This window comes from Podarcis muralis, chromosome 3 (assembly GCF_964188315.1).
Source record: "Podarcis muralis chromosome 3, rPodMur119.hap1.1, whole genome shotgun sequence".
NCBI classification, from domain to species: Eukaryota; Metazoa; Chordata; class Lepidosauria; order Squamata; family Lacertidae; genus Podarcis; species Podarcis muralis.
In genome coordinates, this window is record NC_135657.1 from 101728675 (window position 1) to 101800763 (window position 72089).

At 42.7% G+C, this 72089-nt stretch overlaps 1 protein-coding gene across 1 annotated transcript; it reads left to right on the forward strand.

The window, feature by feature from the left end:
• The first annotated feature begins 5105 nt into the window (after positions 1-5105).
• APOB (apolipoprotein B) lies at positions 5106-52637 on the forward strand. Its single transcript, XM_028722339.2, has 29 exons — positions 5106-5227; positions 7091-7126; positions 11852-11967; positions 12567-12712; positions 13998-14151; positions 14339-14494; positions 15247-15371; positions 15987-16069; positions 16884-17106; positions 18449-18676; positions 20177-20294; positions 20411-20557; positions 21132-21343; positions 22223-22463; positions 23858-24034; positions 24695-24886; positions 25960-26127; positions 27734-27945; positions 28605-28787; positions 29722-29843; positions 30848-31058; positions 31192-31367; positions 32140-32327; positions 34609-34748; positions 35967-36340; positions 38496-45956; positions 47018-47120; positions 48480-48663; positions 49726-52637. The coding sequence occupies exons 1-29, from the start codon at positions 5173-5175 to the stop codon at positions 51481-51483; spliced, it is 13689 nt and encodes a 4562-aa protein (XP_028578172.2). The 5' UTR covers positions 5106-5172; the 3' UTR covers positions 51484-52637.
• The last annotated feature ends 19452 nt before the right edge of the window (positions 52638-72089 follow it).

Below are 72089 nucleotides of genomic sequence, written 5' to 3' on the forward strand. Positions count from 1 at the left end.
TCCTACGCCCCTGAATGTGAGCCCTGAAAGATAATCTACCAAAGCTATTCCAGGCAGGCTTTGCTTGAGGAAGGTATTCTGCTTACCTTCACTAAACTTGTTTCCTAAAGAACAGGGGGTGGAATGAACTGCTAGAAGATTTCCTCCTGTTACTAAATAACATCTGTTTCCTTCACTTCCTTGACACCTGCTGTTATCAGCAGATAATCTCTAACCCAAACTTGCAATCTGGGGATTATCTAAATAATAAAAGAGAATTGGGACTAACAAAGAAAAACAATTGCGACAGGTCTCTCTGTGTGGACACAAACCAAGAGGCTAACTGCATCTTTGCTCCACTGCCACCACCAGGAATGAAGGCACGAGACATTGATAGTTTCCAGATGACTTGATCACTGAGCATTCATCCTGCTAAACCAACCTAATTTATGCAACTTGAATCCCACCTGAATGCAGCAACAGTCTGGAAGTGGGTGGGAATTACAGCTTTATTACCTTCAACAAGTAGAAAGTCCGTGCATTAGTCCTAAGAATCATGCAGTTCAGGCCCCTGAACTTCAGTTGTATCCAATATTTACAAATTACAGCCGTACCTTGGTTATCAAACGGCTTAATTGCTGAAGAAATCAGTTCCCAAACACCACAAACCCAGAAGTAAGTGTTCCGGTTTGCAAACTTTTTCGGAAGCTGAACTTTCAATGCGGCTTCTGCTTGAGTGCAAGAAGCTCCACAGACAATCAGAAGCCACGCCTTGGTTTTCGAACGTTTCGGGAATCGAACAGACTCCCAGAACAGATTAAGTTTGATAACCACGGTACAACTGTACTAATAAGCAATCAATAATTAGCCAGAGAGGATAGAGATTAATTTTGGATGGTGTTCTAAGTTGTTGTTTTTTATTTTTAAAAAATTGTCAGTTGAAGCCAAATCATACAACTACTGCTTAGTAATACTAAATTAAAGTAATTAAAGGTAAAAGACCCCTGGACGGTTAAGTCCAGTCAGAGGCGACTATGGGGTTGTGGCACTCATCTTTCTTTTAGGCTGAGGGAGCCGGTGTTTGTCCACAGACAGCTTTCCGGGTCATGTGGCCAGCATGACTAAACCGCTTCTGGCAGAATGGAACACGCATGGAAACGCCGTTTACTTTCCTGCCTCAGCGGTACCTATTTATCTACTTGCACTGGTGTGCTTTCGAACTGCTAGGTTGGCAGGAGCTGGGACAGAGTAACAGGAGCTCACCCCATTGTGGGGATTCGAATTGCTGACCTTCTGATCGGCAAGCCCAAGAGGCTCAGTGGTTTAGACCACAGTGCCACCCACATCCCAAATCAATTATGAGTTCAGTGATACACACACACACACACTAGTACAGAGGTCGGCAAACTACAGTCCGCAGGCCGGATATGGCCCATGGGGGTCGTTAAACCGGCCCCCAGCCCTTGCCGCCCGCTCGGTCAGTCCCCACACGGAGCTAAACTGGTGGGGGAAGAACAGCTTTTGGAACCATGGGGGGGGGGGGTGTCTGCAGCTTCCTATTGGCTGCAGGAGCTTCCTGAAGCCAATAGGAAGCCGTGGCTGTGTCCCAGCAGTCAGTCTCCACGCAGAGCATCCAGCACGGTGCACCAGTTTAGCTCCACGCGGGGACTGACCGAGCAGGCAGAAATGGCTTCCTGTCTTCCGGGATGCAGCCATAGCTTCCTATTGCCTGCAGGAAGCTCCTGCAGCCAATAGGAAGCCACAGACGCCTCCCCCCCCCATGGCTCTGAAAGCCAGCGGGGAAAGAGCGGCGGGTGTGTGCATATGCGCATGGGTGCGCACGCTCCTACAAGCGTGCAAGCGATCCGGCCCGCTGGTGGAAAAGTTTGCCTACCCCGGCACTAGTAGGTGAGTTTAAGGTTGCAGACTTGGGATATGTGCCAAGTTCATTTCCTCCCGTCCGCTGCATTTCAAGCCACATTTGCACAGTATACATCACAGAGGAGGCGGAGATGTCTTCGCCCAATATGCATGGCCTTTGTGGTTTCCTTGCCCCTGCAGCCACCAATACCCCACACCTTTTCATGAAGCTGCCATCTGTGTATGCGCAACCATCTGCACGTGTGTGACAGCTGTCTCAAATGTATGAACTGTTCTTCAGTACAACATGAACACAGCGTAAGTTTGCTAGTCAGATTGAAGCTGCTTTGAAAAACAATGCATCAATCAGCAGCGTTTGCCAAGACACTGTAGGATCAATACGGATTGTGGCTAACATCGTATGAATGTGGCTTCAAAACCCAGAAGTGAAACTGCACTGGATGTGGAGTAAGTGGTAACATGAACAAACACTTAGAAAAGGAAGGGTAAACTGGAGTGGAACAAACGATTAAAGACACACACACACACACACACACACACACACACACACACACTATCTGCTTGTCTAAAATGAAACCCAGCTCTGAGCTCTAATGTGTGCATTTGCAAGTAACATGTACAGTCATACCTCGGGTTGAATGCGCTTCGGGATGAGCATGTTCGAGTTGTGCTCCGCGGCAACCCAGAAGTTACGGAGCACATTACTTCCGGGTTTTGCCACTTGCGCATGCACAGACGCTCAAAATGATGACACACGCATGCGCAGAAGCAGCGAAAAGCGGCGTGCATGTGCGCAGATGTGACATCGCTGGTTACGTTTGCTTCTAGATGCGAACGGGGCTCTGGAACGGATCCCGTTCGCATCTAGAGGTACCACTGTAGTTAGCTGCTGAAGTTTCTCCCTTTTCTTTGAAAATACAACCACTTGCAAATTAGGTTAGCTGAACACAAAGTTGCCTTTATAAGTCAAGCATTACGATCAAATTTTAAAATAAACAAAGCTTACTGCTCCACAATTGTGGATAGGTTTTTATTAAGACTTCAGGAATGAGTTTGAAAATCTGGTATTGTATTTTAAATGTTCTAAGTATGTGCTGAATTCTTTTAAAAACTGAAACTGTACCAAACAGTACATCAATCTCTCTTCCACACACACATTTTATATTTTGCTTTCTTCATGTTCTCAAAGTATAATGGAGCATTCATATAGAGAAGAGAGAGCTGGAAAGAGATTAATAATATATATGCTCACAATCTGCTTTTCTTCAAAAATAAGGCTTTGAGCTACCTACAATAAACCAAAGCAAAAATGAAATCACAACAAAGGCCCAACACTGTAAAGGTAAAGGGACCCCTGACCATTAGGTCCAGTCGCGGACGACTCTGGGGTTGCAGCGCTCATCTTGCTTTATTGGCCAAGGGAGCCGGCGTACAGCTTCCGGGTCATGTGGCCAGCATGACTAAGCCACTTCTGAAGAACCAGAGCAGCGCATGGAAACACTGTTTACCTTCCCGCCGGAGCGGTACCTATTTATCTACTTGCACTTTGACGTGCTTTCAAACTGCTAGGTTGGCAGGAGCAGGGACGGAGCAATGGGAGCTCACCCCATCGCGGGGAATCGAACCGCTGACCTTCTCATAAGCAAGTCCTAGGCTCTGTGGTTTAACCCACAGTACCCACACTGTAGTGTATGGTAAACATACAATAAAGCAGAATAAATATAACTAAAATGACATGAAAACATTCTCATGTAGCAGCATTAAGGGATAACTAACGATGAATTAGTTAATAGGGACGCGGTTAATAGGAACCAGTGTTCCCCAACCTTGGATCTCCAGCTGTTTTTGGACTACAACTCCCATCATCCCTCGCTAGGAAGACCAGTGGTCAAGGATGATGGGAATTGTAGTCCAAAAACAGCTGGAGGCCCAAGGTTGGGGAACACTGGTCTAAACCACTGAGCCTAGGGCTTTTCCTTAGGCTGTCCCTACTTTCACTGGATAATTGTTGCAGGGTATGGAGTTATCCGACCCCCGAGCCGTCTGAAGGCAATTCTGTATAGGGAATGTTTTAAAAAATGTTTAACATTTTTATTATGTTTTTATATATGTTGGAAGCTGCTGGGGCAACCCAATAAGATGTGTGGGATATAAATAGTAAAATTATCATTATGGAATGGGACGTCCCTATTTTCACTGGAGAAATGTTGGAGGGTATGAACTTCCTTGAATTCTGTTGAGCCCTGATGATCTCAACTACAATTCTAAAGCCTTGGCCCAAACAATCTACATTGGCCTAAGGATACCTACACCTGTGGTCGTTTGTATACCAGTTAGGGATAGACATGCTTAGCCCTCTAATATTAATCCCAGCCAGTTCAGAGTTATAGTAGGTGAGGATAATAATAATTTAATAATTATTATATTATTTATATGCCACCCAGACACTCTGGGTGGCTCCCAACCAAATGTTAAAAACACATTAAAACATCAAACATTAAAAAACTTCCCTATACATGGCTGCCTTCAGATGTTTCCTAAAAGTCAAGGATCCTAATTCCTCAAATGTAGTTCTCCACTCAGTTAAGTGGGAAAGGCATAGCTATCAACCTTCACTTTTTTGTGTGGGAAATTCCCTTATTCCAGCACCGTTTCCCGCTGCTATCCCGGATTGTTAGATATCCCATAGACTCAGTGGCGTAGCGTGGGGGGTGCAGGGGGGGCGGGCCGCACCGGGCGCAACATCTGGGGTTAGGGCAAATCCACAGGTTAGGGGGCGCAAATCCACGGGTTAGGGGGCGCAAATTACTTGCCTTGCCCCGGGTGCTGACAACCCACACTACGCCACTGCATAGACTATCCCCGGAACAGGTGAGGCTGCTGGTCCCTTATTTTCAAATCTGAAAGTTGACAGCTATAGGGGAAAGTCCTTTGGGATGCCTAACGCTCTCATATTGTCTGTAAAATATACCCAACATTGTATGCAGAAGATACCCAGGTAAACGGGTGCATTTGTATGATGGCATATGAATGAACCAGGAAGCTCAGGGGACTGTTTTGCCCTTTCATGCCTTTTGCACACTTCTGCTGCCTGAAGCAGCCCAGATGAGCCTCCCACAGCTCTTGCGGAGAGGATCCAGGACTCTAACCTTTGGACCTTTTGTAATTTGCTCTGAACTTCTAAACCGTTTGGCTCAGCTGCTTTCCCACGGACTATTTAAAGGCAGGTCCAAGTGGGGACGCTCAGACTCTCTTTTGACGCTGGACTGGGAGAAGAAGGAGAGGAGAGGGCAGAGCAGCCACAGGGTCAAGATGGGACCCCCACAGCTCTGGCTGCTTCTGCTGCTCAGCAGTGCTGCCTTGGCACGTAAGTAGCTTCTGCCATTTAGCGTGGAGGTGGAGCGGAAAGGTCTTCCCTTTTGAAGACAGTCCCTAGATATTGCATTTAATAGAGAAGTGGTGAATAGACTGCAATGGCCCGTTGCTCCCATAAGGGATGGTTATCTATTGATGAGACTGTGGATCTATGAAAATCTGATCTAGACATGCCCACTCTGCCGGTACATGCCTGGTTCATTCCACATACCAGTCACTCTGTGTTTTCTGCTTACTTAGCTTTTTACCCCTTTAAGGAGGAGGTTGAGCTTTTGTCAGCTGCGGTGTGACAAGTTAGATGGCATTTGGTGACAGAAATACATGTCTGTTGAAAGTTTCCTTCGTGTCTTCATTAGAGTGCATTCTGCTGTTGTTGTTTTTAAACCAGAGTCTCCAATGTGGCTTATGACATTTATCAAAAAAAGTAAATGGAAAGGAATATGTGTTGGACCATAATAAAAAGCCCGTAATTAATTGGAAAATACCTTTATTTGAAACAACCAAATAGTGAATGAGCTTTCCAAGTTCTACAGTTTAAGAATTAAACCAGCGGTGTAACTCACTGTGTAGAGCATTTGATGAAATATGAAGCTACAATCTTGTCCCAAGGACACACCCTGAGGCAACAGTCCTATGCACACTTTCTGAGAAGAGTATGCCCCCTTTGGACCTTTCAGGACCTGTTCCAGAATTAAACATGCATGGGACTGGGCCATCAGGCTGTTGCAATCCTAAACACATTTACCAAGGTGCAAGACCCACTAGGATCAGAATAAACACAGAAAGACTTGGGCTTCAGTCCTAACAAAGGTATTGCCCAACCGTTGCTTTTGGAGAGCTTTCCCCTTGAATGAACTAACACTGCTACCTTTGCTTTTTAAAGCCCCATTTAAGTCAGTGGCTTCAAACAAATGGAACTGGGTTCAGGACTGCAGGCTGGCATCCTGATCCCAAACACATTTTTTCCAGATGAAACCTCTGTGGATTTCAGTTGACCTCAAAGTAAGGCTACGGTCCTATGACCAATCACCTGGGAATTTTGAACACACACAATGTACTCAGTGGGGCTTACTTCTGAGTAGGATTGCTCTGTCAGCATGCTTCAGACTGGGATGTAAAGTTGCTTCAGTAGTCCCATTGTTTGGAGAAAAACAGTGATGTTCTTGCCTCTGGGTTCAGTTTCCCTTTCTGCTTGGTGGACCTGAATTCTTCAGAAAGTGGGACTGCATCTAATACCTTTGCATTCTTCTTCACTCACTAAAGAAAATAGCACTTTAGCAGGATCAGGTTCTCCACTGGGTTTGGATGCTCAGTGTAACTCAATGCTTTCTCTGGATCAACAATGTGGATTCATCAGCAATTTGATATGCATGTTACACTACACAAATGGATCTTTTCAACATTTCAGACAGAGAAGCATATGGCAAATCACATACTCATTCTCATAGCAAAACAGCCTTTGGAAAGGAAGCATATTTTAGCAGCACTTACCCTTTCAAAGCAGACAGTTGTCTAAGCAGCCTGAGGCAGAATGTATATTCTGATGGAGAACAGTTATTGACGAGGACAATTTGCAATAAATTCATTTACCAGCCATGCTGCTCTTGAAGGTCTGTATTTTCCAGACTGAAGCATTATCCCTCACCAGCACAATAAATTGTCTACTTGTTAGCAAAGACAAAAATCAGAGTCAACGCAGCTTTATCATTAAATCCACAAACTGCTTGAGTGAACCTTTCTGCTCAAGTGGGTCAGCAGCAATAAAAGGCATGTTTATAAGGTGACTGTACTGTATTTTGTTCCTCTGGTATATAATTGGAACTGAAGTTGTCCTTTGTTTTAATTTATTTTACAGAAGATGGGCCTGAAAATTCAAATCCAGGCTGTTCAAGTAAGCAATTTTTATCTGGTCTTTTATGCTCTTCTTCTCTTCCTGGTTTCTTAAAACTTCTGCCCAATGAATTCTTGGGTTTGGGTTTCATATGATGCAAACAAATTGGCTAGAAAGGGATGATAGCAGGGGCTACTAACCATTCACTCCCCGAAGCAGTATTTCTAGCTTCAATTGATCCTGGGGTTTGGGGGTCAGGAAGTGGGGAAGATGACAAATATAGACAAAATGCATAAATGTGTGTGATGTACTTCAAAAATTGTAAAGATCGACATCCTATCCGAAACAGGAAATGGGGGTCAATAGAGATGATCGAATCAGGCGGTTATTGGGTGGTGGTTTTTTTTAATTTTGATTATGTATTGTGTGGTTTTATATTCTGATTGTATTCTGTGAAACACCCTGAGAGCTGTGGGTATATAAATTCAATAAAATCAATCAATATTTTTTTCTTTGCTGGCTCTTATACCTGCCAAATATGTTGTGAAACGGGTTTGTGTGCATGGAGGGGGGATTACATGCATGCCTATATGCCTACCTGATCCCTTCCTCTAAAACAGCAGTCACCAGCATGGTGCTTGCAGGCACACATATGATCTCAGAGGCTTCCTGTGACTCTTCAATGCCTCCTTCCACTGCTGAAGTTAGCTTGAAAGAAGCACTTTTCCGTAGCCTACAGAACAGGTTGTTCTGTGTTCTTGGTTGTGGCGAGTGTGTGGTATACCTACATCAGTTTCTCTGCTTTGCAAACGGACCCATGGGACCCCTGCTGTAAAACATGACCCCAAAATGATACCATTATATTATGGGATCCTTACTTGTGCAAAACTCTTTTGCACTTAGAAACTGTAAAGGAGAAACGTAGTTTCCAACATGGTTGTGAAAGGCAGCAGTTTTGGTTCTTTTAATCATGGGTTCCCTTTGTCTTGCCTTGCTTCTTGTCAGCCGACTTTTCATTTCTTTATGGTGGAGTGGGGGTTACAGGCGTGGATCTGAGAAATTATGTCTATATTATCCAAGATATACAAATGACGCTAGTGACTAGCTAGTGTTACCTCAAATATCAGAAAGTACCAAAGTGTCTTGGTGAATGTCTGAAATGTGATGTGTTTTTGACATTCATATGCAAATTCCATCAATCTCAGACAACTTTTCTGAATGCCTGAAAACTCAGTGAATGTTGGCAGTCAGTAGCCTTCCTTTGACTGTCACCATTGGCTTGCAAATGTCCCAAATCACAGACACTCCTTAAAATGTATATTGTGTTTGCTGAAAAATAAAACATTGGAGTGGGTAGCCTGAAAATGACAGGGTCAAGGGATCAGGAAGTATTTATGAGCAACCTTTGTAAAGTACTTTGTTTGTCCTGAACTCCTTGGCTAGATACTTGATGTTCATTTTGAGGGTCAAAGTATCTGATGAGTTGGTGTTTTTCTCGCTGCCCCTTGATAAGCTCTGCTTTCCTAATATGGTATTTTAGCACCGTCTGCAGAGACTCATGACTTAGGCTTCAATCATAACCCCACTTACCTGGATGTAGGCCCCATGGAATCCAGTAGGCCCTACCAGGGTGAACTTTGGTAATCTTTCATAATATGGAGCCCTATGCTAGGCCAAAAATTGACGCCCCCAAATAGATCTTCTCAGTTATGGATCTTCACAATTTTGTGTCCTCTGGGCTTAGTGCCCTGTGCGGGAAAGCTGTCCGCACTCCCTAAATCTGGTGCCGGGACAAACTTCTGGATAGACCTAGTTAGGATTGCTGCCAAACTTACTTTTTCCAACCCAGCTTAGAGAACTGTTACGCATTTTGCAGCATTTCTCAGTTTTATCTTGTTTTGTGTATATACCTTCATAAAAACAAAGTTTTTACAGGTGTTGTATCTAAATTTAATAGTACATAGGAATTAGTAAAGTAAATACTAATTCTCTCCTGGATAGCTCAGTGATATAGTGAGCATAGGAAAAAGTTGTCTTGGGTGGCGATCAACTATGTTTTACTCAGAGTAAGCCCACTGACATTAATGGACATGACTAAGTTAGGTCCATTGATTTTAATAGGTTTACTCCTAGTAAAATTTAGCTGAGCTTGTGTAAAATGTAGGGCTCATTTGGATCTTGTTTTGTGCTGTGCTTCCCAGTGTTTTTGAGCAGGTTTTGGGGGGTTTTTGGTCTTGGTTCTTTCCCCCAGGACAGCTCACATATTACCACTGAATTGGAGCAAACTCCAATCTGCAGAAACCTAATTGCCGTTTGCTCCAATTCAGTGGCAATACCCGGGTTTTCCCAGGGAAGGTGCTGGGATAAAAACCCCCACAAATACTCAGACATGGAGATTTGAAACTCAGACTTTGGCACAAAAGGCAGTCTGGATGAGCCAGTTGAGCAAGATCTAGTGTCATCCTAGAGGAGTAAGTGGACCTCTATGGGACTAGATATGGTTAAATGTCAGTTTGGTGGCTGAAACGCTAATAGTTGATTGGTTTCACTTAGTCATCCATATGTACCAAGTGGTTTGTTGGCGGAGGCCTGGAACCAGAGATCCTCTTACTTAACAGCGGGCTGCAGAGTAATTGCAATGAGCAAAAATCTGTGCAGATGAACAAACGGTTGGAGCTGGTAGCACCAATTGCTTGAGAAAGGGACTGTCTGGAATGAGTTTCCCCCAAGAATTCAGCTGCACTTTTAGAACTCAGTGTGCTGGCCATCTTTTCAATATTGTGTTCATGTAGCAAAAGTCCAGTGCTCACAGGTCTGGGTGCAGTAGGTATCCTATTTTCCACCCATCCCTTGGGATCCACACCTCAGGACCTGTGTTCATGTGAGAGCACATTCAGGACTCCAGTTAACATGCAGGTGTTTGTATCTCTCTTGCTTGAAAATACTGCTTCTGTTTTGTATTACGCCAGCATGTTAACGAATTTAAACAACACACCAGCAAATTCAAAAAGTTCAATGGGGGGGGGGGGAATCCAGTTACATTTATTCACTCTGAAGGGATACCTTCATTTTGCTGTCCTTGTCTCCTTATAATCATAGTGAAATGGTGTTGAATTTTGTCAGGTTTCCATTTCTCAACTGACAGGGAAAGAAAGGTGCTCTGAAAGTTGTGAAGAGCACAGAACAGTGGTTTGAAATCTATTTGTGGACGATGTGATATATGCTGTCTGTGGTGTTGAGGGCGTACGGATGAGACAGTCCAAAACCAGTCCACACCTTACACAAAGGTTGTTCTGTGCCACCTACTACAGTGGTACCTTGGTTCTCAAATTTAGTCTGTTCCAGAAGTCTGTTCCAAAACCAAGGCTTGCTTTCCCAGAGAAAGTAATGCAAAACAGATTAATCTGTCCCAGACTTTAAAAACAACAACCCCTAAAACAGCAATTTAACATGGGTTTTACTAACTAACGAGACCATTGATCCATAAAATGAAAGCAATAATCAATGTACTGTACTATAAAGTAAATAAGACAGTATTGTAGGTGATAAAAATTTAAATTATTATTTTTTCTTACCTGCACTGATGACAGTCATTGTTTGGATGGGGGGCTTTTATCCATTTCTGCAGTCACACAATCAATCAATCAATCAATCAATCAGTAGCTGAACTGGGTTCCACACAGCCACAAAAACAAATTAACCGAAAAAGCCTGAAAAACAAAACCACAAATTAAATAACAAAAACAAAAGCGCCAAACTTAATCCATTCCGGAAGTCCCTTTGACTTCCAAAATGTTTGAAACCCAAGGCACAGCTTCTGATAAGTGCAGGTGCCCTGGAAACAATAGCCGACAGCCGCATCGGATGTTCGGCTTCCCAAAAACATTTGAAAACCAAAACACTTACTTCCGGGTTTTCGGTGTTTGAGAACCAAGGTGTTTGAGAACCAAGGTGTTTGAGAACCAAGGTACCACTGTATCTATATAATGCAGTTGTTCAAAAATAATAAAAAAAAAATGGGGATGTGCAATAGATTTCAATCACAGAACACAAATTGGTTGCAGCATTCCAAAGCGTGATTCACTTTATAAACTGGCACAAGCAGCAAAAAGGACTGCATTTATGAAGCTTAATTGTTATTGCTTGCAGTTTCTCTAAGGAGATTGGAGATGATATACATAGATCTTCCATTTTATCACAACGATCCTGTGAGGTAGTTTAGGTAAAGGGGTGTTCACCGGTCCAAGGTTAGCCAGTGGGTTTCAAAGCTGCATAGGATTTGAACCAGTGTCTCTCCAGTACTAATCCGACACAGCAACCACAACACTACACTTGACTATCTTTTAGTCTAATCCACCTCAGAAGGTTGTTGTGAGATTAAAGGAGACAAGAAAGGTTAAGTAGGTCACACAGTGACAGTTCTATGGAAATTCTTATAATACTAATACTATTGATACCTTGCTTGTTAAATTTGTCATTTCTCTGCCATATACTCCAGTTTCTGAACAATCCATCAATTAATTAAAACACTTTCACATCACTCCTAAAAGTTGATTGCATTTTACCACACCACCCAGAGCCATTTAACTAACAAATACCAAAGTGTGATACAAATAGATAGTTTCCTATATCCAGCACTGATAGTTTATTGCCATTTCCTCATTCAAGTTTCTGACTGCAGTCAAAGGAACTTTGAGTGTGAAAGAGAATACCACAGTGTTTTTACACCTACGTAGATGTATGCAAAAATTAATAAAAATCTACTTCCTCATGTATGCCTTATAGGAGACACAACCAGATTTAAGCACTTGAGGCAATATGTCTATAACTATGAAGCGGACACAGCAAGCGGCGTAACAGGAACGGCAGATTCACACACTGGCTCCAAAATTCAGTGTAAGGTAAGAAGGAAGAAGGAACAATGCCAATTAGAAATATTTAAGAAAGACACATGAATAATCACAAGGGTCTCTGTGGCAAAGTACATACAAATAGTACTGTGGTGAGTGGAGAGTTAGTATTTGGAGGTGAAGCCAATTGCTCCCCAAAATCTGCTTGGGAAGATGGCTGGCTGCAGTTATTGACTCTAGGCCTCGACTGCGTTTTTAGACAAAAACAAGCAGGTTATGTTCTTTGGTAACAAGCTTTACTTATTGGTAGAAGCCTGAGAATACTTCTGAATCTTTATTACATCAATCTCAATTATTTATTTTCTTGACCCCAGGCCCTTGAATATCTAGCCCCTAACACCAGCCTCTCTCATTTCCACCATCTGGGAATGACAAGGTTGCCCATTTGAATTGGATTCTAAACCATTCCTGCTTATTTGCTAGTTTGTTTGCCCCGAGCCATCTGCATCATTTCTGCTGACCCTGCATAGCCATTCACCCGAAACTAAGCGAACATTATCACTGGTTAATAAGAATCCCTCAACCTGCAGTTAATTTACTTGGTTGCAGAAAATCTCGTGTCGGCTTATATCGCACTCTTTCTGTTTCAGGTTGAGCTGGAAGTCCCACAACTATGCAATTTCATCCTCAGGACAAGCCACTGCTCCCTCCGGGAAGTGTCTGGAATTGACCCTGAGGGAAGGCCTATACTGAAGAAGTCAAGGAACTTGGATAAGTTTGCTGCTGACATGTCCCAGTAAGAAAAACTGTCTTAAATGATATTTAATGAGCCCTAAGAACACATTAGGGACACGGGTGGCGCTGTGGGTAAAAGCCTCAGCGCCTAGGGCTTGCCGATCGAAAGGTCGGTGGTTCGAATCCCCGCGGCGGGTGCACTCCCGTTGTTCGGTCCCAGCGCCTGCCAACCTAGCAGTTCGAAAGCACCCCCGGGTGCAAGTAGATAAATAGGGACAGCTTACTAGCGGGAAGGTAAACGGCGTTTCCGTGTGTGGCTCTGGCTTGCCAGAGCAGCGATGTCACGCTGGCCACGTGACCTGGAAGTGTCTCCGGACAGCGCTGGCCCTCGGCCTCTTAAGTGAGATGGGCGCACAACTCCAGAGTCTGTCAAGACTGGCCCGTACGGGCAGGGGTACCTTTACCTTTACCTTTTAAGAACACATTAAATGATATTTAATGAGCCCTAAGACGCGGGTGGTGCTGTGGGTTAAACCACAGAGCCTAGGACTTGCCGATCGGAAGGCTGGCAGTTCAAATCCCCGTGACTGGGTGAGTTCCCATTGCTCGGTCCCTGCTCCTACCAACCTAGCAGTTCGAAAGCACGTCAAAGTGCAAGTAGATAAATAGGTACTGCTCCGGCGGGAAGGTAAACGGCGTTTCCGTGCACTGCTCTGGTTCACCAGAAGCAGCTTAGTCATGCTGGCCACATGACCTGGAATCTGTATGCCGGCTCCCTCGGCCAATAAAGCGAGATGAGCACCACAACCCCAGAGTCAGCCCCGACTGGACCTAACGGTCAGGGATCCCTTTACCTTTAAAAACACATAAGTAGAGTCCTGGTGATAATGGCCAAAGGCCTATCTTCTCCAACTTCCTGTTTTCATGGTGGCCAACAAGATGCCTGGAGGAAGTCCACAAGCTAGACATGAGCATGTCAGCCCTCTATCTACTTGTTAGCCTAACAAGTATTATTCAGAGGCCATAGTTCTTGTAATTTCTGCCATCTGTCGAGAATGATAGCAGCTACACAGAGCAGTGGTGTCTCCAAGATGCAACTAGAGGGTGAATTGTTAATTTTAAAACACAAGATACTGGAGCAAATCTAAATGCTCACCTCTTAGTTGTCTCTTTAGGATTTTTGAAATCATATTTTGGACACAAACACAGAGCTGTCAGGAAGGGAGTGGAAATGGAATGGAGTAGAATAGAGTGTCCTAAAGTGCACCCACAATTGTAAAGAATATTGACAAGCTGGAACATCTGCATTTCTTCCCCTAAATGTTGTTTTTATTTGTTTTGCACAGGTATGCGCTGAAGTTCAGTGTTCAAGATGGGAAGAATTTCCAGCTGTACCCTGAGGACAATGAACCTATGCACATACTCAACATCAAGAGAGGAATCATCTCAGCTCTCATGGTGCCCATGGAGACAGACGCCAATTCCCAAACACTCTCTATGGTAAGTTGCATAGTCATCCATCACTTTATTTTCCTTTCATCTATGTAGTGAAACCTAGCTGAATGGCCAAGACGAAAGGACCTTCTCCAAATGGAAAAGCCAACCTTGGATCATCAGGGAAGTCTCTCAGTTAGGCTTCAAATGATGTTGGAGACGCAAACAATAGTGTATATTTTCTTCTCCTTAGGATACTGTATATGGAAAATGTGACAGCGACATTGAAATAAGAAGCAGGAAAGGCAGCAACGCGGCAGACATTGCAGTCAGAAGGAACCTGAAATCCTGTGAAAACTTCAGCCCCATCAGAAATTATGTCAGCCCACTTGCCCTCGTTAAAGGCTTGGTAAGGAGCATGAAATGAGAATTAGACTAGCCTGTATTTCTGATACTACCAGCCTCCGGATATTATTATCATCACAGGCAAAGCTTGACTTCCATCTTATCAATATACTGGAAACCAGTCTTTCCCAACCTAGAGTGGTAAAACAATTTTATTATATGACCAAGATTCACAATGCGAGAAGCATGTTTGTAAGTTACCAATAACTCTCCCTCAGGCTGGATATTAAATTAAAAAGAAAAGAAGGAAAGTATTTTTATGATGTTAAATCCACTCTGTAGGTTGCTTCATTCTTAGGTAGGAGAAATGGCCCTCACCCAAATAATGAGGTGAGCCTAAGCCTTATGCAGAAAAACACAGGTTAAACTGAGGCATAATGGGTTGGGGGCAAGGCGGAGAAGAAATAGAGGCCCTCCATTCGGAAAAAGAAAATCCAACCATTAGATGATTCCGCCTCTGGAATTAGATTGTGTATGTTTCATTGACACCTGGCCATTTGTAAAGTGTTAACTTATTACAATGTACATTTAATTGCTTGGCTAGCATGATCCTGCCATGCAATGAGGAGCATTTTTACCTGATCAGAGACGCACCTGATCAGAAATACAGGGAAGCAGATAAGTGGCCAGTCCCCCTTGCCACACTTAGCAGGCCAATATAGGTGACAGTACAGCTGGGGGCAAAAAATGGCTGCAGTGCAATTTGTTTTGTTAGGGCGAACAGTAAGTTAACTCTGCCACCACTGTGTTTTGCAGAATACGCCAATGTCCACCCTGATAAGCAGCAAACAGCACTGTGAGTACACCATCGATGCAACGAAGAAGCACGTAGCTGAGGCAACCTGCACAGAAGAGCACTTGTTCCTACCTTCATCGTACAAGTAGGTTGCATGTCATGTCTCTCTTGACCTCTTTCAGAATGCATGACAATAGTCTAGCCTGGGTGTAATCAAGGCAAGGTCCACTCTCTCTAGGTAGGGTTGCAGCATGCATTTAAATGTGTTTAAATTCTATTCTGGTTGGGAATAAGGACTGGGGATAAAAGCCAAAGGTGTACTGGGAGAAAACTGGGTAATCTTGTCCATTGCTTGCCTTAGTATCTGGGACTTGCCACTGCCTGTAAGAAGATACTGAGTCAGCTAGATTGTTTGTCTGCCCCAATAAGGGTGTTTATAGTGGCAGGATGCTCCCAGGCTCTCCTTGTGTCATAATAATGAGATTGCAAATGCTACGTAAGCATTTAAAGGGGCAACGGACCCTAAAAACCCTACAAGGACAGCCTCATGCAGTGGATTATGTATAACTTCTGGCTAAATAGGAATGGCAAAGGAGCCGTATGAATGAATTAAAGGGAGTGTACTGTGGGCCCTCCTCCCATACATACATACATACATACATACATACATAGGCTGTGGTTGAAACACGCATATTGTATACAACTTTGCATTTTGACTGTTCATTTGAAAATGTTTCTTTCCCCCCTTATTGCCCACTAGACAACAGTATGGCATGATGTCCAAAGTCAAACAGTTTCTGAAACTTGAAAACACCGTCCAAACCAACAACAGAGACATAGATGGTAAGGCTTTAAGAAATCGCTCTCGGATTGATCTGTTTCCTACAGGGCTTATGTAATGCAAGGAATTTTAAGTGTTCAAACTCACAAATGTAGAGAAAGGCTAAGCACCGGCTACATGCAATTTCCCAATATATAAAGAAAAAAGGAGAAACCTATGGCATTATTTTTTTGAGGGTGTCCCAGAGATGCAAACATACAGCATCCTTCTGATAACCTGCATTTCTTGGGATATGATTTACAAACTGTTCAAAAAACTGTTCAAATATACTTCCCCCCTCCAAAAAAACAAAAAACAAAACCAGAAGCCTTTTTGCTGGGGTTGATAGGAGATGAAATAAAAAAAGCAGATCAGAGATTATTCATGTATGCTACAACTGCTGCCAGAATCTTAGTAGCCCCAAAATGGAAAACTCAGGAAATACCAACATTAATGGAGTGGAAGACAAAAATGGTTGAATATGTGGAATTCGCAAAACTGACCCACAGAATCCGTAACCAAGAGGAAACACAGTTCAGAAGTGAATGGAGTAAATTTGTGGAGTATATACGTAATAATTGCAGAAGTTTAAAGACTGTAGTAGGATTAAAATAAATCTTATGACATGGACAGGAGGATGTTAAGAATCTGTGGAAAAAGGAAAGATCAATATGAAAACCTCTGAAGAGATGGAGGGAAGTCCGTGCTCTATAGAGAGTTGAAAAATAAGTGTACATAAGATTGTAGAACATTAGTGTATTTATTTTGTTTTGTTTGTGTTAAAGAAAACTCAATGAAAAGCGTTTTTTAAAAAAGATAACATGCATTTCTTTATAGTCCATGGCCTGGTAAAGAGAGGCTTGTCCTCGGAGAGTGTGGAGGCCAAATCCCACAGGCATGGTGATGCTGTTCTGAGAGTCCTTCAAGAACTGCAGAAACTGTCCATCTCCCAGCAGAACCAAAAAAGAGCCAGTCTCTTCTACAGATTTGTGACCGGACTGAGAGGCTTACACAATGCTACCCTGGGTCCTCTGGTGCCAAAGATGATGGAAACTTCCAGGTATTTTATCAACAGGAACTGAGTAAATATGGAAGAAGTCACAGTGAAAGCAGCTCACTGGTTGTTTGGTCAAAATGTTTGTTGCAATAGTCCACTGTTCAGGTGTTGCAATGGGAAGACAGAAGTCGAGAGTATGCACCATGGAAAAGTGTGGGAGAAAGAATATTGGCCAACATGGTTTTGCAGAGGTCCCAAGGACAACAATTAAACATTTACCTTCCATCCGATAGTCTAATTTACTCATTGTCCTATTCGTTGGCAAAATCTATTCGTTAGCAGCTATACACCCATGATCCAGAACGAAACCTTTCTTCTCGGTATCAAAATTCAAGAGGCCACTGAGTTCATGACAGAGGTGAAAATAAAACCAGGGACTTTCTGATTTGGGTCAGATACCACTTATAAAGCATCTTTAATATATTCTCCTTAATCAAATAGCAAGCTGAAAAAAGTATCATTCTATTCCATAACTTCTCCTAAGCCGAGAATTTAATATTATGTCCAATATCTTGATGCCCAGTGTATAATCACAGCCTTAGCTAGCTCATCTTTAGTTTCCCATTCTAACAAGATTTTATATACTTTAGATTTTTTTTTGTTATTCCCCAATATGGTTTCTTTTTTCAAATTCAGACCCACCCCCCCTTTGATACATCCTCTCTCTTTGTCCATCCCAAAAATCTCATTCATTTGAAAACACTGAAACCGATCTGTAACTATTTTTCCCCTTTTAAAAGTCTTATAATTAAATTAAAAGTCTTCGAATTCAAGGAGATCTTTGGATGTTCCCCAATTCCCTCCCCCCATGTTTAATTTTTTAACTGCCTCCATTGGGAATAGCCAACATGGGGGGTCTTCCTTTCTCAAAGTTCTTTATATCTTGCCCAAACATTATAGAGGCTCTTCCTGATCACATGATTGAAGACTCCCTTGTTCACTTTAGTCTTATCATAGTACAGGTAGCTATGCCATCCAAAAGCTCTGCTGTATCTTTCTAAGTACAAAATTCCTGCATCTTTCAATTCTACCCAGTCCTTCACCCATCCCAAACATGCTGCCTCCACCAAACCCCATTTCCATTAGGCTGGGGAGGGTTGGTTGGAGTCAAAGTGTCACACAACATCTGCTGTGTTATGATAATTTAGTACGTGTACACACATGGCCATTATTTTTCATTTATCGGCACATTTCTTTAGAGTGGTGGGTACATATAAAAGTTAACAGGAGCAGAAGTATGAGAAATAACAATAAATGGCTGTGTATGGATGACGTAACGATGGTGCCATGATGGTGTCAAATCCTTTACGTCAGGTTTGAAATTTGTTGGTTTGTTTCCCTTCAGTTCGATCACAATACAGGCTCTGACTCAGTGTGGAACCCCAGAGTGCTTTGGTGCGATCCTCCAAGTCCTGCGGACAGGCAACGTCGATTCACTTGTACTGGATGCTGTCACATACAGCCTGGCGCTGCTGCCTTCACCCTGCACGAAAAGGATACGGGAGATCCTCAACACGGCCCAGTATCGCCCAAGCCGAGCTTCTTTTTATGCCTTGAGTCACGCCGTCAACAGGTATGTGGCAGCTGGGTGCGTTTTTGACTTGAAATTGAATTTTTAAGGAATATAATGCGGTTGCAGCATTGTCTAAAAGACCTTTAGCCAACTAGCTGGTTGGTAAATGTAAAGGTACCCCTGACCATTAGGTTCAGTCGCGGACAACTCTGGGGTTGCGTGCTCATCTCGCTCTATAGACCGAGGGAGCTGGCATTTGTCCACAGACAGCTTCCAGGTCATGTGGCCAGCATAACTAAGCCGCTTCTAGTGAACCGGAGAAGTGCACAGAAATGCTGCTTGCCTTCCCACTGAAGGGGTACCTATTTATCTACTTGCACTTTGACGTGCTTTTGAACTGCTAGGTGGGCAGGAGCAGGGACTGAGCAATGGGAGCTCACCCCATCATGGGGATTCAAACCGCCGACCTTCTGATCGGAAAGCCCTAGGCTCTGTGGTTTAACCCACAGCGTCACCCACATCCCTACTAGCTGGTTGACAGCAGTGCTATTGTCAGGGAACCTGCTGAGGAGGGCTGCACTGAGGGGGAATTGTGGGAGCCTCCCCCTCCCCCTGCTCCTGCTCTGGATCCTGAATCTTCCCAGGAGCAGGAGGACAGTATAGATTTGGAACAGTGGTTTGCAGAGGGACATAGTTCAGAAGGCAGAAGCTGGGAAACAGCTAGGAGAAGACGCACTGGGAGAGAGAGAGTTAACAGATTCACTGTCTCTGGAAAGTGTTCATCCGCTCTCCCCAAGATCAAGAAGAGCTGAGAAAGTGGCAGAACAGAAGCACAGAGGGTACAAACTCATGTTACAAGATGTAGGAGTGATGTGGGTGACTAGGGACGTAAGGGGGTGTGATCCTTAATTGGGAGCACCGCCATTCCTAGGAAATGGGTTCTTTATTCTCTCGCTGTGATCATTAAAGTTTCTAACTGGTAAGAAGACTCCTTTTCCTTTGTTCTGCTTATCTACTGCCAAGGTGGGGGGGGGGGGAGGCAGAGAGGAGGAAGCCAATTCCCTGACAGCTATGGTTGCGGTGAGGAAATTCCATGGCAGAGCTACCACCCTTTCTAAGCCCTACCAGCTTGGTGCAATGGCTTTTCCTATGCAAGTTTCAGTGTATAGGTTGGATTGATTAATTTTACTGAATTACTGATAAGCTGTCAGCCATATAAATACTGTTTGTATGTAACAAATATTTAACCAGGCACGGCAGAAGAAAAATAATCATGATCTGAGGGCCCTCTAGAGAGGGCTTCCTCAGTGTTATGTCCCCAGAAGTTGTTAGATACACCTCCCGTCGTTCCTGGTCACAATGGAGTCCAATGGCATCAACAGGCTCTATGTTTAATAGGCAAAATGCAAGTCCATTATAGAAAAAGATATCTAAATGTGGGAAGTTTCTTTTTTCTTTTGGGGGAGAAATGCATTTTGTTAAGGCTTGCAATTAACTTCTTAGCACCTAAGTTCTCCATGCAGCTTTAAAAATCTTTGATACGATTTCCCTTTCTTCCAGATTCTACGACAGCAACAGGATAGTGACAGAAGAAATAAATGATGTTGCTAATTTTATGGTGTCACAGATCAGCAACGAATGCTCTGGAGATGAGGAACTCACCTATCTGACCCTGAGGGTATTTTTTTTGTATTTTAGTTTAAAAATGCATCATTTGCCCTTGTTTGCATGCTAATATTCCCTGGCTGGGAGAGGGAAGGCCCTATATTCACCTTTTTTTTATGTGATCCACAGGCCATTGGCAATATGGGGAAAGTGATAGAAGATGCCAATCCCAATGTGAAACAGTCTCTGAAAATGTGTATTAGAAGTAATGTAGCATCACCTGCAGTCCAGAAAGCAGCCATTCAGGCACTGAGAAAAATGAGCATCACTGCTGAGGTAAACAGAATGTATTGCATGTTCCCCTGCCTTCCATAAAATTATGCTTTAAGCAATCAAACAAATCACATTTTGTTTCTTAGTAACTGTGCAGACCTTGTGTAAATTAGCACTAGTGGAATCTAATGATATATTAAATGTAGCGATGTCAGAGAATATTATTGTTATTATTGTTATTATTATTGTTATTATTACAGTGGTACCTCTGGTTATGAACATAATTTGTTCCGGAGGTCCGTTCTTAACCTGAAACCATTCTTAACCTGAGGTACCACTTTAGCTAATGGGGCCTCATGCTGCCGCCGTGCGATTTCTGTTCTCATCCTGAGGTAAAGTTCTTAACCCGAGGTACACTCCTAGTTAAAAGCAGGAAGCTCATTGAATCACACTGGTGATCATATTGCAGATAACTTTTACAGTTATGATCGACCTCAAACAGCGTCACTCATTAAAATAAACGTTGTGTGCGGAAACAAGGAGAACTGAAACTCAAATGTTTCCTAAACCAGAAGTCCAGCCATTTCTAGTTGCCATTTTTTTGTTCTTTAACTTTACTTTGTTCATCTTGTTACAGGACCAAGGGGTTCTAGTCAAGGTCTTCCAGGAGGCTTCTTCACCAGTTGAGAAACGCCTGGCAGCTTATCTCATGCTGATGAGAAACCCTTCCTCATCTGACATTTCCAAGGTCATTAAAAGTCTTCAAAAGGACAAGAATGAACAAGTGAAAAGCTTTGTAGCCTCCCACATTGCCAACATCTTAGACTCGACAGACCCTTACACTGAATTGTAAGTAATTATTTTAAAATCTGTGGCTGAAGCTTCAAATTTTTACCTACGATTAATGGAATAATTGTATTAAATCAAGAATCCATAAGGTAGATATTTACATAGGCTAGTAAGAGCCAGCTTCTTCATCTTGGGGAACCAGGCTATCCCTGACTAAGGTGCAGGGCTTTTTTTCAGCTAGAGCTCACTGGAGCTCAGCTCTGGCACCTCTCAGGTGGGTGCCATTGCCATGACCCATGATATTAAGAGACTCATGCTCTACCAACTGAGCTATAGGTTTATAAGAGAACAATGGAGGAGTTCGTGGTGAGTTCCAGCACTTCTTTTCCTAGAAAAATAGCACTTCTAAGGTGTGTATGAAGGCTAGAGTGCCCCCCTCTCCAGCCATGTTGTAATCAAAGGGATAATGGCACAAATTGCTAACAATTTTTGTGGTCTGTGGTGCTGCTGAATTAGAAGTGAATCAGCTATATTGGAAGAAGGAAGGCTCTCACTAAATTTCAAGTAAGGGGACCAGATTGGGCTAGTGGGCTGCCATTTTAGCCTTTTTTGAACCATCACCAGAATTGTAATATAATTTGGCTCCCAGCACCAAAACCCCATTTTATATGTGGCAACATGTGAGTGTGCTTTATATTTTTGGTCCTGTGAAGCTGACATTTCAAGGTCTTTGTGAGATTCCTGTTAGTCCCATTGGTTTTTGCTGAGGTAAGGCACCAGAACTCTAAGCCACTAAGTATAATGTTCCCTAAAGAGATGTGAATAAAAAATATATTAAATGGCGTTTTTATGCCAGAAACCTACCATAGCTGAATTCTACCTGAATATTGTACAAAATATTGTATTAATAATTTTGCCACTCTATTTTAATGTCATCAGGCTCAGAGGAAAAATTAATGAGGCCCTTAAAGGAGCCCAGGTTCCACCAGCCAAGGACTTCCGAAGATTTTCACAAAATTATCAGGCTTCCAAGACGCTGTCTCTGCCATGGACCAATGGTCCAATTTCAGGAAAACTGGAAGGAGACCTGCTGTTTGATTCAAGCAGCTATGTACCTAAGGAATCCATGCTAAGAACTACACTGCAGTTGACTGGACTGAATCCCATAGATGTGTTTGAGGTACAACAGTTTTCTTAGCATTTACTTCAGTCTGCTTGCTATTATTGACTTCAGCGTATAAATGTATCTGTAGAGTGGTACCTTGGTTTTCTAACGGAATGCGTTCGACTCCTGGAACCGTTCAGAAACCAAAGTGTGGCTTCTGATTGACTGCAGGAGCATCCTGCAGCCAATTGAAAGCCACGGAAGCCATGCTGGACGTTCAGCTTCCGAAAATCGTTCAAAAACCAGAACACTCACTTCCAGGTTTCAATCGTTCGGGAGCCAATTTGATCGGGAGCCAAGGCATTCGGCTCCCAAGGTACGACTGTATTATATTATGTGCTACTATTTTCTATACGATGCTTTTTCAGCCTTAAAGCAGTGTACAAAGGTTAAAAATTCAAAATAACAGCAACTTGATGAAATTAGAAATCATGTGCACACTTGCAAGATCTCAGCTATCAAAAGGTGCAAGAAATGGCAGGGCAATTGGAGCAAAAATAAAAATGAAAAAATATGGCCAATATGCATGATGGCCTATAGGTTTACCTGCAGTATGAAAGGCAGTATGTCTCTGAATACAAATCACTGGGAGGAAACAGTGAAGGAGGACTATCACCCTCACAACCGCCTTTTGAGCTTCTCACATGCAGCAGATTGGTCCAGTAGAAGGCTAGATGTTGAATTAGATAGACTTTTGCTCTGACCCTTAAAAGGGAACTGGTGGCTCTGTGGTCTAAACCACTAAGCCTCTTGGGCTTGCCAGTTGGAAGGTCGGCAGTTCGAATCCCCGTGACTGGGTGAGCTCCCATTGCTCTGTCCCAGTTCCTGCCAACCTAGCAGTTCGAAAGCACGCCAGTGCAAGTAGATAAATAGGTACTGCTGTGGTGGGAAGGTAAATGGCATTTCAGTGCGCTCTGTCGTCTGTCACAGTCCTCCATGCGCCAGTAGCGGTTTAGTCATGCTGGCCACATGACCCAGAAAGCTGTCTGTGGACAAACGCTGGCTCCCTCGGCCTGAAAGTGGATGAGCTCCGCACCCCATAGTCGCCTTTGTCTGGACTTAACCGTCCAGGGGTCCTTTACCTTTACTTTGGTCTGACACAGCAAGGCTCTCCTTATGTCTTGCTAACATCTTGATATCAAAAGACAAGGCTCATGAGTGCAACGACCTAGCATAACAGCAGCACACGATTAGTGTTACGTCCAAAAACTCACAACTGAGGGGAAGTCAAGTTAAGTGACAGCATTACCCACAAGCTAGATCCTTGCTTGCTCATTCAACTCTCTATTTTATGCATTTGTGGCTTGCCTGTAGAATTTCCCCCCTCCAATTAACTTGGAGTTCTCAAGTGAAAAAAAACTCTTCTGTTACTCACTCTGCTTTGTTTTATTTTTTCTCATTTCCATCAGATCGGCTTGGATGGGAAAAGCTTTGAGCCGACACTAGAAGCCATGTTCGGACCGAATGGGTTTTTCCCTGACAGTGCCACAAAAGCTTTGTATTGGGTAGATGGCAAGGTGCCAGATGAAGTTTCTCAAGTGCTTTTCAAATATTTTGGGTACTCCAAGGATGGAGCACAAGATCAGGTATACCACAGTTTTCTAGATGAAATGGTGCTGTTGGCTTTTAAAAACAAACCCTTCAACCCTGTAGCAATGTTTGAATAAGTTTTGTGGGGTACAGTGGTTGAAAACCACATTTTATCCTAAGCCTGTACAGTGGACACTCTGGATACGAATTTAATTTGTTCTGGGGGTCCATGTGCACCCTGAAAAATCTGTATCCAGAGGCACCGCTTCTGCGCACGCACACGGCATGATAGAGCGTTTCTGCGCATGCGCATGGCACACAGAGCGCTTCTGCACATGCACGAGCAGTGAAACCTGGAAAATTACTTCTGGGTTTGCCGCTTTCACAGCCCAAAGTTTACGTTACTAGAGAGTAACATAACCCGAGGGTCTACTGTACATGGAACTGCTCTCAAAAATGAAAATGACAAGAAGCACCAAAAGTATATGGAAAACACAAAAAAAAATAATTATTATTTTTAAAAAGGAAATTTGGTTCCTGTTCAGAGTAAGAAATGTTGCCATCACATTGACGGCCATTTTGGGCAGAGATCCCTCTTTAAGATGAGATCGTCCATTCCACACGGGCTTTGCTAGCCATCAGTACCTCGTGTGATCCTAGAGGGTTATGACAGTGGTTGGTGTTTTACTTGTTGCCTTCTTTAAAACATTTTTCAGGATCCCATGAAAGGAATCATGCTTAATTTTGAGAAAATGATCAGAGAAATCACCTCCAAAGAAACACCTGAAGCCAGAGCCTACCTGAGAATGTTTGGGGAAGAGCTTGGCTACTTGAAACTCAGTGACTTCAAGCTACTTGGAAATCTAATTCGGAAAAGCCTCCTCTCGCTTCAGAGTGTGCCCGAGAAGGTATATTTTCAAAATGCGGAAAACCACCTTGTGCATGTTTCTGTCTCCTTCATTTAAAAGAGAACTTAACTCTTGGCCTCTCCTACTGAGGTCCTGGTACAAAGTGGGGGGCCTGGCCTGCTGTTTTCATTGGGACACAGACTACTATTGAATGGGAGAATTTCTTCCAAGGCATTGCACCCTCCAATGTATTCATCCAAATTGTGCTCCCCAACACACTATTTTATTTTATTTTAAAAAACGGCATTCATACAAGACTGTTCACCCTTCTTGGTGGGTGCCATTGCAGACGGGCATTTCCTTGTTTTCCATAATCCAACAGGGGGAGCCCCTTGGGCAGTTTCTCAGGAAACAAAGGAGGTCCCTGGGCTGAGCTTGCTGCTGGAGAAGTAGATTCCACCTGCTCACTCAATTGTGAATGGGCATGGGGACGGGCCATTCCTAGGGGGTGGGTTCAGGTATATAATGAAGGCCTGTGGCTTGCACTGCAGCCAGTTCTTCATTAAATCAGATGCTTGAAATAATTTCCCATACATCTTCGATGCATTATTATTATTATTATTATTATTATTATTATTAATTATTATTTATTATTATTATTATTATACAAAGGCTGTAGCAAAGTGGCACTTGCATGAATATCACAGGACACAGAGACAATGATGATGATCATCTTTCCCCCCTATAATTTTTATTAAATTTTCTGTTTTACATTTTAGAATAGTCATTTAAAGAACCTTAAAATATCAATGACTTCCCTTCTTCTCTTTCCATGGTTCATTTTGCATGACATAAATCCCTGCATCTTTTATATAAACTAAACCATTCAGTATTCAATTATTTCATCCATCAAAGCTTATTTACACCGTTGAATTTATCTTAACGCTGCCCATGTTTTCAAATGTACACAATTTCCCCCATATATTCAATAAACATTTTCCAATATTCTTTAAACGTCTGTTCTTTGAAGAACGAAAAAGATGACCATCATCTCTATCATCACCGTCCTCCGAATTACTTTGGGAAAGTATGTGATAATCATTTAACAAATTATTTCATCTTTTTGCCCATAGATCGCCCAAGCCATCTCAGGGGGGATTGATAACGATCTCTTTGTTCACTACATCTTCATGGACAATGAATTTGAGTTGCCTACCGGTGCAGGATTGCCATTAAAGGTTGCTTTCTCTGGAGTAGCCACTCCCGGAGCCAAGGCTAAAGTGAAAATTTTACAGAGGACTGTGAGTCTTAGCTTGCTTACAACTTATTGTAGAAGCTGGCAAGTAACGCATGTGGTGTTCTGAGGCTGTTAAGCTAATACGCAGCTGTGCACCACTTTACAAGTGGTGCAATTTCCTGACTCCCCCCCCCCCATGACCCCTTAGCTAAGGTTTTGGGAAGGGTGTGAGGGTGTAGTGTAGGGGTCAGTATACTTTTTCAGCAGGGGGGCAGTCCACTGTCCCTCAGACGCTGTGGGGGGGCAGAATTTTTTTTTTTTGGGGGGGGGGAAGAATTCCTATGCCCCACAAATAACCCAGAGATGCTTTTTAAATAAAAGCACACATTCTACTCATGTAAAAACACGCTGATTCCTGGACTGTCCGCGGGCCAGATTTCAAAGGTGATTGGGCCAGATCTGGCCCCCCCGGTCTTAGTTTGCCTACCCATGGTGTAGTAATTTAGATAAAACTGGGGGAGGGAGGTCAGGGCTTGCGGATTTCATCAGATATGCTCATCTCCCCACTGCCCTGCTAAGAATTCAAGGCCTGTTACAAAGTTATAAAACATTACTTTAGAATGACAATGAGGATGCAGGTGGGCATTCAGACTTAAATTTATGCAAGAGTTGAGCCTCAAGGTAAATTCTTTTTGTGTGTGTGGTTACCTTAGTTGCAATTCCACATATGAGGATGCACAGCTGCATGTCAAACTGCAGAACACAGTTTGTGAGACAAGCCACACACACACACCCCGTCTGAGACTCGGGAGTTGCCCATCAGGGTAGATAATACTGGGCTGGAGAAGCCAATGATCTGGTTCCGTTTAAGGCTCCCTTGGCTGCAGGGAGGGCACCAACTTGGATTGCTTTGAAAGAGGATTTTATGGAAGATATGGCTATTAATGGCTACTAACCATGATGATTCTGCTCTGTCTCCACATTCTTCTGAATACCAGTTGCAGAAAACCACAGGGTGGGAGAGTGCAACTGGAGTTCTATTGTGTACATAGCGCTCAAGTTCCCTCAAAGACTTTATTGGAATGGACCACACAGCGTCCTTTTGCATCTTGCAGAGCTGACCTAGTAGAGCAGTGGTTCTCAACCTTCGGTCCCCAGATGTTTTTGGCCTACATCTCCCATGATCCCTAGTTCACAGGACCAGTGGTCAGGGATGATGGGAGTTGTAGGCCAGAAACATCTGGGGACCCAAGGTTGAGAAAGGCTGTAGTAGAGAATGATACACAGGGGTTCTTGAAATGTCATCAGAAAGCTGTGTTCCGAACATGTTGATGAACAGATCATATCCACACATCCTCTGGGCGTGTGGTTCCGGGCTCTATGAACACAACTGGCTGAAAAGCCATCCATCTGTGGGGAAGCCTATGTACAGAAGTAGCATGGCATGGCAAAATCAATTTGATAGCCTGTCCCCATCCTCCAGTGCATTGCTGGTTTGGCATTGCGCCCGAGGAGCCAAAGTTTATTTTTTAACCGACCAGTTAGGAGAATGCACTGCCAATCTGCCCATCACCAGGAATAGAAAGGGATTGTTCTCCTATTTACCGTATCAAAAAGAAAACTCCTGTGATAGAAATAAATATTTTTTGTATTTTGTGTCCACCCTCTAGATACAAGCAGAACTGGTTGCAAAACCATCCGTGGCAGTTGAATTTGTGACTCACATAGGAGTGAACATCCCTGTGTTTGCTAGAAACGGCGTGCAGATGAACACCAACATATACCATGAGTCCGGAATCGAAGCCCACGTCGGACTGAAAGCTGGGCAGCTGAAGGTCAGCATTCCTGCACCAAAGACTCCAACCAAGCTCCTCAGTATCAGGTACTGTTGGAGGGATTTGAGTTCTGTGAGCATCTCTGCTATTGCCCTCGAACTGTAAAATATGTGCTTCCTTTTCCACGATCACGAGAAAGGTAACTGGTGGGTAGGCTTGCTATGCAATGCCCAGCAACCATTGCTACAGTTGTCAAGGCTCTTTTTCAAGCTGCGGCCTTCACAAAACCAGCTCCTGGCTGTAAGCATTATCCACTGGTTCAGACATTGTCTTTCTCTGCATGGGAGTATTCCCAAGGCGAAATGCATTACGTGAATCAGTTTAAATATTAGGGTATCTGCTGTGTAATGAACATTTCTAGTAGTTTTAAATTTCTCTGGTGCTAAAGCTAAATAGTTGGGGCAGTTTGCAGTTTAGGGATGGGATGAGAAGGTGCTTTGAGATCCCATAATAAGCCTGCAATCCTATGCCTACTTAAGGTGGGAGTAAGCCCTACCGAAATCCCTTTCCTCTGCACAGACACATACAGGTTTGCACTGTGAAAGTTATTGGGGTTTTTTCCTTGTAAATAATAAGAATAATTTGCTTATCAGGTGCATTGCTGCAGATTTCTGGTTAAATCCAAATGAGCAATATTCACAGGCTCTTCTTTACACCCACTGCCTAATCCTAGACCATGAAATAAACATTCCATTTTATTTTGAAGCAACGTCTTGACCTTGGTCACCTCAACCCGAACAGAAGTGATTCCTCCTCTGATTGAGAACAGAGAGTCCCGGACAACTTGCGCGTCTTTCTTTGCTGGTCTTAGTTACTGTACCCGAGTAGAATACTCCAATGCCAGCTCAACAGAGACAGCACCTTACTACCCACTCACTGGGGAAACCAGGTAAGTTGGTTCTCTGTACATATGCAGCACATATGCCTTCTCTGCTGCCTCGGTCTCAACCGGATCCTGCACCAAGTCAGATTCCTTGACTGTATAAAGCATGCAAATATTCATGTATCTGTTTCTTTCACATCGTTTATTCTGCTTCCAGGAGTCGTGGAAAGCTCTGTCTTTTGGCCAGCACCTCCCCTGTGGCTGTGCAGGTTTCAGGCATCAAACACACACACACACACACACACACACACACACACACACACACACACTGAGGTTCCTCTTTACCTTCCCGAGGGCTAGAAAGAAAGAAAATGGATATTCTTAGCATATTAAGTTCCTTGTCCAACACTATATCTTATATTTGCATGATGAATTTTTAGAATACAGTGTCCTGACTACAGCTATGTTTATAGGTGTGTGCGTGCGTGCCATCTTCTTTACTTCTGATTTTTTCCCCCAGAGGAAAGTATAATATATATATGCAACTAACTAGTCCAGGCTTCCTCAAACTCGGCCCTCCAGATGTCTTTGGCCTACAATTCCCATGATCCCTAGCTAGCAGGACCAGTGGTCAGGGATGATGGGAACTGTAGTCTCAAAACATCTGGAGGGCCAAGTTTGAGGAAGCCTGAACTAGTCTCTATGCTTATATGGCTACTATTTTGCTGACTCCTAGCATATTTTTGTAACATGGCTAGAGCCAATGCTAAGGAGTTTGCATGTGAGGAGGTGATTCCATGGTGTTTTTTTGTATTGTGTCAAATACATCTTAATTTTTTGGGGGGGGAAACAAAACAAAACTCTTAGAGCTGAACTATTTGGCCCCAATACCTAATTAGTGAAGTGCTTTCCTCTAGTGAACTATGATTGTTTTTCATTATTTACAATTATTTACAATTATTTACAATGACAGATGATATTTCCATTTTGACATCATTAGGTATGAAATTGAACTGCAGCCAACAGGGGAAGTAAAGGAATATATAGCAAGTGCTAATTATGAAGTAAACAAAGAGGAGGAGGACTTGGTTGACACCTTGAAATTCATGGCTCAAGCGGCAGGTAAGAGGCTGTGCAATTAGTGATGCATGTGAAAGTTACAAAGATTTGCAAAAGCGTCCAAGTCTCTTCACTGTCAAAATAAAATAAAATAAAATAAAAAATCTCTGTCCTAGCTCCCATGCCAATAAATCACCTTGAAAGATCAGGAGGTCAATCTTCACCTGTTTTGATGAAATGAATATGTATAAAACAAGGTGAACTTGAGCTAGACGGCTCTTTCTAGGGTGACTCTCTCCAAGTGATGGTAGATTTAACACCTCAGATAGAACTTTGATATAAGCCATGTTCAGGGCTTTAAAGTTTGTGTCAGCTGTCAGTCATCAAGGATATAGAGACCGAGTGTTGTACATTCATGAGTGATTTAGCCCAGAGATTGGTTAGAAGGTAAGGGTTGTTTTATAATTAAGAACCACAATCCAGAGAACCACTCAGTTGCTTAGTTGTTTTGGGAGGCCTAATATTTTCAGTTATCACAACTGCTTTACTACTACTACTACTACTACTACTAATAATAATAATAATAACAACAACAACAACAACAACAACAATAAATTATTATTTATACCCTGCCCATCTGGCTGGGTTTCCCCAGCCACTCTGGGCAGCTTCCAACTGAATATTAAAAACAATACAGCATCAGACATTAAAAACTTCCCTAAACAGGGCCGCCTTCAGTTGTCTTTTAAAAGTAAAATAGTTGTTTATTGCCTTGACATCTGCTGGGAGGGCGTTCCACAGGGCAGGCGCCACCACCGAGAAGGCCCTCTGTCTGGTTCCCTGTAACCTCACTTCTCACAGCGAGGGAACCACCAGAAGGCCCTCAGTGCTGGACCTCAGTGTGCAGGCTGGATGATGGGGGTGGAGATGCTCCTTCAGCTATACAGGACCGAGGCCATTTAGGGCTTTGAAGGTCAGCACCAACACTTTGAATTGTGCTCAGAAACGTACATAGCAATCTATGTTAATTCTGTTTGCAAACTATTTGTTGTCGCTGCTTCTTTCAGGTGCAAAACAATGTGAAGCCACACTGATCTTCAGGTACAATCGAGGCAAAAAGATTTTTACCAGTGACCTCCAGGTTCCCAGTTTCAGTGTTGATTTGGGTACCAACTTCAGACTTACTGACTATTCCACTCAGGAGAGGACTGCTTACAGCTTTATCTTAGACATCAACAACAAGAAAATTCCCGAAGTTACTCTTACGGGACGCATAGGGTAAGCCACAAGCTTTTCTCATTTTTGCAGATATTGTAGTGTTAGTCGGAGATAGTTAGACTTCTGCCCCTCTGGAATTTCTAAGGGTAGATTTTTGCTAAGCCAGGAGTCTTTTCGTTGTGTGTTTTTCCAGATACAGCGCTGGGACAGAGTCAGCAGTGGAAGCTTCCATCTCCATTCCTCGCCTGAGGACACAAGCAAAAACAGATGTATTACTGCAACAGTCGCAGAATGGGCTGACATTCCAGATTGACAGTTCAGCAACAAGTCACGGCTCCTCAATTTCGGAGAGAATTGTCTTGGGATACGGTAGGATCATGTGTCAATGCAAAACACCTTCTCTGCCACCAATATGTGGTGAAGGATCAGAATTCCACTTATCACATTCCAAACCTTGGGACCCTTTAGTATCCACCCACACAGGGCCAGCCTTATGCAGAGTGAGACAGCTGCCTCAGGTGTTGAGGGGGAGGGGAAGCAGCCAGAAGCACAAGTGACATGTGGCCTGCCCTGTACCCACTACACAAGCCTACTGCCCTCAGGTACAATGGAAGACACTGTCCTTTCACAAGAGTAAGATTCAACTACCAGTCCAATTGGCCTCTGTATGTGCCTTGGCAGAAAGGGCCATCTTGTCTGTTGCCTCGGGCAGTAAAATGATTTGAGCCGGCCCTGAATCAACAAGGCTACACAATTGCATAGCCATCTATGTGATTTCTCTTTGGAAGAGCCCAAACCATGCAGGCCTGAATTGCACATCCTGTATGCCGTAAAATCGCTTTGCTCAGCGGTAGAGCTGCTGCTTTCCTTGCAAAAAGACCACTTCCTGGCATGTCCAACTAGGGCTTAGAAACACGTCTATATGGGACCCTGGGCAGTTGCCTCCTGCCAATATGGACCATGTTGAATTAGATGAACCAATGACCAGTCTCACTGTAAGGCAGTCTGGGTCTTTATGGCTTGGGTTCCGTACAAGTCCCTCCACCAAATGTCAGTGGAGGGTTTTGGTGTTGGTTTTTTCCAGCTTTGCAAACTGGACTCCATGGGAAACAATAAGGTGACATTTGTCATTCTGCCTTAGATAATGAGAAGATCGAAGTGCAGTGGAAATCAGGCCAGAGTGCAGCCCTGAAGAAAATGTCAGCCATGCTACCCGTAGACTTTGCAGATTATTCGAAGACTTTGCAGAAGCATGCCAACAATCTCTTGGACCACCGAGTAGCCAATACAGATATGACAGTCCGGCATATTTTTTCAAACTTTATAGTAGTAAGTGGAGTTATTTGTCATAGAACATACTTTTCATGTGGCTCTGAATCATGCTGATAAGAGATGCAGGTGATTCCAGTGAGAACTACCTATGAGTACATGATTAATTAGTTTGGGAGAAGCAAAGACCAGGTAAGAAAAAAGATCCAGTAATTTCAAATGCTCGGAAAGCATGAAGGCATCAAGTTCTGTTCCAACCTGCATTCAATCAGTGCTGTTTCTGTTCTGCTGCAGTTTGGTTTCCACCAAATACTACATTATTTGTTTCACTGTCTGGTATTTTTACGTAAGTTGTTTATGCAACATAAGTTCATTTCAGTGTAAAGGAAATGTCAGAACGATGTAAAAAGAGGCATCAATTAGGAATCATTTGAGAACTTAAAAAAACAGCAACGATATGAACAAGTGCCAGTCATATTGGCTTGACCGATTTCCATTCTTGACCACAGATGGACCAGCAAACTACTGAGATTTTGTCAGAGTTCTCTAGCAACCCTAGCAAAGACCCAGGGGCATGTAACTCTAGTAGCGTTGGGATCTCTGCAGCACAGCTCTTTACTATGCCTCCAAGTTACAGAAAGTCAGGGAGAACATGCCACAGCTCTTCCCCATGCCAAGGGCATCTCAATTTTTTGAGGCACTGGTGTGAGGAGAACAGCAATACAAGCCCTTCGCATGTGCTTCAAGGGTTCTCCCATGATGTAAAGCAGTACAGGCAAGCCCCCATTTACACGTGTTCAATATATGTGCAGCCACGCACACGCACGTCACGCCAAACCTGGAAGCGACACCCAAAGTCACAAAAACATCACCAAAAGGGACGGAATGGGGCGGGGTGGAATGGGGTGCCTGAAGGCTTTCCCAATGGTGTTTCAAATAAGTGCAATTTCATTGATGCGTGCGGTGCCTCAGAACGTAACCCTCGTGTAAATCGGGGTTTGTGTGTGTGTGTTTGCCTGTATGTTTGGGTGTGTGTGTGTGTGATGCTACTACTGCAGCAGCTCTAACACCACCAAGATGTGGGGCTAGAACAGGGGTGGGCAAACTTTTTCAGCAGGGGGCCGGTCCGCTGTCCCTCAGACCTTGTGGGGGGCCGGACTATATTTTGAAGGGGAAAAATGAACAAATTCCTACAAATTACCCAGAGATGTATTTTAAATAAAAGGACACAGCATTCTATGCAAGAGCACCAGGCAGGCCCCACAAATAACCCAGAGAGGCATTTTAAATAAAAAGACACATTCCACTCAGATAAGCCACCCCCCCGACTCTCCCTGCCTTCTCCACAGGACTGGATGAGCCCCAGTGGCTGCTTACCCGTGTCTTGCGAGCAGCAGGGGCTGGCAGCAGCGGGACGATGAGCGGTGCACGAAAGGGCTCCAGAGAGGGGCTGGCAGCAACAAAGACCGGATTGAGCATGCTTACAATGGTAGCCGCTGAAGCCCTAACGCTGCTGCTGCTGCTGCTGTCACCAACAAAGCCCAGCCCCCTTCCTCTTGGCTCTAGGCAGGGCGAGGAGAAGCCAGGAGGAGGGAGGGAGGGAGGATGCGCCGCCGAACGCGTGTGCGCTGGTACAGCCCGAACGATCAGATCCACGCTGATCCATGCAGTGATTCCCAGACCGTCCACGGGCCAGATCCAGAAGGCAACTGGGCTGGATCTGGCCCCCAGGCCTTAGTTTGCTGACCCATGGGCTAGAATGTGACTGCTTGCATTGTGTTTCAGTACTAGGGGTACTAGGCAGGTGGGTTAGGGTGGGTCAGGGTACCTACGGGACTGCCTCTCCTGGTATACCTCTGGGAGGACCTTAAGGTCCACAAATGACAACATTTTGGAGGTCCCAGGTTGCAAGGTGGTTAGATTGGTCTCAACTAGGGCCTTTTCAGTACTGGCCCCAACTTGGTGGAACGCTCTGTCACAAGAGACTAGGGCCCTGCGGGACTTGACATCTTTCCGCAGGGCCTGCAAGACAGAGCTGTTCCGCCTGGCCTTTGGTTTGGACTCAGTCTGACCCTTATGTTTCCCTCTCCTTATGGTTTTGATCTATCAGCTACTTTTAAAATGAGGCTGTATTTTAAATTGCATTTTAACCTGTATTTTAAATTGCCCCCCCCCCCCCCCGTTATGTTTTTACTGTAATTTTACTGGCCGGGGAGGGCGGGGTATAAATAAAATTTATTATTATTATTATTATTATTATTATTGTTGTTGTTGCTTGCTCATTTCAACTTTTCTGATCACAAGGCTCTTTGTCGCTTGATATTTTACTCTGATCTTGCAGGCAACCAATACCTGGTTACAGCAGGCTTCCAAGAACGTTCCTTATGCGAAAAATCTACAGGATAAATTAAGCGGATTCCAGGAGCTCAATTTTCAGAACATGGACCTTTTTGCCATCCCAGAGGAGCTTTTCTTGAAAAGGTAAAGCGAAAGATGACATGTCTTATTTGGTGCTGACAAGGACCCTTTGTGGCCTTGAAGCCGAGCCTCATTACTAAGGGCAAATTGTTCCTCCACAAGATACACTGGTGTAAGATGCAGTTTACGACAAATGCCTGAATCAGAACCATGTTTCTAGAAAAAATATTGCAACGGTGGTCACCCATTGTCTTGCGCTTTGATCGCTCTTGTCAGCTTTCTGCTAAAATTAGCACATTTAGTATAAGGGGAGTATAGAAGGGGAGTGCAGTCTGGAATTTGGGAAGGGACGATAGCTCAGGGCAGATAACATGCTTTTTATCTCAGGTTCATGCCCTAGCATCTCCAGTTACAATGATCCCAGATAGCACATTATAGGAAAGACTCTCTGACAGAGATCCCAGAGAGTATTGGTTAAATTATTTATTTATTTATTATTTTATTTTATTTTATTTTATTTTATTTTATTTTATTTTATTTTATTTATTTTATTTATTTTATTTTATTTATTTTATTATTTTATTATTTTATTTTATTTTATTTTATTTTATAAAAATTCAGTTTTACACTACATATTTGAATTCAAACATTAAACATAATCATTAACATTTAGGATTCCCCGAATCCTTTGACTTCCCTCCATCCTTCCATGGTTTCCATTTTCAATGTTTTTCAACTGCATCATATATTTTCTCTGTTTTTCTTAAAATAATCCATTTTTACCGAAGTCTATAGTACATTACGAGCGTTACTCAAACCCCGCCAAAGTTTTCAGATTGTTTACAGTGTTCTCTTAGGTAATTTGTCAGTTTCTCCCATTCCTTCTTAAAGCTCCTCTCTCCCTGCTTTCTGATTTTCCCGGTCATTTTCGCCATTTCAGCGTAGTCCATCATCTTCATCAGCCATTCATCTGTGGTTGGGACTTTATCTCCTTTCCAGTACCAGGCCACTGGTATCCGTGCTGCTGTCGCTGCATCCATGAATAATTGTTTCTGCTTCTTTGATATCTCTGCACCTAAAATTCCTAGTAAAAAAAGCTTCTGGTTAAACTTTTGTACCACCTTTCATCCGAAGATTTCAGGACAGTTTACAGGATAAAAATACAGGGGTGGATGAAGAAAAAACCCAACCTAGAATAGGGCAGCTTCCTAGGCAAAGTGCAACCATTTGTTATTTTGTGGACTTTGTGGGATCTTAATTCTGGGTAACTTTTTATTGCAGCGATGGCCAGATCAAATACATTTGGAACAAGGAGAGTACTGTCATTACCATTCCGCTGCCGTTTGGTGGCAGGTCATCCTACGACATGAGAGTGCCTAAGATTCTGGAAATGTCTCAAATGGCAATGCAGTCAATGGGAGGAAACATGGCTTCTCAAGAGTACAGGCTTCCTCGTTTCGCCATCCCAGAGTCATACACGCTTCGGGTGCCTTTGCTGGGCACTTTCGAGGTCTCTTCCAATATGTACAGCAATTATTACAACTGGTCAGGTTCCTACTCCTTGGCGAACACCACAAAGGATGTCTACAGCCTAAGAACAAACTACTTTGTGAGAGCTGACTCTGTTCTGGAACTACTTTCATATAATGTACAAGGTAAGAATCCCTTCCGGAGGTGGTGGTGGAGATTATGAGCATATTACGTAATTAATCGTGTGTTGTGTTTTCTTGTCAGTTCAATACTTTTTACTAGAAATATGTCACAGGCTCATTTCTCTGTGCATCAAGAGTTAATATGAGAAAATTAATAACTCATATTTGGCCAAGCCTCCTCTTGAGTTTGATAAAGCTCAAGCTCACAAGGCTCCTTGTGAATATATGATACCAGGGACTTACTCAATATTGCGACTGTTCATGCAAGGAATTATGGCAGCCTGATCATCTTCCCCCATGTGCATTAATCTACCTAATTGGTTATACTAAACATGCAACACTATGAAGAAAAAAAGCCTATGCAATAGTCACATAGCAGTTTTGTTTTGCAAAGTTGTCTGCAGTCTTCTTTCTGTTTGCCTTTAGAACAATGTTGAGAGAAACGGGTCACTGTTATTCAGCTAGGGAACTGAGGCTGAGAGATAATGTCATACCCAAGGCTTCTTAATGGCTGAGTTCTGATACTAAACCACAGCTTAATATTCCATAGATGAGTTTCTGTTTCAGGAGCTTCTGTCCAGCTGCAAAAAGATCAGAATCTTTTGCTTCTGTTTTCAACTCACTGTGATTTGTTATGTACAAACCTAGAACTATGGTTTAGCGATGCGGGTGGTGCTGTGGGTTAAACCACTGAGCTTAGGGCTTGCCGATCAGAAGGTCGGCAGTTCGAATCCCCGTGAAGGGGTGAGCTCCCGTTGCTCGGTCCCTGCTCCTGCCAACCTAGCAGTTCGAAAGCACCTCAAAGTGCAAGTAGATAAATTGGTACCGCTGTGGCGGGAAGGTAAATGACGTTTCCGTGCGCTGCTCTGGTTTCGTCAGAAGCGGCTTAGTCATGCTGGCCACATGACCCGGAAGCTGTACGCCAGCTCCCTTGGCCAATAAAGTGAGATGAGCGCCGCAACCCCAGAGTCGGCCACGACAGGACCTAATGGTCAGGGATCCCTTTACCTTTACCTAGAACTATGGTTTAAGGCAGTAATCCCAAACTTGGATCTCCAGCTGTTTGTTTTTTTTACTACAATTCCCATCATCCCTGACCACCGGTGTTGCTAGCTAGGGATGGTGGGAGTTGTAGTTCAAAAAGAACTGGAGACACAAGTTTGGGAAACACTGGTTTAAGGCCACAAGCTGTGATAAGAAACCACAGTCTGAACTTGGTTTATTTTCCTAAACCAATCAGTTTGCATACAACATAAAGTGTAATTAGGTGAAAATGAAAACAAAAGCTTTCAGTACCCTTAGGCCATGACACACGAGGGGAAGGGAGTGTTTGCAAGTCCAAGGCACATTCCTGTAAAGCTAAAATCTGTTTTAGTAGTATGTCCAAATGCAGCCAGTAAGAAAGGGGAAAGCTGGACCCAGGTATCCAGAATTCAAGTCCAGCCCATTATCCATTGTACCACACTTTAAGTCTGTATGTTGTTGTGGCCTTTCCCCTTCCTTTACATTAAAATCTTTTCATGAAAGTGCAAAAGAGACTCCGTTTGAAAAGCACAAGCATTTCTATATCATCAGCTTCCATTATCTAAAAACCAAACCAAGCCAAAAAAAAACCCAAACAAACCTCTGGTGAGAAAGTAAATTGTACAGTTACTTCCATCAGTAAATTCTACAGTTGCTTCCATTGGTGGTGTCTACAGCCACAACCTAGTTAAACCTTAAATGCAAACTGAATGACAGTCTGGTTGCTAAATTGACAAACCCCACATATAATCTGTGTCTTAAAGGCTTCAATGGAATAATCCAAAACATGTCAGTACAGAAGTAAGCTATACCCAACTGAGCTCAATAAACCTTACTTTTAATGTAAGTCTTCATAGGATTGCAGGCTAAAATCCAAATGTTTGCTTTTAACTATGGTGGGCTTTAAGTTCCATTCAAGTCATGCCAACACACCTTTCCAAGTAAGTTCCATCAAAGTGGAACTTAACTTCTAGGTAAACATGCAGTAGTGTATATTTCTTGAATTTGGCTTGCAGGACCTATGAATGTAGAAGGGTGTGCAGTATATTCCAGCAAGGCACAGTAGCTCAAGTTATTTAGTTGTTGTTGTTGTTAAAAAAGTTGATTGTACTTTTCTCTTCTCTCTCCACCCCAGGTCAGGGAGAAGCAAGTTTTGATGGGAACAACATGGCTTGTAATTATGAAAGTTCACTGCAACACAAACTCCTTAATTCAAATTTTAAATTTAGCGAAACAGGCAATTTTGAACCCACTCCTGTGGCCAGGAGGACCCTCACACTGGTAACATCCAGCCCGCTGGGTACTCGGTTTTCCCTGTCTTATGCTGAAGATGCCGAAATGAGCAACAACTTGCTTCTTCAAAACATAAACGTGGAAGGACAACTGAATGTCGCTTCAGCCTTTGCTAAAACCACAGGCACACTGTCAAGCACCTTTGATGTGAACCAACTCGTTTGGGCAGGAGAATCCAATCTGAAGTTTGACTCTTCCTTGCTTCAGGCTACTAACCAGATGACTGCCAGGTTTACAGGTGGCCCATGGACAGTCAAGTCCATCTCGAATGTACAGAATGGTTTTCTGACTAACACGGCTTCCTTGAAGTATGAAAACAGCCAGCTGAAGTTATCCTCTGAGACCGCTGGAAACCACAGAAGCTTTGCAGTTGCCAACAAGTTTGACTTCTCTGTGGACAGAAAGGGAGCTGCGCTTCGCTCCGAGTACCAGGCCAATTACGCAGAAAACCAATGCTATGCCCTGATTTCGAGCTCTGTTAACGGCCAAGGTGTCGAGCTGATTAGCCACATGTCTGGGAAAGGTGAAAGACTCAAAGCTGAGCACAAGTCTACATTAGGTGTTAGCCTCGATGGCCTGGCAAGCACTGCAACAACAAACCTGCAGTTTAATCCATTGAAACTGGAGAACGAAATGAATGCCCGGATTGGCGTCGCTGGGGCTTCCATGAAGATCAACACAGGAGGACACTTTGGGAAACACAATGCAAAATTTGATTTGGATGGAAGAGTAGCTCCCACAGAAATCGTGCTTACAAGTGTATATCAAGGCAGCATTTTGGATGCAGACAGCAAGAACACCTTAACCTTCAGGGTGAACAAAGGCGGACTGAGGTTTGCAAACAGCTTGATCGGGTCATACAAAGGAATGAAGCTGGAAAACACTCATGACCTGAACATCATGGGCTTGTCTTTGACTTACGCTTCCAATTTAGACCACACCATCAGTCTGGGCAAGTCCCACAAACACCACTTGGACTTCCAGCTGCAACCCTATTCTCTCACAGCCAACGTGAACAACGACTTGAAATTTGGCAGTGCTGATCTAAACAACAACGCACGGTTACAACTTGAGCCCCTGAAGGTTAATCTGGATGGCAATGTGAAAGGTGCCTACAGTGGCGATGAAGTGAAGCATGCCTATACATTTACCTATGCAGATCTGGTGGTGCATGTTAAGACCGACACAGTAGCGAGCATTCGAGGTGCAGCTCTCACCCACAGAGTAAACTTGGATGTTGCAGGTCTCTCTTCGTCGGTCGTCATCAACACAAACTGTGACTCAAAATCCCTAACCTTTTCCAATGCAATACGATCTGTTGCAGCCCCATTTACTGTCACTGTTGACATGCATACAAATGGGGATGGAAGACTCTCAATCTTGGGAGAGCAGTCAGGACAGCTGTACAGCAAATTCCTGCTAAAAGTAGAACCCCTTGCTTTCTCACTTTCTCATGATTATCGGGGATCCACTGGCCACAACTTCAATTCTGAGAAAAGATACAAGACATTACTGGAGAACAAGGTCACTGCTCTTTTTACGCCATCTGAGCAAAGAAGTACATGGAAGATGAAGAGCCAGCTGAACAATAATGTGTTCACTCAAGATTTTAGTGTTTTTAATGATGCAGAAACTATTGGGGTGGAGCTGGATGGAAAAACCTTAGCGGACCTTTCTGTACTGGACTTTCCTATAACTATACCATTCACAAACCGGGGGAGAGTCAATTTAATTGATGTTTTGGATTTAAGGGAAAATGTAGCCCAGACTCAAGAGTTTGGTCTTGCTCTTTCCGTGAAGTATGATAAGAATGAGAACATGCATGTCATCAATCTGCCCTTCTTGGAAAAGCTACCAGCTTACTATGAGCAAATGAGGCAGTCCATCCTAGCTGTACTCAAATCTATTCAGAAGAACCTAAAGGGTGTAAATATAGATCAGGTTGTGAGAAAATATAGGGCAGCATTAGATAAAATCCCCCAGCAGGTTAATAACTATGTGAAGACATTCGATCTGGAAAGCAAAGTGAACAACCTGAAAGAGAAACTGGATGCATTTGCAAAGGATTACAGCATAACTGTGGATGACCTTGAACTTGCTTTGGAAAATGCCAAAACTAATCTCCAGGCAGCTTTGTCTAAACTGCAGGTTTTCCTGGTTGAAACTGAAAGGTATATAAGGAGCAATTATGACTTAAAGGCAGCTGTTGTGCAACTTATCGAGCAGATTATTGAAAAAATGAAAGTTATAGACAGGCAATATGAAATCAGTAAAAAAATGATCGACACTATTCATCAACTGCAATCTGCCATCTCTCAGTATGACTTTAACCAGATAGGAAGCAGCGCTGCTGCTTGGGTTCAAAATATGGATGCTGAGTACAAAATCAAAGCTCGAGTGCAAGAAAAACTAGACCAACTGAAGAAACAGATACAGAATATAGATGCCCAACGCATTGCAGAGAGTTTGAAGCAGCAAGTGGAGGCAATTGATATTAGAACACTTATAGAGAAGCTGGATGTGTCCTTTCCCATTCAAAAACTTAATCAAATTCTGGAGCAAATTAAAGATCTTCTTCTAAATTATATGGAGGACTACAAAGTGACTGAGAAGATCAATATACTTCGGAACAAAATGCATGAACTTATTGTGAACTATAGAGTTGATCAGCAGGTCAAAGTTCTAATGGACAAAATAGTTGAGTTGTATAACCAACAGAAAATTGGAGAAACAATCCAGAAATTAACCCTGTCCCTGAAAAAAATTGACCTAAAATCATTCTTCAACCAAGTACTGAAATTCATTGATGATGCTGTTAGGCAGCTCCAATCATTTGATTACACAAATCTGGTGGATGAAGTCAACAACTTTCTTGATTTTGTTATCAAGAAGCTGAAGTCATTTGATTACAACAAATTTGTAGATGAAACAAACAATAAAATCCGGGAAACAACACAGAAAATCAATGATGAAATCAAAGCCTTGGAGCTACCTCAGAAAATGGAAGCTACAAAACAATACATCAAAGATGTCGCTGCTGTGGTTGCTCAGAACATACAGAAACTAAAAGACACTAGACTTGCCATCATCGTTAATTGGCTTAGTGATCTCCTAAGCTCAACAGCATTAAGTGAACTGAAAAGTAAAGCTTGTGAGTACCTGGAAGATGCACGTGAGAGAATTTATCAAATGGATATCCCATTAGAAATCCGGGGATACCTTGAGAAGGTCAGCCAGCTCTACAGCACCATAATCACCTTCCTAGATGAACAATGGAAAACTGCCTCAAAAAAGATTACCCTTTTAGCTGAGCAATACAATGTAAAAACTATGGCTGACAGTTTCAACCACTTTGTTGAAACTGGCTTCAAAGTTCCTGAGATCAGAGCAGGCATAATCAACATACCAGCTTTTGAAGTCAGTCTCCGGGTCTTGCGGGAAGCCACCTTTCAAACTCCAGATTTCCTTATTCCACTAACTGACCTGCGTGTCCCATCTTATCAGGTAAACCTCAAGAAATTGAGAGAAATCAGAATTCCAGTCAGATTTACTACTCCTGAGTTCACCATTCTAAATACATTCAAGGTGCCATCTTATACAATTGATTTGAATGACATCAAGCTGAAGATTGTGAAGACGATTGACCAGATCATGTCGAGTGACTTTCAGCTGCCAACTGCTGATGTGTATTTCCAAGATATAAAGATGAAAGATATGTATTTTTCTGACTATTCTTTCCCAGAAATGAATTTCCCTGAACTCCAAATACCTGAATTACTGATCCCAAAACTAAATTTGAATGAATTCCAGTTCCCAGAGATCCAAATTCCAGAATTCCAGCTGCCCCGCATTCCACACTCTGTGATGGTCCCTACATTTGGAACATTGTCTGGTACTTTCAAAGTAACCTCTCCCTTCTTCACGTTGACTACTAATGGTGCTTTTAAGAACACAACAGCTTTTGCCCACAGCCCAGAATTTTTGGGGTCTATTTCAGCAGTAGCAACTTCCAAAATCAACTGCCTTGCTTTTGAAATGACTGCAGATACAAGTCTCTCAGCTCCCGAGATGCAGCAGTTAATCCTAAGAGACAACCTGAAGTTCTCCCACATGTACATTGATGCTATTCATGCAGGTGAAATAACATTTTTGGGGACTTCTGTTCGGGGAAATGCAGAAACTACAGCAAAATTCCATACTGAGCGTAACTCTATAGATCTGTACAACCAATTAACAGGCAGCCTCCAGAAGAAGATTTCCATAGAGAGCAGGACAACCTACAGACACAGGCTATATATTCCAAATTTCAGCAGCCAAGCAGAATTAAGTAATGAAATAAAAACAGCACTAGAAGCAGGACGCATATCAGCTACTTCCATTGGCAGAGGAGACTGGAAATGGACAGCCTTCGATTACTCTGGTGAAGGAACCCATGAATCAAGTGTCAACTTCGGTTTAGGGGGATCTGTAGCTTCATTCGTAGCACAAAACAAGATCAATGATAAGTACTTGAGAGTCGACCAAAGACTGGCATATGAATATAATCTACCAAGTTCTGCAAGGCTTGAAGTTCAGTCTGTAGTAGAATCTCCACAGCTGGGACGTAGTGACTTAAATGTGCAAGGCACAGGGAATCTTGCAGAGCTCAAAACAGAACTGAGGGGCACACACAATGCTAAGTTGAACGGACGCATATCTGGGACTATAAATAATGATGTGAACTTCTTGGTGCAGCCCTTTGAACTGAGCACATCAACAAATAATAACATGAATGTAAAAGTTAGCTTCCCAATGAAAATAGTCGGCAAAATTGAGCTTGTGAATAATTATATACTGGCACTGAGTCCCTCCACTCAACAAGTTAGCTGGGCAGCTGAGGGCAGATTTAATCAATACAGATACGTCCATAACATGTCTGCTGGTAACAACGAAGAAAGTATAGAAGCTTCTGTGTCCATGAATGGTGATGCTAACTTGGAGTTCCTAAAAAATCCCCTCTCGTTTCCTGAACAATCTATCATGGGCATCAAGACACCCCACGTGCAAGGATACTCTCTGTGGGAGGACTCAGGGCTGAAGAATTTACTGAAGACTACAAAGCAATCATTTGATTTAAGCCTGAAAGCTCAGTACAAGAAGAACAAAAATATGCACTCGTTTCAAATTCCTTTGGATGGAGTACATCAAGCTCTGAATCAGTACATTGCAACCTTCAACAGGCACTTTGAGAAAGGTAGAGACAACACCTTAGCATTCCTGACCGAGTCCTATAACCAAGCCAAGACCAAGTTTGACAAGTACAAAATAGATACTTCAGTTAACAAAGTCCCACAGACATTCAGGATTCCAGGGTACACTGTTCCAGTGGTCAACATTGAGGTATCTCCTTTTACTGCTGAGCTCCCAGCTTTTGGCTATGTGATCCCTAAAGAAATGAGCACTCCAAGTTTCACTGTCCCACTTGTTGGGTTTTCAGTGCCATCCTATACATTGGTCCTTCCATCATTGGAGTTACCAGTCCTTCATGTTCCCCAAGGTCTGCAGACTCTTAAGCTTCCCAGCTATCGAGCACACTTGCCTTTAAACAGAATCTACATTCCAGCCATGGGAAATATTACCTATGAATTTTCATTCAAATCTAGTGTGATTACCCTGAACACAAATGCTGGCCTTTTTAACCAATCTGATATCATTGCTCGCTTGAGTTCATCCTCCACTTCTGTGATTGATGCCCTGCAATATAAATTGGACGGAACAACCAGCCTCACAAGGAAAAGAGGGTTGAAGCTAGCGACTGCATTATCCCTGAGCAACAAATTCATAGTGGGAAACCACGACAGCACCATCAGTCTCACCAGGAGAAATATAGACGCTTCAGTGATTACCACAGCAAAAAGCAGCATGCCAGGCTTGAACATGAATTTTAGGCAGGAGCTTAAGGGAAATGCTAAATCAAAGCCAGTCATTTCCTCAGCTATTAATCTAAACTACGCTCTTGACACTCGTGGTGCCACTGCTGAAGGAGCAATTGTCCACAAGGCCACCTTGGAAAGCATTGTATCTTATATATCTGTAGATACTTCAACCAATGCTTTCATCAACGGAGTGCTTCACAAGAGAAAACCATTTTCTGGAAAGTTGGTTCATGAAGCAGATGCCTACCTAAATGCTAAAGGTGCTCGTTCCTCAGTCAAATTTGAGACCAGCTCTGACATTGATGGAATTTGGAAGTTTGACACAAAAGAAAATGTTGCCATTGAAGCATCCACTCGTCGTCTTTATGCATTATGGGACCACAATGGAGAAAATCATCTGAAATATTATCCAATTGTCAGAACTGAAGGACATCAGAACTGCAAAGTGACTTTAGAAGTAGAGCCTGGAAGTATGTCCATGCGTCTTCAGATACAAGCTAGCCAACCAAATAATTTCTTCGGTGAGACTTCAGTTAATCAAGACTTTTCCGTTGCCACCAACAGTGAGAATCAGAAGATTGAGTGGAAGATTGAAGGCCAAACCCTCTCCCTCTTCCTTGGACATCACTTGCAGTTATCGAATGACAACACAGAAGCTCATTTTGACCTGTCCAGTTCTTTGGGAGGTCATGTAGCTTTCCTCAGAGGCCTTGTGCTGCCAGTTTATGACAAGAGCTTATGGCAGATCTTGAAATTAGATGACACCACTAGTCCTGGAGAAAGGCAATACTTAAATGTGTCAACATCCTTCGTATACACAAAAAATGAAGATGGGTACTTTATCCCCATAAATGTCAACCAGCTGACGGATGGATTTACATTCACAATTCCTGAAATTAACTTACGGGATATCAAAATCCCCCAAAGACTGACCACCACGCCATTTCACATTGGATTTCCATCACTTCCAAAAATTCAGTTTCCTCAGTATGATGTAGTGACCAGCTTGAAAGAATATAAAATTCCCTACTTTGAGGTGACTATACCTGAGAAGCTATTAACTGTATCTGAATATACTCTTCCAAAGACCCTTTCTCTGGGTAAAATCTTTGTGGACTTCAGCGCTGCAGCCAAGAAGATAGCTGACTTTGAGTTGCCTACGATTACTATTCCTGAACAGCAGATTGAAATCCCAGCCATTAAAATCTCCTTCCCTGCTGGAATCTACATCCCCACTTTTGGAGCTTTAGGTGTTTCTTTCAAAGCTGCTTCACCATTGTACAGTACCACCTGGAAAACAGATTTCAAGAATCATAAAGACTCTTTCAACCATTCCATTGATTTTACTGCATATTCACCACTGCAGTTCCTGGCCTATGATCTAAAAGGTAAGATATTATATATATATTTATATAAGTTTTAGGTGTCTTGGATCCTGAGGGAAGTTCTTTGCAAGGGAAGTGTGTCCCATCCTCTCCAGCCACCTGCATTCCCTCAAAACAACAACAACCTGTGAATGGAAGGTGCCTCACCCCTCCTTCCATACTGTTCAGAAGTTGCTGCCCGAACCTTTGAGGAAGCTTTTCAGGGAACACAGGCAGCTTTTAGTAGTCAGGCCACTTTCCTTCCATAAACTTCTTCCCATTTACTTAACTTCATATCAAAATCACTGTACCTCAGTCAAAAGCTACATACTATACCAAAAGAATGAAATAAAAGAGCTACATTGTGGAAGGAAAATGAAAGAGTGTGCTAGGAATCTGATACTTCAGGCAGTTTCTGAAGTAATAGGAATTATACTTCAATTTTTAAAAGAGTTTCACCAATATTTTCAGTAATATTTTCAGCTGTCCCATAAGGCAGACTAACATTATTATGTAATCACATATTGCTGTTGGAGGTGGCCAGGGACCAAATATGAAAGGTCAACTAGGTAGTTTAAGGCTAGAGGAAGATTTTGACTCATAGAGGGACATTTGAACCAGGAATATCCATTGTTCTCCTCTGAGTCACTGCCTTTTGCACTTTCCCCTTCCTCAAAACACATTTTCTTATGCCCTCTCCTTTTTGGAGTATCTCTGGTATGGAGATACTCCAAAAAGGATCCTCCATGGAGAGGAAAAAGTGTGGGAATGCCATGATTTTGAGGAGCACCTCATATGGACAAAGATGGAGGTACAGGAAGCTTTCTATCCCCATTAAGCAACACCTATAGATGAGCCCCTAGTTTACAGATGAGTCTGTGCAGTAGACCAGCTCTCTATAATAGCTGCAGCAGATCCTGTAAAATGTAGAAACCAATGACAAAAACTTATGCATTCAGTGCAGCAATTTATTATTTAATGGAAAAGTGAGATGTTGAGTACACATTATCTCAGCCCTAGACTTTCAATGCAGGCTCCATTTACGTTAGCTATAATTTCACCTGTGTGGAACCTTTTCTTCATAGGTGTGTGGATCTACAAAGGTAACAACATTGAAGGAAACAGCCATTTTGTGCATCGTGACGTGAGTGCAGAATATAAAGAGCGTCTCACTGTACTAGAAAATGGGTAAGGACTTGTTTTCGTCAACCTAAACGGCACACTCTATAGGGAATCCCAATTCAATGAGCTATGGCCATTATAAAATGTGTGCTAAATGTTGTCATTTCACTTAGTGTGCTCCTAACAACCCTCTCTCCCCCCAAAATGGGAGAAGGGAGGGAATGACATCCAAGGAAACATGTCTGAAGGTGCCATCTGCTCTACTTTGAGATTTGAAGACCTTGCGTGATAGTCAACTAAGTCATATTCAGTGGGTTTACTCTGTGTTTGACAAAATTGCCTTTCACACAAGGTCTTTTTGTGGATTCCATCACCAGATATGAGACTTTATTCCAAAGTGGGGCAGAATCACTTCACTAGTTTCCTGGCAGCTGGGTCTCCTGCTGCTTGCTGGGAGGGAGAGTGGGGTGTTGGCAACCACACCAGCAGCAAAGCCAATATGGTGCTTCTAACTGTGCATTTGAGTTTTTGTGAAGGGCAGGGGGACAAATATTTATAATAAACAAATGAGTGCCTGGATAGCTCAGTTGGTAAGAACATGGCCTGGATCATGACAAGGTTGCAGGTTCAATCCCTGTATGGGGCAGCTGCATATGGCCTAGGACCCTCGTACCTACGGGACCGCCTCTTCCGGTATGCCCCACGGAGAGCCTCAGGGTCCATAAATAGCAACGCCCTAGTGGTCCCGGGCCCTAAGGAAGTTAGATTAGCTTCAACCAGAGCCAGGGCCTTTTCAACTCTGGCTCCGGCCTGGTGGAACGCTCTGCCTCATGAGACCAGGGCCCTGCAGGATCTGATTTCTTTCCGCAGGGCCTGTAAGACAGAGTTGTTCCGCCTGGCCTTTGGCTTGGAGCAAATTTGATTCTCTCCCCCTCTTTCTTTTTCCTTTTTCCTTTCTCCTCCTGTGATGAGGCTGCATTTTAATATTTTAATGTTTCAATATTTTAATTGTTGTATTTTAATCTTGTTTTAAGTTGTATTCATTCAACTTGTTTTTATTATTGCTTGTTAGCCGCCCTGAGCCCAGCCTTGGCTGGGGAGGGCGGGGTATAAATAAAAATGATTATTCTTCTTATTATTATTCCTGCAGGGAGTTGGATTAGATGAGCCCAGTGCTATTTTTCTAGACAAGAGATGCTGGAGGTCACCATGAACTTGGCAATGGCACCCACCTGAGAGGTGCCAGAGCTGAGCTCCAGTTGTTGTTTTTTAAAAAGCCCTGGATGGGATCTTCAGTTCCCTTCCAACTCTACAATTCTATCATTCTAAGTCTTCTGAGATAGACATTCATTTAAAATCAACTGTATTTTTAAATTAATAATAATTAATAATTACCTTTTCTCTGATTGATTCTGCCTGCTTTAGAACCACTGACTACACGATATCTCTGGATGTCACCAGCCCAACCTTCACTGATGTTCAAGTGCGTTTCCATGAACAGACCGCAAGAGTTGCTACCTCAATATCTTCATCTTCAGCTGGAACCCTTGGCTCTCTCATCAGTCTGGATACGGATACTTTCAAGGGCGAGGTTTTCTACCGAACTCTGGTAAGCATGGCCAGAATTAGGTTGTGTGCTCTTGCTTAAAGGATCATGAACTTACTACTGGCACAGTGCCCATCTTTATGATAGATGGGTTTGAAGGCAGAAGAGGGGGAAGTCAAGTTTTATTGTGACAGTCCTGTATTGTGAGGTCCCTGTTAACTGAGTTAGACTGTTTCTCACCAGGAACAGAGGTGTGGTAAGAGCAGGCTGCTCTGTGACAAAGGGATATGCCACTTCTGGGGTCTATCTTTCCATTTGCCACAGCATAGTTGCTCTGCTTCTCTCTTTCATCTCTTCAGCGTAAACTGAGTTTTTCAGAATTTGAATATGTCGCCAGACTTCTAGCAGTACCATGAGGGGAAGACTAAGATGTGTTTTTCTAAGGCCACTTTTAACTTATTTGTAGATGTTAGCCGAATGCAGGCTTCTCCTACCTTTTGCCCGTCCCCCAAGTTGTTGGACTACAACTCCCATCATCCCTGATAATTGGCCATTGGATTTTTAAATTATAAATGATTACTGCAAAAAGAAGCTATATCTATACACCGGGTCATATTCTGCCAAATTTTTGTTTCATGTTACTTTTTATTTCCCATATTTTAGTGTCCTTGGGTTGACTGAAATTATTTAATAATTCAGATAGGCTTAGGATTTAAGGGTGTTAGGAAACAATTTAAGATGTTTAAAGACAAATCTGAAAGAATGAAAGATGTCAAGTGACTAAGTTAAATTTTCTGAGAAAATTGAGTTTGGAAAACTGTTAAAATGATATATAACAAAATTCAACCAAGGGGATTTGAGGAAGTCACTAAATAATGTTACCAAGATTTAAATAGGATGTATGTTTGTGTGTTTGTGTTTTAAAAATCTTTGGAAAATTAATAAAAATTTTGAATTTTTTTTTAAATAATTTAGGAAGGGCACAGCAAACAGGCATAAGCCATAACCACAGATATGATAAACATTGGTGCAAAATAAGTCTATTAGTGGAAGACATGGCTTGGGCTTTTATTGGCAAAGTAGTGGGTGAGTGACAGTTCCTAAAAATGTGTTTTGCATTTGCAGTCTAACCCTCAGGAAGACGTCGATCTCTTTAAAAGCGAGATATCATTCCGAAATCCTGAACTGATTCAAGTCAAAGCCAACTGGAAAGAGGATGCTGCCATAGACCTACTTGAAGGCTTAAAAGAGAAGGTTCCTAAAATAGCCGGTGCTTTGTACAACTGTGTTAACAAGTACCACCATGAGCATATGGGTATTGAGATCAACACTGCCACCTTGAAGCTGAAGGACAACCTGAAACATAATGCTGACATGTCTTACAGAGCTACTTTAAGCACTATCAACGAACTGGAACAGGGGCTGCATGGCATAACTAACCAGGTCACTGGGGAATATGAAATCTTGAGGAAGAAAGCCAAGAAGATGTACCACCAAGCTGCAGATCAAGCCAACCAGATGGACTATGACCAAATCAGAGCCCAGTTTTTTGAAGCCACCATAAATATAATCACAGAATACCATAAAAGGGTGAAGCGTCTTATTGATTCTGCCATAGAATTCTTGAAGGTAACAAAATTCCAGGTGCCAGGAGTAGACGGAGAGCACACTGGTGAAGAACTTTATGTGATGGCCACTGAGAAGTTAGCAAACACCGCAGAGCTCTGCATCACAAAAATGCAGGAATATTTTGATGACCTGAATGCATATGCGAATGAACTAGAGGTTAAAATTCCAATTTCCGGCCAGACCCTCAAAGTTCGTGACATACTTGATGAAATTAAGGTCTTTCTAACACATGTTAGAAATAGAGTCAGTAACCTATTTCTTGCCCTTGAAAAGATTGACTTCACACAATATCTAAGAGAGCTCAAGGAAGTCACTCAGCAAGTTTTCAAAGCAGCAGAAGATCTGATCGCAAATTTGAAAGCCCAAAACTATGAACATTTAAAAGCCCAGGCAAGACAACTCTTGGCCAAGATCCATCAAGGACTCAATGAGTTAGCAAACAATATAGGATACTTTGCTCAGCAGGTTGGAAAGTTTATCCAGCAGACTTTGCAGGTTAGTTCCGTGGAGATAGAGCGTTTGCTGCAAAGCATCAAAGCCTTGAGGGAGGAATATTTTGACCCAAGCATTGTTGGGTGGTCTGTCAAATATTACGAAGTGGAAGAGAAGGTGGTGGCTTGGCTGAAGGGTCTGATCAATGATGTGATTGAGTGGCATGCCAAATGGATCAGTGGGGCTTCTGACATGATTGCACACCTGACAGATCAAGTGAAAGATTTTTTGGAGAACTATGAAACTGAATTCTCCAAGTCGGCTCATGACAAGATTCTATATTGGTCGGAAGCTGCTAAGAAGAGTGCTGTAGAACAAAACCAAAAAGTCAAGGCAAAGGTATATGAGGCATACGAGCACCTGTCTGATTCCTATGCAAGGCTTATCGCTAACACTAAGACCCTGATAGACCTGACAATAGAAAACTATACTGCATTCCTCCGGTACCTCCAACAGCTTCTGGATCAGTTTGAACAAGCGACAGCTGACACACTGAGGCCCTATATCGTTGTCCGCCCAGGAGAGCTCAGGATAGACATCCCAAAACCATTTGACTTGCCAACCATTTATCAGATGAGCCAGCTCAGTGAGGAAGATATGAGAAAGAAACTGGAAATAACACGGGAACTGATTCAGCAAGGTGTCGAACAAAGCTCCAGGAAATGGGAGGATCTGCAATATTTCATTGATCAGCAGATCAGCGCTGGGCAACTGACCATGCAACAGATCAAGGAAAATGTACAGAAGCGCTTGCAATCTTGAACGGACAAAGAGAAAGAAAGGTAGTGCAAACTTTTACCACGCCATATTTAAAGCCAGCGGCAATCATTGCTCTTGGAACATCAGAAAGCTATTTGTTTGAATTTGGCATTTGTAAATGAAAATGGAATAATTTGTGGGTTAGTCTAATGCTTTTCAAAAGCCAATAAATTAATTCTTTGTGACATTTTAGTGTCCTTTCATTGAAACCAGTTTTCTTTTAGGTCATAGGTCATAATCCAGTATTTTATAATGGAAGCCTTTACAGAGGCTTCAGATGGAACAGGGCCAGAACCCACATTGAGCAAAACGTTTTGAAAATTGCTTCAATGGAAGATGAGAACCCAATGGAACAAAAAGTAGCATGTGATGAAAAAGTCAGCCTAAGAACCCAGCTTAAGAATGTGAACTATAAATAAATTTTAATTAGGCAAGTAACAGGAGGAAAGTAGGCAGAAGCGTACATGTTGGGTTGGAATGTGCATTCTCCATAAAACAAATCAAAGGCATCATCAGTGAGTAAAACTGATCTGTCTACAAAGTTAAACATTAAGTTTCTTTCGTGCCCTAAATAGTCCTCTAACCAGCCAAGGGTCAAGCACTGTACTTGTCAACATAGTTTCCCTTTTTCTCGTCAACCGTGTTAGTATTTTCTGGTTTGTACAACCACTATTTTTATATTCCTATTTTAATTGTTGAATATTTTATTTTTGGTTCAGTCCAAGGCCCACCATTGTTTCAGGCAATCTTCAGCTTAAACTAAGGTTGTCAGCTCCTTGTTCTGAAGCAGGCTGGTGTCCCACTGTTTTTACTCTGCCAGTACTACTTAAATAGGCAAAGTTCATTAGAGGCAGTATTTCAAGAATGAGCACTCTCTTGCTGCTCAGTTGTTGAAAGTGCAACCCCGCAGGAAGGCCTCATGCGAATATTCCTGAGTTTGAAAATTCTGAAATTTCTGAAAGCAAAATATTTGGGCCTAATAATTTATTTGGTTTTATATTTAGCCATTAGAACACACTGTACATATCAGAGATCAGACTAATAGGATTCCCACCCTTTTCCGTTCCCTTCTTGCTTTTCTCAGAACAAACTTGTTTTGCAATGTCAGTAGAAAAGTTGTGTATATGTATCCTTTAATTAAACAGTTCACTCTGCTAGCTTCTGTATTTTTTTCCCTTTACCTTGGTAATTTATGAAAGGAGGTTTCTTCTGTTTCGTTTTCTTTGAACCATATTCTTTTCATTCTCTTTTCCTGGGACACTTTTTGGGCTCGTTACAAAGGGATTTTGCAAGTGTGTTCTAAGTCTGTCAGAGATGACTCCCACCTTTGGAAAACGATTCTCATTATTGGAAGCTAAACCTTTGGCAGAGGAGCCAAAGAATTTCAAGAACAGCCCTATCAACTCCATCCCATCACGGTTTCTCCATTTTGTTTATGGGATTCTGCTCACAGGATTCTCTGGCTAGGGTCAGTGAAGAGTCTGTGACTCCGTTGGGTAGGAGGCAGCCCGTCCTTTTCACTCACTTGAAATGGTTTACATACACAAACATCAGTTGTGAGGCCTACACTTTGATGAGCAGCTCAATAGTCAAGGGCTTTCACTGCTTCCAGAAGGTCTGGGTCTGGGCGAATCTAAAAAAGAAGAGAATCAAGGGAGGCCTCTCTGCAGCCTTGGGGTTCTGACTTAGCACACAGATAGTAAGCTGAAGAGCGCATTCCTCATTAATCTTAAAAGGTTGAGGTGGGGCTAGAGGCTGTTGGTCATCATCAACATTTTGAGTTAAGCCTGGAAGGAAGTGGTGCAGATACCAGCTTCCCAACACCATGTGATCCTGGCAAGCCTTCAGGTGGGCCACACTGCAGTTTGCATTACCTGAAGCTTACAAACTGTGACCCTTGACAATGCCAGTGATGTGACATGTCCTACACGGCTTTTCCAAATGTTCTGCTATTGCTCTAAGTAACAGTGTACATAAGGGACCCTCCTCAATGGGAACGAAAGCTCTCAGGTGAAATGCTTCCAGGCAGTCAGATGGTGGCACTATGCACAAAGTTCCACCGGGGGCCATTCTGAGCTCATTAAAATGTGTGTTATGCTGCTCATTGTCTCGTTCTCATTCTCTGCTCTGATTTCCCCTTGGTTACCTAGTTGGAAACTGTACCCCTGATAATTCATACACACACACACACGGACAACCTCTAACAAATGTTGCTAAGTGAGGAACTGCCACCTGTTAAGAATCTATGGTTTGGGGATTCACTGAAGTGTGCGGTTTTCCCACACTAGTATTTTAAAAGGTTATAGATCATGTGTGCATAATAGGCAGAACATTAGGTCACTTGTCTCACTTACAACAATAATCCATTTTGATATGGGTCAGGTTGACACAAAGAATCTGCCCATACCAGGTCTATTGATGAAACTGATCCCCTTTCCCCCCAAACTAATGAAATTTTCAACTAATGGGTACTTAAGTTAATAAAGTGTGCCACACATCTGTTTGGAGCCATTTGTAAAAGAAACCATTGGGAGTTCAGCTCTGAGATCACTGATATAACGTTTGAATGGCATCCCACTGGGAAACAGCATGGTATCAAATTAAGGAAAGTAACACAATAAATGTGTGAGAAATAACATTAGTGCATAAACAGTAAGGAAGAGAAGAGAGCTTGAGGGGGGATGACTGCCACTGGGTGTCCACAAAACTACTACTTATAAATTATCAGGGCAAATCCTTATCCCCTTCTGGTGGCTTTGGCATTGACTTAAATGAATCACTTTCAGAACAAAAACCACATCAAAATAATAATGATGAATTGATAAATTATTTTATTATAATAATAATAATTTACACACACCTACAAAAAATACGCTACACACAGCGTACCCATCATAATTCTTTGTACATCATTATTTTACTAAACTCTATCACAAGAATATTATTCTCCAGCTTCTTGCTGCATTAATACTTAGTGATTGACAACCTCAGAATTTTGTTCTTCTTATCATCCCAATTTAACTTATCCCTCTTACACTCCACCAGTTTAATAATCTCTCTCCACATATTGGCAGCTTTTTCACTTCACATTTCACACATCATTGTGCAGCGCATAGAAATAATGCCAAGAAAAAATCTATAATAATGTGTGTGTGTTTTAAAGCCCATTCATTGCTACTTAGAGAGTCAAAACATAGATGGATGATGATAGATGATCGATCGATAGATAGATAGATAGATAGATGATAGATAGATAGATAGATAGATAGATGATAGATAGATAGATAGATGATAGATAGATAGATAGATAATAGATAGATAGATAGATAGATAGATGATAGATAGATAGATAGATAATAGATAGATAGATAGATAGATAGATAGATAGATAGATAGATGATAGATAGATGATAGATAGATAGATAGATAGATAGATAGATAGATAGATAGATAGATAGATGATAGATAGATATAGATAGATAGATAGATGACAGATAGTTGTATGCCCCCCGTCTCCGAAGTGGTGCAAGTTTTCAAGAGTTCCAGGCCACAAACTATTAACAATATCATGGTAACAATGGCACTGCCCCAAATGAAAATGTTTCACATACATTTGAGCTGACCATGTTAGAATTATAAATACAAATTTAGTTTTTGTTCCTTGCCACCATGCAGCCAAGAAGTGCCTCAAGACATCAGGCATTAAAATAGGGAATTCAATATACATAGATTGGCTCATCAGAGCATTCTAGTTTCTAGTGGGACATATTTTGAAAAGAGTTGTTAAGTGCTATAACAAGGAGTTGAGCTGAACCTGAGCCGAAATCCCTCCTAAACCAGAACAGAACTCGAACCATTCCTTCAATGTCTTCAAATAATAAACTTTGCATGACTTTTTACTCTTGCCCCGTCTCTCTGCTCTCATGTCCTACCCACAACTTTTGCCCCTCCAGACCCAGCACCTTCAGCTGCCCAAAGGTGTCCTACTCCCTCAAACAACTTGGTCCATTCTTCTCTTGCTACCTAGGACATGCCGTCCAATCCAGCTGAGTGGTGGTCTTCAAATTGGTCCTCAAAGAAGATGTAATTGACATCATTGGGGTAATAAGAAGTTGGCTTGACAATTCATTTGTGGGTTTCCCAGGACCCCCTAGTGACTCTGCCACTGCAACCCAGTCTGCAACTAAGCTTCATTCAGGTTCTACAAGATGCCGGTTCCAACTGTAGCATCTGTCACAAGTTACTTGTGTACAGAGGCATGTTAGAGTGTAACCATGGTGATCTAAGTCCAAAGTCTTTTGTATAAAGTTCTAGATCAGCTGCCGAGGGGCATTGCAGGGTTCGCCTGCACCCAGGGTGCGTGCACACACATGGTGGCGGGAACAGGGGGCGCATGGAGGGTGAAAAAAAAACTATCGTGCCAGCCCAGTCCTCACCATCAATGCCACTGGGTGGGCACAGGGCAAGGAGGCTTCATGGGGCCGCACTATGTTGCCTGCCCATCTTTGCATGGGAACCCAACCAGCCGGCTGGGCAAATATTCAGCAAGGGGGCCAAGGACATGGCAGCCAGGACAGAACAGACTCCAGGGCCCAGAGATGGTGGCAGGCAGGGCAGGACAGGGATCCCTGCATGGGGGTGCCTGGTTCGCACCCCCTGAAAATCATGTGCCCGGGGCTATAGCCCTCCTGCCTCCCCATGCTATGTCCCTGTACCTGCCCTCTTTTTGTTAAAAGAGGTGGGGGAAGCAGAAATATGAAACAAACAAGCAAAACCTTTAAACAAAAGCATGCATTTTAAAAAACTGAAAGAAAAACATGGAATTTTTAGTTGCAGTTCAGCTCACTTAAGCCCCACTGATTTCATAGGGGTCAATGATTTCAACAAAACCATAAACAAAAAGAGAAAACTACCCCCAATCCCTTCCCTGGTTCATGAAGCAACAGCAACAGCAGCACAGGCACCACAGTTTTACATCTCTGATGAGTTAAGTTGTCAGTAAATGGAAAGTAAGTGCCTAGAGAAATAGAAATGTATTATCTCAGAGATCAACACAGCAATACTGCTTTTTTCCTTCCTTCCTTCCTTCCTTCCTTCCTTTCTTTCTTTCTTTCTTTCTTTCTTTTCTTTGGTGCATAACATGGCAAAGAGCAGCAAAAAACCAGTTAGTCTATCCAAAGGCAAGCCTGTGCTCACAGTGGAAACAATCATGTTCTACTGCATTAGCAAAGTTAATAAACAGAAATCAAACTGATTCAAAAGCGTCCTTTTACTGGCCTCACTTTTTGCAAAAAATTTTCCAAAAGAGCAGCCTGCCACACTCTCAGATACCACAGATCTACAGTGGTACCTCGGGTTACATACGCTTCGGGTTATATACGCTTCAGGTTACAGTCTCCGCTAACTCAGGAATAGTACCTCGGGTTAAGAACTTTGCTTCAGGATGAGAACAGAAATTGCGTGGCGGCAGCGGAAGGCCCATTAGTTAAAGTGGTGCTTCAGGTTAAGAACAGTTTCGGGTTAAAAACAGACCTCCGGAAAGAATTAAGTACATAACCAGCGGTACCACTGTAATGCCATTCCATGAAAACCTTCCAGTTGTGAGGCATGATTGTCCCTACTTCTGCCAATAAGTGACCCAGAAATTACTTACATTTCAGTTAAACTATCTATATCTATCTATCTATCTATCTATCTATCTATCTATCTGTCTATCTATCTATCTATCTATCTATCTATCTATCTATCTATCATCTATCTATCTATCTATCATCTATCTATCTCTATCATCTCTATCTATCATCTATCTATCTATCTATCATCTATCTATCTATCTATATCTATCTATCATCTATCTATATCTATCTATCTATCTATCATCTATCTATCTATCTATCTATCTATATCTATCATCTATCTATCTATATCTATCTATCATCTATCTATATCATCTATCTATCTATCTATCTATCATCTATCTATCTATCATCATCTATCTATCTATCTCACAGTGCTGAGATGAGGGTTGGACACATTGCTCAGTGGTACAAACTTGCAGCCAATTCTTGGGGGAGGAATGCGTCTGTTGACGTTTCATGATTCTGTTAATACTCAGTCTTCAAATTCTTGTTCATGAAGGAATCTGTGTTTTTGTCTCCATGATTCATAAAGGCAATGTATCATTTAATAACACCCTGAAAAAACTGTATTCTTGCCATAACCTAAAAACAGCAGTTGACCACTTGACGAGTTCTGCTTAAATTATTGAGTGATCTTATTTCCCAATTCCCAAGTGAATTTGTGTTCCTGTAGCATAAGTATTCTCACATCTGGCATCTTGATGGCAAAATCTCAAGAGCAGAGCCGAAGGCTAGAAATATACGCCCATCCTCTCTCCCACCCCCTCCTGAGAATTCATATCTATTCAACCTGTGAGAGCTGTACCAGAGGCTGCAAAACATTTATTTATTGAATTTCTATTGCTCCCTTCCTCCCAAAAGAGTCCAGGGCAGCAAACAACCAATAAACCTATATAAACATCTTCAAAACAGTACAGATGGGGACTGGGAAAGATCTCTACTTGTTGGAAGTGTAGGTGCCAGAAACAAAACAGGGAATAATAATAATAATAATAATAATAATAATAATAATAATAATAATAATTTATATACTGCCCTTCATCTGAAGATCACAGTGTGGTTTACAGCATAAATATACAAAATGAAAACTTAAAATACATCTCCTAGTAAGAACAAAAATAACCCCAGTAACCCCTCCCACAAACACGTTTAAAAGGCCAAAGATTGCTTAAAAAGCCAAAGGCCTGGTTAGGAAAAGTACATTCCAAAGGGCAGGTGACAGGATTGTCTTGTCCATTGAATGGAAGGGGTTTGACTAGATGACCCTCGTAGTCCCTTCTATCTCTACAAGTCTGTGATTCTTACCAATAACAGGGGGTGTTTACCTGGAAATAACTCTCTGTCTTCAGTAGGATATACTCTCAAATGAAGGTCCACAATATTAAGTTTCCTTTGATTGTGTGACAGCTTTGTGAGATAAAGAACACTTTCCATGTCAGCCGAATTTCTCTCTACATAATGACCCTCAGTTGTTTCACCTTGCTGACAAAGTCCGTATAGTTAAAGCTATGGTTTTCCCAGTAGTGATGTATGGAAGTGAGAGCTGGACCATAAAGAAGGCTGATCGCCAGCCAAAGAATAGATGCCTTTGAATTATGGTGCTGGAGGAGACGCTTGAGAGTCCCATGGACTGTAAGAAGATCAAACCTATCCATTCTTAAGGAAATCGGCCCTGAGTGCTCACTGGAAGGACAGATCGTGAAGCTGAGGCTCCAATAATTTGGCCACCTCATGAGAAGAGAAAACTCCCTGGAAAAGACCCTGATGTTGGGAAAGATGGAGGGCATAAGGAGAAGAGGACGACAGAGGATGAGATGATTGGACAGTGTTATTGAAGCTACTAACATGAGTTTGAGCAAACTGCGGGAGGCAGTGGAAGACAGGAGTGCCTGGCGTGCTCTGGTCCATGAGGTCACGAAGAGTCGGACACGACTAAACAACTAAACAACAACAACAAATGACCCTCAGTTATCACAACTTTGCTTAACATTTATTTGACCATTCACACATCGAGGTTGCTGATGCACGCCATATTTCACAGTAAGAATAGCTATGGGTCCAGAAGCCTCTTAATTTTTTACATTTATGTATTCATACAAGTATAGTTGCCTTTATTTTGTGGGGGAAATGCAGGTCAGCTCTCTACTGTTCAGAAATATTTATAAATTTGTAGCCGAGAGCCAATTAAATAAAAGCAGTTAAAAAAAAGCTTTAATAATACTAATAACCTGCACCAGATGAAACAACATGAGAGATGATAAAAAAAATATAACAGCTGTTCCTTCAAGGAAATAGGGTGCTAACACCTTTATCTCCAGACTTCCTTCCCAGCCTTTCCCACTCACTTCTGATCATCTTGCCAAACAGAGTGTGCCTGGCGATTATTTGCTGGCATACCGCCACAGTATGCAATCAGCAAATATGCATGCGCAGATTTACGTTCACATGCTTGGCCCTAATGCAATTCCACATTCTTGGTGTGCCACCGCTGGATAGGAAGCTCAAAGGAATGTCTGCACTTTGAAGAATGTTGCTGTGTTGTAAGACCACAAAAGGGCATGAGCTGGATCCAGCAGAGAAGCAGTGAAGGAAAAAACTTCTGGCCTCACATTTGCCTGCTTTGTGCGATTATGGGCGTTGAGGGAGCCTGAGAACTCTCTGAAGGGAGGTCTGGAGAGAAACAAGGCAGCCTGATGTAAGCCAACTCTTCTCTCTCTTTTAAAATTAGAGATGGCCCATTTTGGGTGGAGGGGCTGCTCAAATATCAGGAAACAGCTCCTTCCTTGATAAGCTGCAAACCAACCATAGCTGTCAATGTTTTCCTTTTTTTAAGGGAAATCCCCTTCTTCCGAATAGGATTCCTCGCAAGAAAAGGGAAAAGTTGACAGCTATGAAACCAACAATTGGCCCTTTTTCTCCCATTCTGCCATTCACATGTTGGGAAAGCATCGTTATGTAGAAATAATGTACTAAAGCTATGTACTAAATCCCCTGCAGAGACATTTTTGGTGGATTTTCAGGGTGTATGGAATGGAGATGTCCACCATTTTCTTTCCCCTGAACTCCCCTTGGAGAAACAATACTATATAGTGCAGGATTTTGCAGCTCAAAATTATCTGTGTGTGTGTGTGTGGAAATTGAAATATACTAGGAGTCGAGAGTAGATTTCATGCTCTTTATTCAGCTCATAGCGGTGAGGAGAAATGGAAGTTTCACTAGAATGTCTGCTTTATATACATTATTTACAGAATGGGCCCCACGTGATTGGCTAATTCCGGGATTCTCCTGTAGGCCAATCAGGTTGTGGATTCACTTCCACGTGGAGCTGGATTGGGTGGCTCCTGTGGACCAATCAGACTGCTGCATTCTGGATCCTATTGTTCTAGGACCAATCAGACTGCTGCATTCTGAATCCTATTGTTCTAGGACCAATCAGACTGCTGCATTTTGGATCCTATTCAGCTCAGTACATAACAGAAATGCTGGCTCCAACTAGTGGTCAGTCACCATTTTTCTTCTTCAGGAAACCCTCAATGTTTTGACATGATGTTATGTCACGCAGTGGATGGGAAATGGCGACCACCGATGAAGGCCACCATTTCCCTCAGAGAAATGCTGAGTGTGTGGCCTCAGAGTTGTTAACCCTGAATGTTCACTATTTGGGCATTCAAAGATCCTTACAGGAGTTTTCCTGCTACTTCAGGACAGCAGACAAAGTGAAAGATGAAGACTGTGGTGTTCCAAAGATGACGAGGCAAGGAGAACATACACAACATTAACTAGAATATGGAACAAAGGTTTCCATTGCCAGCCAACACAAATGCTCTGTCTCAGCTGCTGCAGGCCCTGAATAGTAAATGAAAGGGTTTTTTCACTCCTCTCTCAGGCAAATCACTCCTCTCTCAGGCAAATGTATTTTTAAATGTAAGGCAGGCAGGTTTTGCAAGAAGATTTTATTGTGATGCATGTCCATCAGGTGTTCTGTACTCTGAAGGGTTTCCTGAGCACATCTACCCTGCGGTCCACGTTCATCCAAAACCATTTCGTTCCCAGTTCTCACACATGGGCTGTCTCCTAAAGGGAGTGAAATGAGATAAAGCTGTATTGGAAAACAGCTACATTATCGCTTTTGTAAAAGGAAGGGATTTTGTAATAAACAGGGAATATTAAGGACAAATGAGAAATAGAAAAGTAAAGGCCTCCCCTGCCGTGTCACTCCTTAAGTGATTAATGAGACTTAAGGAATTCACCAATGGATTCTCCAAGCAACTGAGCATTGCTTCAGTGGAATGCGGTCAAGGTTGCATTGTATTCTCAAATCCCAGCTGTTTGGGAGCACCCAAGATTTGTGGCAACAGACCTGTGGGAGAAATTACACATTATTTGTTAAAATGGGTGGAAGAACGACAGTCACGCTTTCCAGAATCAGCTTTGATAGCGACTTGGATGCATCTTTCGATTATCTGTCCTCTTCCTTACAACATATTTGCGTGTGTGTGTGTGTTTTATAGTAGAATTAAATCCCGGAAATTGTCCAGAAATAAATCCCTTTGAACTTACACACTGCTTTCTTGATCTGCATGGATTCAGTTATGTGTAACTTTATAATACATTTTCTAAAACAAAAGCAAAAAAATAAAATCTTTTAGAACTGTCAGTGAAGCTTTGTCATGGGTGGAAATGTCTCCTTAGAAGGTATCTCATGGAGGAAAATTAGCACATAAAACAGGAGGCAAACATGCAGCAGAAAACCAGGATGAAAGCGCCTAGGATCCCGGCCAAGAGAAATCCCAAGTTGAAACATAATTTGGTTCTTCCAATATTTGTCATCTGAAAATGGGGATCCATACATCTACTCTCTTTATTATGTGAGTTTGGGGGCCTTTTCTACGGTACTGAACATTGGCAGCTATGTAGAATTGTGTTGACAAAATAGTGCATAGCTCTATAGTTCAGGAATTGGGCTAGGAACACCCTAGCTTTCTGTTTGTTAATAGGTTTATTTGTTGAAAAGAGGAGACGTATACAAAGCAAAGAGACAGAGATGAACGTATAATAATAATACAATAATTTACTAGTTATACCCTGCCCATCTGGTTGGGTTTCCCCAGCCACTATGGGCAGCTCCCAAAAGAATATTAAAAACACGGTAAAACATCAAGCTTTGAAAACTTCCCTAAACAGGGACTAGAGTGGCTTTTCATTTCTGAAAGTATACTTTCTAGATTTGTGACAATGATAACAACAACAACAACACAATAAAACAGCAAACCTTAAAAACTTCCCTAAACAGGGCTGCCTTCAGATGTCTTCTAAAAGTCAGATAGTTGTTTATTTCCTTGACATCTGATGGGAGGGTGTTCCACAGGGCAGGCGCCACTAGCAAGAAGGCCCTCTGACTGGTTCCCTGTAACCTTGCTTCCCGCAGCGAGGGAACCGCCAGAAGGCCCTCAGAGCTGGACCTCAGTGTCTGGGCTGAATGATGGGGGTGGAGACGCTCCTTCAGGTATACTGGTATACAGGTATACGTATCAGGGGGAGGGGGTAAAATTGGGTTCTGCGTTGCAGGATCAGATTAAAGCTAAATTTTGCGTCCAGAAAAGAAGTGGATTTCTACTATAGACCCTTCCAGATAAATGGGTTTTCTTTCTTAAATCTGGAGCGACTGCTTCCATCTATCTAGTTTGGTTCTGACAGGCATTCCTTGGAGCCTTCAGAATAATTAGATGATTGCTCCCTTCATGATATAGCAATGGAACAGTATTATATTCTTCTACCCTGCAGAGCAAATCCATGAAAGGCTTAGCAGAAGAGAGATAGCACAATTAAGCTGAATCAGGATTTTAAGTGGAGAATTCCTAGGTACTCAAAGTCTTAACTCAAACTGTCTTAAACGACAGTTACTGTAGTCAAATGGAATTATAATTTCAGCAAAAGTCCTTAAACCAAACCTGAACCCCTGCCCTAGGACACTATCTACAGTGGTGCCTCGTAAGACGAAATTAATTCATTTTGCGAGTTTTTTCGTCTTGCGAATTTTTCGTCTTGCGAAGCATGGTGTCGGGAAAGTTTTGGAAAAGCTTCAAAAATCACCAAAGTCTTCAAAAACCTCAAAAAAGGCTACCACACCACGTGCAACTGCACCTCTTCAAGCAATGCACCCTGGGTATTAACGGTTTTAAGAAAAAGGAAACAAACTTGCAAGATGTTTTCGTCTTGCAAAGCAAGCCCATAGGGAAATTCGTCTTGCGAAGCAACTCAAAAAACCAAAAACCCTTTCGTCTTGCAAGTTTTTCGTCTTGCGAGGCATTTATCTTGCGAGGTACCACTGTATATATTTATATCCTTCCTATCTCTATCATCTATCTATCTATCTATCTATCTATCTATCTATCTATCTATCTATCATCTATCTATCATCATTATCTATCTATCTATCATCTATCATCTATCATCTATCATCTATCATCTATCATCTATCTATCTATCTATCATCTATCTATCTATCTATCATCTATCTATCTATCTATCATCTATGTTTGCTTTAAAAAAATCTATTTTTAAGCACTTAATCCATGTATATCCTTTATCTGTTTGAATCCTTCCCCTCACCCGAAGCCCAAAGAGGCAGATAATTTCCATAGAACTGACATGATGGGATGGTAATTTCTTAATAAGATACCAAATAATACAAGAGTCCTAGAAATAGCTACCTAGCTTAACTTTGCAGGAATCCACATTTTATGAATATTTCTGAGGTGGCCTACAATATATTGGGGGGGGGGGGGTTGAATGGAAAGTCCTAGGAGGAAAAACTGGGTTTAGTCTGGCAAAGGTTTACTTGAAAAGTAGCTTATAATGGTATACAAAAATACAAACAACTGAAATCTGGATAGAAAACAGAAGTACTGGATAAACTAATTTCTTCAAATACTTTAGGATGATTAAAGTAAAAACAACAACAACAACCTTACACAACCAGATCTCTCTCTCTCTCTCTCTCTCTCTCTCTCTCTCTCTCTCTCTCTCTCTCTCTCTAACTCTCTAATGGATAGCTGCTGGCCCAGCATATCTTTTCCGTCCTTTAAAAATAACCATGAGAACTGGAGAACAATTAGCAGAACAAATATTTATTCTTGCAAAAAAGCATATTGAATAGATTTGAGCTCAGGAAGCAAATAATTATTAGGATCAAAATTGGCTAATGTTCTCCTGATGCCATTTCTAAAACAATTTGAGTTTTGTTATTAGTGTATGTGCGCATAATGTATTGGTTTGGATCTTGCTAAATGCTGTTTGGGCCAGATTAGTTAACATTATTTTTGTTGGCATTAATGGGTGCGCAACGTCCATAAACAACACTTCTGAACGCTTCCATAACAGAAACCCAGCCATATGGAAGCGAGGAATGAACCGATCTTTATGTCCAATGGCCTGCACTCACAAGCATACTTTCCATACTTGGATTTGGGTCTGGAATGTCTCACTTGCAAAGATCCTCTGTTTAGTTGTCTTCTCACCTGTCATCGCGTGAGTTCAAATTTAAATATAAATAAATAGTTTCTGAGTAGTCTTCCATTGATTCCTGAGGACTATGAACAATTCGGCTGCATGGCCAGCATATGCAACAGCTTCTTATGAAGTCAGGAACCGCAGGGAATTTGGCAGGTATTCAACATGCTTTTCAGCAATCCCATATGCTCCAACATTCCTCTGATGGAAATCAAAGCATGTGCTTTTTGGAGCCAGCTCATTCACGTGGCAGCATTTGTCAGCTCTTGTGGGAGCCCACTGACTTGTACGAGAGTGCGGCATCACTGTGAATCAGTGCCGGATTTACATATAAGCTAAACAAGCTGTAGCTTAGGGCCTCAATCTCTTGGGGGCCCCCAAAAAATTGAAAGGGGGAAAAACTGGATGTACATTTCCAAAACATAACATAAAAAACCAAATAAAATAAAACCTACATACAGCAATAGTGTTTTGTGTTGTGTGGGCTCCTATGATGTAAGTAATGGGCCCCGCCTGCTAGCCGGCTCCCTAAAATATCACTGGTTTGCTCATTTCTATATATAGGGTGCCTACATTCTGCATGGACTGGTTGCATGGCAACATGTGCAAATGGCTTTAGATCTATAGATCTACTTAGGTCCATAAGTTTGTTGTTGTTGTTTAGTCGTTTAGTCGTGTCCGACTCTTCGTGACCCCATGGACCAGAGCACGCCAGGCATCTCTGTCCTCCACTACCTCCCGCAGTTTGGTCAGACTCATGCTGGTAACCTCGAAAACACTATCCAACCATCTCGTCCTCTGTCGCCCCCTTCTCCTTGTGCCCTCCATCTTTCCCAGCATCAGGGTCTTCTCCAGGGAGTCTTCTCTTCTCATGAGGTGGCCAAAGTACTGGAGCCTCAGCTCCATAAGTTACCATATAGCATATATTCAACACCAAAACCAGTGACAATTTGTTGTTGACAAAGGACAGCTGGACATATAAAGGGCCCCATTACCTTCAGTAGCTTAGGGCCTCATCAAACTTAAATCCAGCCATAGCATGGCTGCACTGGAGGGGGGCGGGACGGGACATATGTAGATTCCCAGAATGCCCCAATGAAGGAGAGTTGGAATCCTTCCAATCTCTCCTGCTGTTGGCTAGCATGACTCTTTTGAGAAAGAAAGGTGGTACAGTCATACCTTGGATCCCGAATGCCTTGCGAGTTGAATGTTTTGGCTCCCGAATGCCGCAAACCCCATAAGTGAGCTGGTTTGTGAACGTTCTTTGGAACCCAAACATCCGATGTGGCTTCCGATTGGCTGCTAGAGCTTCCTGCAGCCAATCAGATGCTGCGCCTTGGGTTCTGAACGTTTTGCAAGTCAAGCAGACTTCTGGAATGGATTCCATTCAACTTCCAAGGTACGACTGTATATAAATGTTTGTTCATAAATAAATAGATAAATGACAAGGTAAGTAGAAGGCTTTGTGAAAGATGTCAGTTTGGGGGAGGGATATGAAAAGAAAGTAGGGGTTTATTGATGACTATTCTAGCTGATTGCCGAAGAATTGATGCTTTTGAATTATGGTGTTGGAGGAGACTCTTGAGAGTCCCATGGACCGCAAGAAGATCAAACTGATCCATTCTGAAGGAAATTAGCCCTGAGTGCTCACTGGAAGGACAGATCTTGAAGCTGAGGCTCCAATACTTTGGCCACCTCATGAGAAGAGAAGACTCCCTGGAAAAGACCCTGATGTTGGGAAATATTGAGGGCACAAGGAGAAGGGGACGACAGAGGACGAGATGGTTGGATAGTGTTCTCGAAGCTACCAGCATGAGTTTGACCAAACTGTGGGAGGCAGTGGAAGACAGGAGTGCCTGGCATTCTCTGGTCCATGGGGTCATGAAGAGTCGGACACGACTAAACGACTAAACAACAAGAACATTCTAGCTAGACATAAAGAATGCATTGCATCTCACAAATCCCAGTTCCCTGTTTTGAAACAAGCCCATCCACCATCCCCTGGTTTTATTTCTTCAAACTAATGACTAAAAGGTAAAGGTAAAGGTACCCCTGCCCATACGGGCCAGTCTTGCCAGACTCTAGGGTTGTGCGCCCATCTCACTCAAGAGGCCGGGGGCCAGCGCTGTCTGGAGACACTTCCGGGTCACGTGGCCAGCGTGACATCGCTGCTCTGGCGAGCCAGAGCCGCACACGGAAACGCGGTTTACCTTCCCGCTTGTGGCCACCAAAAGTCATGTAAATACATTTGTTCTTCCTCTCTCCTCTTCTCATTCTCGAGCTTCAAAATACGTTCCAAAAAATACCTCGTAAATTACGAAGAAAGGTAGTGGAGTTTTGTTTTGTTAACCAAAAGAGGGGGGGGGCTACATTGGGACCCTGTCATGCTTTCAAGTACAGAGGGAAGCTGTCCCTTGCTGACTGAGGCAGTTTTTAACCAACCCACTGCTTATGGTCCTCTGAAATCTGTCGAGGAATCCCCTTATTCATGACAGAGGGCTTGCTTTTACAAGACCTGGCAAGACACAAGAGAGCCAGCCAGGCTTTAAAGTGGATACCCTCTGCATCTTTACCATATGTTGTCATCAGTTGAGAAACGCTAGTCAGTAGTTTTCAAATGAGCCTACTGAACCCCAGGGAACAACTGAGTTTTTATAAGCTTCCATACAAGGCCGGTGATTCATTTCAGTTTGGTTTTCAGTGTCCCCACTCTGAGAGTTCGGCTGCTTTATGCTTACACAAACCATGTTGTTTTTCCATTCTTTAATGGGCCGTTAGAGAAATAGCAGAGCAGAGTGAAAATCTTGATGACTCATGTGCTCATAATTTTACAGCAGAGGCACCCTTATTGGTGGCATTAACAAACAAACAAACAAAACCATTCAATGATTCTGAAGGGGATTTAGCTAACTTCCAATCCCGTTCTCCCTGATACCGAGCCAGAATATTTACCACAGCAAGCTCTAAATATTTTGTGCAACATCATGACACTTTCACAACTAAAAGTGTCATTGTGGATACAATCCATGTCCCTTTGGTGTTCTATATCCCTTTTCATATGAATTATGACAGGGTAAGTAAAGGTAAAGGTCCAGTCGTGGCCGATTCTGGGGTTCTGGGGCTCATCTCGCTTTATTGGCCATGGGAGCCGGCGTACAGCTTCCGGGTCATGTGGCCAGCATGACCAAGCCACTTCTGGCGAACCAGAGCAGCACACGGAAATGCCATTTACCTTCCCGCCAGAGCGGTACCTATTTATCTACTTGCACTTTGTGCTTTCGAACTGCAGTAATTCAGTTCTACAGTAATTTAATTCACCGATATTGTAAATGCTTGCATGCATTGCTATGTCTTTACATTTGATTGGTTGGTAACTGAATTCTAGAGAGTTCTGCAGTGCAGTAGTTTTCATGTGATTGGCTAACGTTGATCACATGGGAGGTATCTAGTGAAGGAAAGACTCCATTTTATGTGAAGCAAGTGGGCTCTGTTTTAGAATCCACTGTGAACACGGCTAAGTTGAATAGAGTGTTGGTGTGCTTTTTGAAAGAAAGAGAGCAAAGCTGCAGGAGAAGGTAAAAGCGGAAAACTCTCATAGGAGCTGCAAGGCACAGCCTGATTGAGATACAGAAGGCTGAGGGCTGAGCTCTGGGAAGAGAGGAAAATACAGTTGTTTGGAAGTTAGAAGAAGAAGCTGTCAGCCCATGATTGGATGAGCGTGTGACTGTAAATATTAAGTTTTAATTCATCTCTAAGTTTTTGCAAGGTAAGTTTTTGAATCTGAAAGTCTGGACATTGGTTTATTTCCAAAGAAGGGTGTCAGTCATATATAGAATTTGAGCTCCTTAGCTACCCTTACTTCAACAGACATGACACCAGAAGTTTGTATGGTAAGTTGTATTCCCATCACACAAAAGGCAGAGGTTTCTACATACACACCTGTCCATTCAGGAAAGCAGGAAGCATTCTCATGGTTCAAGGATGAATTCTAGCCAGACAAAAACTGGAGCAGGTTATGGAGCAGAGCCTGCTCCAGTGTTTGGCCTGGGGAGGTCGCATGGCCAAGCCAGAGTCCTAGAGAGTCTGCAGGGCTGCACATGGCCCTAGACTAAGGTCCCTGATCCCTGAGTCAGAGGTTGCATTAATCCAATCCGTATATGATGGAACTAGAGAGGCAGCAGCTTTTTAATGTGATATGTTACATTCAAATATACAAAAAGATAATAATAGATGGCTCAGGGGCCGGATGCCCCTTAGTTCCATATTGCTCAAGCAATTCCAGTGTTTAGAATTATATTGATCACAGGGGGAGTGTATAAGAAAGAAAGAAAAAAGCAATGTACTATACAGTGGTACCTCGGGTTACAAACACCAGGTTACAGACTCTGCTAACCTGGAAGTGGTACCTCAGATTAAGAACTTTACCTCAAGATGAGAACAGAAATTGTGTGCCAGCGGTGCAGTGGCAGCAGGAGACCCATTAGCTAAAGTGGTACCTCAGGTTAAGAACGGTTTCAGGTTAAGAACGGACCTCCGGAAAGAATTAAGTTTGTAACCAGAGGTACCACTGTATTCCCATACATTCTTAAATACACTGATATAGTGTTATTATCCTAATACATATATAGATGTTAATAGCCTACTACGTTCTGTATAAACCTGTTCAATAATATTGTCATATATTGTCAAAGCCTACGCCTGTAAGCAGTCTGTTCATAAGTTGCGAATATTGTTGTCATATTGTCAGTCCATTGATTAAAGGGTATCTATCACATCTTTGGGACGCGGGTGGCACTGTGGGTTAAACCACAGAGCCTAGGACTTGCCAACCAGAAGGTTGGCGGTTCGAATCCTCACGCCGGGGTGAGCTCCCATTGCTCGGTCCCTGCTCCTGCCAACCTAGCAGTTCAAAAGCACGTCAAAGTGTAAGTAGATAAATAGGTACCGCTCTGGTGGGAAGGTAAATGGCATTTCCATGCGCTGCTCTGGTTCGCCAGAAGCAGCTTAGTCATGCTGGCCACATGACCCGGAAGCTGTACACTGGCTCCCTTGGCCAGGAAAGCGAGAGGAGCGCCACAACCCCAGAGTCAGTCACGACTGGACCTAATGGTCAGGGGTCCCTTTACCTTTACCTATCACATCTTTATTCTTCCAATACATCGGTATCAGTCTCTTGGCCACAAAAGGAGCGTAGAATCCATTTCCGTTGTCCCGTTGTTAATTTCCACACAATAGGTATATAGTTCAAAAGAATATTCTCTGCCGAAAGATTAAACTTCTCCTGCACAGTCTTCCACGATACTTGACCACAGTGCCTGATCCTCTAGCTTTGCTGGACTTTGGAATCATGACACCAGCATAGCCCTCAAGGCCAATGCGATTAGAGTTCCCACTGTTGCCATTTCACAAGGCTGGGCATGGAATCCTCTACTTTTGGGGGATATAAGGTTTCATAGAATAATCAGCTCAGGAGGGTTTTAACACAGTTAAAGCAAAACTCCATTGACATGACTAATAAACACATGTCTAAAACAGACGGGCTGAGGGGGCAGGCGGGCGGTGGGGGTGCCATTCATGACCGCAAGGAGGCCCATCAAGGAAGGTCAGCAGTTTATATCAATCCTGTTCGAAGCCTCTCCAAAGCAGTAGGCAGCTTTCTGGTCCAGTTAGGAACGTTTGCTTTCTCACACAAGCAAAATGTGGTTCACCTCAAGGGAAAAGAAAACAGATCATTTGATCCCTCACAGTAGGTTTCCATGCCGCACTGCTAAGCATGAAGGAATCGTGGAAATTCACCAGGTGTAAAAAAAAACGAAAGAAAGAAAGAACAAAAAAGAAGGCACCACAGTTTCAGCCCAGCCTAACTTTCCGCGGAGCATCCTCTGGGGTATCGAGCCCTGCAGAGCTTAATAAAAACTTGAAGGGAAGAAATACAAACACAGAGACACAAATGCAGAAAGACTCATTAAACGAAGGGCCTTCTTCCAAGAAGCCTGTAACAACTCCACGAAATGTGTTTTCAGCACCACAATACACATTTTCTGTTTGGTTTCTCAGCAAAATCATTATATGTAAGTATTGCCTTTGAAACTGAAAAAGAAAGACCCTGATGAATATTACACTCCGGACCGAAGGTTGCCAAGACTAACAGATTGCTGTTTAAAGACTTTTGGAGAGAAATCCCTGCGAAGGAACAAAGCTCGAAGAGTAATTAGGCATCGGCCCAACAAAACGGTGTGCTACTTGCTGATGAAGTCTGTTCGACGTCTCTGTTGTGTAAACTCTAGCAATTTGCTGGGCATTTGAAAGGTTTGCTTTTGAAGAAGGGCTAATGCTTTTTTAAAAACAACAACAACAAAAACCCACCTTTATCATGGCAGAAGGAAATATTCCTTGTCACCTGCCTTGATTGGCAGGGCTTATTTTTTTCAACCAGAGCTCAGCTCTGGCACCTCCTAGGTGGGCACAACTGCCATTCTAAGAGAACAAAGGGGAGCTCCGACACCTCTTTTTCTAGAAAAATAGCACTATTGCTTGGTATTGCTTCCCACTGCGGATCCACTCCGAGCAAAATGAATTCATGTTACCATGCACACCAACATTTCTCCAATGAAAATAAGGACATCCTACCAAGCCCTCAACATTTCTCCGATGAAAATAGAGACTTTCTAAGGGAAAGCGGGGCATTCCAGGATCAAATCAGAAACTGGGACAGTTTCTGTAAATCCAGGGCTGTCCCTGAAAAATCTGGGACACTTGGAGGGTCTATGTTACATTCTTCATGAACTGGGCCTAATCTAACTTAAGAGGCAGGGATGGACCATAGCTCGTGGATATCTAATCTGCATTGCATGATGAAGACCCCAAGTTGAGTCCCTGGTAACTCCAGAGGACTGGGAGAGACCCTTGTCTAAAATCCTGGAGAAGCACTGCCAGATAACATAGACAAGACTGAATTAGATGGACCAGTAGTCTGACACAGTTTACAGCAGCTTCCTATTAATGGAAGGCGAGGGCCCAGAGTGAGTCGTGGGTATCTGGTGGAGAGGGGGACAAGGCTGAATAAAGATTTGACCCTGGTCTCCCAGGTCCTCCCAGCTCCAGCACTCTTACCACTACACCTCAATACCTTCTTGAGGGAAGAGTTATACAGATTGGGTTAAGTAATCAATCCCCAGATTCTTAGTGAACAAAACCGGCAAGGTGAACTTCCACCTGACATTTCTATTTAAAATGACGTACGACAGCTGGTGTGATATTAAAAGAATTGCTCTCCTTGTACTTGGCAAGGCAAATATTTCACATAATTGTTGCAGCTTGGAGAGAAGGCTAATTCCTTTGGACACTGCGGGTTTTTCTTGTTGTACAGGGGAATATATTATCTCGGTACCTCGGATCAGAGGATGTTAAGTCTGAATCCTGCCATGGCAGAATTAATAGCTTTGAAATGGCTCAGTG

Excerpts from the sequence above, each read along its gene's own strand:
- APOB (XM_028722339.2), top strand. The coding sequence starts at position 5,173 with ATGGGACCCCCACAGCTCTGGCTGCTTCTGCTGCTCAGCAGTGCTGCC. Across the intron at positions 28,788-29,721 it reads CCACTCACTGGGGAAACCAG|GTATGAAATTGAACTGCAGC; the intron begins GTAAGTTGGTTC and ends TGACATCATTAG. Across the intron at positions 31,368-32,139 it reads GAGAATTGTCTTGGGATACG|ATAATGAGAAGATCGAAGTG; the intron begins GTAGGATCATGT and ends ATTCTGCCTTAG.